Source organism: Sturnira hondurensis, unplaced genomic scaffold (genome assembly GCF_014824575.4).
Source record: "Sturnira hondurensis isolate 20B ecotype Veracruz unplaced genomic scaffold, ASM1482457v3 Scaffold0005279, whole genome shotgun sequence".
NCBI classification, from domain to species: domain Eukaryota; kingdom Metazoa; phylum Chordata; class Mammalia; order Chiroptera; family Phyllostomidae; genus Sturnira; species Sturnira hondurensis.
Window position 1 is genome coordinate 15,242,007 of NW_028077910.1, and position 72,089 is coordinate 15,314,095.

The 72,089-nt window shown below is 42.9% G+C and overlaps 1 protein-coding gene and 1 pseudogene across 2 annotated transcripts; one reads left to right on the forward strand and one right to left on the reverse strand.

Annotated features, from left to right (window-relative positions):
* The first annotated feature begins 10,543 nt into the window (after positions 1-10,543).
* LOC118987507 (proteinase-activated receptor 3-like) lies at positions 10,544-13,652 on the forward strand (annotated as a pseudogene).
* An 8,461-nt stretch (positions 13,653-22,113) lies between these two features.
* Positions 22,114-47,111, reverse strand: MFSD1 (major facilitator superfamily domain containing 1). 2 transcript variants are annotated; one of them, XM_037046651.1, is made up of 16 exons: positions 46,865-47,110; positions 44,779-44,831; positions 43,326-43,438; positions 41,569-41,611; positions 41,195-41,262; positions 39,569-39,677; positions 35,562-35,664; positions 34,695-34,793; positions 34,179-34,290; positions 33,187-33,243; positions 32,690-32,846; positions 29,235-29,332; positions 28,547-28,659; positions 26,581-26,628; positions 25,395-25,452; positions 22,114-23,855 (listed from the first exon to the last, which is right to left on the reverse strand). In XM_037046651.1, the coding sequence occupies exons 1-16, from the start codon at positions 47,034-47,036 to the stop codon at positions 23,852-23,854; spliced, it is 1,407 nt and encodes a 468-aa protein (XP_036902546.1). In that variant the 5' UTR covers positions 47,037-47,110; the 3' UTR covers positions 22,114-23,851. The 2 variants fall into 2 exon arrangements, with proteins under 2 accessions (XP_036902546.1, XP_036902547.1); XM_037046652.1 differs by lacking the exon at positions 22,114-23,855 and having other exon boundaries at positions 25,391-25,452; positions 46,865-47,111.
* Positions 47,112-72,089: the final 24,978 nt, after the last annotated feature.

Genomic DNA, 72,089 nt, shown 5'->3' on the forward strand with positions numbered 1-72,089 from the left:
CATGTCAGCCCATAGGCATTGTATCATCTCACATCATCACCAGAACAAGATGAATTCAGTACAAGATATTTTGAAAGGGAGAGAAAGACTCATTCACATTACTTTTATTACAGTATATTGGTATAATTGTTCTAGTTTATTATTAGCCATTATTGTTCATCTTTTACTGTGCCAATTTATAATTTAACTTTATCATTGGTATGTATATTTAGGAAAGGACATAGTATATATAGGGCTCAGTATTTACCATGGCTTTAGGCATCCACTGAGTCTTCAAATGTATCACCACCAGGGAGGAAGCATTACCAGACTGACTCTCCTCCCAAGAGGATGTGGCTTTGCTGATGCTGAATTTGGTTCAAACCTAGGAAATCTAAGTGCATGGTCTTGATGTGAGTCCTATTCGTAAAAGACTTGTACAGCAAAAATGTGGTTCCTTTCTTCAAACTCAAAGGACCCTGTTCTATTCCGAGTGGGCATCACACCAGGGAGCTAGCCACAAGGCAAAAGCCCTCACAGAACACATTGCATCTGTTCTCGCCCTCTGTGGCCACCCTTTTCCTGAAAAGTTTCTGGGCCTTGACTATACCAATCAGGACACGTGTGTGCATGTGTGTTTGTGTGTTTTCTCCTCTTGTCAGCCCATAACCTATCTGACACCGAAGGCAAGCAGGGCGGCTGCAGCCCATGAGGGAGGGACACAACAAATGAGATGAGGTTGAATTGCAAGGCAGGGACAAGACCACGCAGGACCTTGCAGTCATGGGAAGACATTTGAGGTTTATCCTGAAGAACATTGGGAAGACAGTGGAAAGTCAGAAAGTCTTTAGAAGGGCATGTGGCTGATTCCTGCTTCATGCACATCACCCTGGCTGCTGTGATTACAGTAGAAGGAGGTGTGGAGTCTAATGAGGGGTACAGTTGAAGTGGGCAAGGCAAGAGATTGCAGTGGCAAAGACCAGGGTGGTGGCAGCAAGTAGGCAGAAGTGGATGGTTTGACAGATATTTGATAGGACTTGGTGAGGGACTATGTGGGAGAAGAAAAAGGGAAAAATGGAGAATAGTTTCCAAAATTTTTGTTTGAGAGGCAGAATATATAACAGTGCCTTTTACTGAGATGTTGAAGAATGTTGAGCAAAGAGACAGATTTGGTGGGGGAAAAGGAAATTAGAAGCCCACTCTGGGCCACATTAGGTTGGTGACGTCTGTAAAGTATCCAGGTTGTGCTAAGTGGGAAGCTGGATATACAAGTCCGGAGCTCAGGGCATTGAATAGGGCTGTGAATGCATCTTGTTCACTACGGAGTTTTCAAGACAGGAATGGCATGAAAAAACAAGCTTCACAATCTGTTAGAAATTATTCTTCTAGAATCAATAACCAGAAAACCAAAACAAAGGAACTTCTGGTTTCTGATTAGAAATTGGGTTTATTAATGTATGTAGAAATAGTTATAGAATAAAGTCAGTGAGGTCACTAACAGTGCTGGTCTGTACATGACAGTTTAGGTATATGAATCCATCTCCTACCCAGATTTTTTCTATGATATACAATTTATTATATCAGACATACAGTGAGTAAATGCAATTCCCCACAACAAATATGTAAACAAGTTTTGCAGTGACCATAGATAGCCTCAAGGTTAAAGATTATATTCCATTCATGATTACAGTAAACCTCTGTAATAAAGAGGGAAATATCCCAAGAGATTTCTTTATGTTCCCAGCAAACAAACCAGCCAGAAATTCAATTTCACAAGGAGAAAAGCAAGTATGTATAGATCTAACCTTAACAGAACTTTTAACTCACCTGGCTAATATACTTCATCCTTTGTGCCTAGATGATAACAACTTGCAAATATGCTTCAACCTTGCCCCTTATCTCGGAAGCAAAGGATAAGGAGTAGCACAGTGCTTTGCATCCTCATATACGCTTGTGTCAACAATCTTCCTTCCTCTCAAGATTTCCTATTAAATACAATTTCTCATTCAATTCCATGGCCTACAATGTCAACTACCACGTTAGCTAAGGTTAACTCAAAGTGCCTTGGGCTATGTTCATCTTCTCCTTTCACTACTGGATAAATTCGCCTTCAGAGGAAGTACAGCCCCGGAAGGAAAGATGTAGAATTGGGCCTCGAGGAACTCCAACGTTAGAGAGCGAGTGGAGAAGGGGCGTACAGTGAGGGGGGGTGAAAAGAGTGACGTAGGACGCACACCAGGAAAATGTGGTGTCCGGGCAGCTGTTATGGGCATTGGTTGTTTTTGCTGCCCCATATTCAGTCCCTTTCTTGTGGTAACAGGACCTCAAATGTGCTTTAGGAGAACCACCCTTTCCTCACTCAAACGCAGAGGTCCCCAACCTTTTTGACACCAGGGACTGGTTTCACAGAAGACAAGTTTTCCACAGACCAGAGAGTGAGGGATGGAGATGGGGAGGAGTGACTTTATAGCCTGTCACCAGGTACAGCTTAATGATCACTTGCCACTCACTCATAGAGTTTTAATATGAGTCTACAAGTAATTGATTTACTATGTTCGCTGTGCAGTCGAACCTCTCTGCTAATGATAATCTGTATTCGCAGCCCATCCCCAGTGCTGGCATCACAGCCTCAGCTCCACCTCAGATCATCAGGCCTTAGATTCTCATAGGGAGTGTGCAACCTGGATTGCTTACAGGCGCGGTTCACAGTAGGGTTCGTGCTCCCATGAGAATCTAATGCCACAGCTGATCTGACAGGAGGCGGAGCTTAGGTGGTAATTTGGGAGATGGCAAACAACTGTAAATACAGGTGAACTTCACTTACTCTCCCTCTTGCTGTGCGGTCCAGCCTCGTTCCTAACAGGCCACAGACTGGTATTGGTCTGTGGACTAGGGGTTGGGGATTCCTGCTCCAACAGCAAGGAAGTTGGGTGAAGTTAATTTTCCCTTAGGCCCTAAGGGTGGAGAATTTAATGAAGACCTAGGCTAATCAATGCATTCCACCCCCCCACTCCCCCCTCCCCCCTCCCCCCGCCACAGTGGCTGGTTCAGGGATCAGCACAGAGTTTAAGACAAGACAATAGGACCTATCGGTGCTAATCCCAGGGCTTCCTGGATGAGGCATAATTTTTCCTGCTGGATTTGCCCATAATTAAATGCAAGACTGGAGTTAATAGCAGACTTTCCCCTATGAGGAGAGAGTATGTATGAGAATGGAGGAAATGAAACCAAGAAATAGAGAGAGAGAAAGCAGTCTTAGTAGCATTATCCGGACTCCTGCATCAGATCATACTGAAAGCCAGACTCACTGAGAGAGCGATTATACAAGCCAGTAAATTATTCGTTTTGGTTGGCCACCTTTGGCATGGATTTCTCTCACCAGGAATGAAGTTCTAACTGATAGAGAAAGCAAGAGAAGGAACTGCTTCAAGGAGTGCTCAGCATCGACATATCAATATTGGAGGTATAAATTGTGTTGAAGTTTCCATAGAATTTAGCAACGTGGAAGCTATTGAGAATCTCGACAAGAATCAGCTCGGCGCCCAGGTGGGTTGGACACCAGATTCAAGTGGTCATGTAGACCATCCCCCATGCACACGTATTATCAGTCATGGCTTCAAATTGGTAAAATGGAGCAGAAGAATCAGAGGTTCAGGAGATATGGACCCCAGAATCAGCTCAGCCACTAACCAGGTGGGTGATCGTGGACAAGTTGCTTTATTAACCTCCTGAGGTTTAATAGTTTCCTCACCTATCAAGTAATTACCCCTGCCTTACACCCAGGGGCCCTTTAGATAAAAAATTCTCAATGTTTTCTTACTTTCAGTAAAGCTATTCTGTTCTGAAACTTAATGGAAGACGAAGTCATCCATTAGCATTCTCTCCTATGCTGCTACATTAAATTCTCCCTGTCTTGATTTTCATTTCATTTCATAGAACCAGTTCACTGAAGGCCCTATCACTGTTGAGGCTGGCTTGTACAGAGCACTGGGGTGTCCCCCACAGCCCTGGCATTCTCTGTCACCACCCATACTGACATTGTCCCCACATGTCCTCTCTGTTTCGGGGTCTCTATTCCACTTCCACTCATTGTTGCTCTCACCGTTTACCACAGACACAAGATATAGGCTTCACAGTTTGTGCCCAGGAGAGTTTCACAGGCCTTTTGATCATCTAAAAGACAAAGATATTTGCTGATTAGCTTTTGTTTTGGGCAGAGTCTTTTCTGAAATTTGACTATGTACTGCTCTTTACTACATACCGTGGGCCAGTCCAGTTGCAAACTACACTTTGGCCATGCAGCAAAACAGGCACAGCAGGTCAGCGGCTATTACTGTGTACCCTCTTATTTATCTCAGTCAGGAGCAGGACGGGAGAGGTTAATTTTTCAAAAGGGTAGCATACCATATATATCAGCACCAACAATGAGCTTTTATTTCCCTGAGTCAGCTTTAAAAATAATGTTGACTTTTATGGTCAATGCATTATAGATCACCATATTTATGTCAGAACATATTGGCATGAAAATAAATCAATGAAAATATTAACACATGAGCCTTGTGTTTAAATGAAACTCCTTGCAACTCCACACCTTCCCCTCGTATTTCATTGTAGCGCTCTCTGGGAACTCATCTCTGACATGTTTTACTGGACATGACGTCAAGGCCTCTTTTGTTATCTATAACTACTGTTTTCATCTGTCTTGCTTATAATGAGGTTCAAAAATATCCACTTGGTTTCTTTTGCCATAAACATACATAAGTGCAATTCATCATTAATAGGACCATCAATTCAAATGTATGGTTTATGCATGAACAAAATATCTCAAAGTTAAAGGTCTCCCTGGTATACCACAACAAATGAAACTCGCTTGTGTTGGAAACCAGCTTCGAATATTACATTTGTTACCCACAATTGTTTTAGAGTCATGAGAGGTTTCTATTGTAAACATGTGCGTTAGAAAGCAAGCTTATAACTTAAACATTCATGAAACATGGACTTTAGTGAAAAAGAAAATTCACACTCTTAAGTGTGTCTTCTCTTTCTAATGCTCTTCTGTACTCATAGGGCACACCAAGGGCCGGCAGCTCACAGCCCCCTTCTGAGGGGAGCTGTCTTTCTCAAGGCCCCTGCAGAAAGAGGAACTCTCAGCGTTCATCTGTGTTGTGTGACCCTACTCCCAACTCTGTGACCCCATCGCAGTGGCCCCAGGCCATGAGGAAGGGCCACCCAGCCAGCCAACGTGTGAGAGGCCCCCGCATGCGAGAGGTCTGGCTGCTGCGGTCCTGCCCAAACCGGGATGATGGTGAACACCTCGCCAAACGGAGTCTCCTAGGAACGTGTCTACAACTCTCTGTGCAGCGTTAGGCATCTGCGGCAGCGCAAGCCAAGGATGCCCAGAGGGAAAGCGGAGCCAGGAGATGCGAGGGAGAATCAGAAACTGAATGGAGAATCAGTGAAATAGAGAACTAATAGGCAGAAGAAGGCTGAAGGCATTGGTCGGTAGCAGTAAAAAAACAAAATGTCCCTAGGGTTAGTCCTTAACCCTTCCCCACCCCCATATTTAATTAATCACCAAGTCACATTCATTTACTTCTTAAATGTCCACTGAATCCACCCATTTCTCTGTGTTGCCATCCTCACCATGTGAGTCAAAGCCACCATCCCGCCCCTCCCAGACTGGAGCAAATGCCTCCTAACCCGGCAAGTGCTCCCCGATCGCCACTCGCCAAACAGCATCTCATCCAGTCACGCTTGCCTGTTTCTCACACAGACACATATGCACAAACATTAAACCCTTTAGTAGCATGAAATCAGTTGGGTCTAACTGGGGAAGGCTTTCATATACTAACACAGAGGACCATCTTTATGGCTTCAAGGTAGAGAAATATTCTTAACCCAGATACAAAAGCACAAACCATAAAGGAAAATTCATCGTTTCAACTATGTTAAAATTAAGAACTTTTATCCCATTAAGTAAAATTATGTATGTCATTAAGCCAGGGAAAGCCACAGAGCAGGAAAAAAAATCTTTGCAACATGAATAACTGAAAAGACTTTTATCCAAAATATGAAAGAACCAAAAAATCAATAACAAAAAGACAGACAACTCAATAGGGGAAAAATGAGCAAAGAGAAACTGGAAGAATCACTTCACACAAAAGGATCCAGTTCCAGATACTGCAGGGCCCCTCCTCTCCCCTCAGGCAGAAGCAACACAAAAGTGTCTGGGGAGGAAGGGAGAACACCTCCTAGGGCAAAAAAAAAAAAAAAAAGAGGGGGGTCACGTGAGAAAATGCACTCTTCAATGCGTCGCCTCTTTCTGATGCTCTCCCGTATGCATAGACCATGCCACGCACCCACCAGGGTGCTGGCCAGTGGGGAACGGTCTGGCGAAGAAAGGTCTCCTTCTTCCTCGCTCTGAGAGGACTTTCCTGAGATGCCCTGTTTCGTGTTCTCAGAAGACAAGCCCTTGGGACTGAGCATTCGGTTGCCTTCTGCGGGCTAATTCAATGCCACACCTCTCAGTCTCATGTCACTCCTTGCTTGTTCGACAGGTCACTCCCTTGGTTCTGCACTAATGCTCCCTAGGATTACGCTCCCAGTTAAAACGATCGCACAGTGAGCCTGAGCAGTGAGCCTGGGCTCTGCTCCGGGTGACTGAGGTGAGGACAACTTCATTCTCCTTCTCCCCCACTGTTGAGTGCCCAGAGCCACTGTGGATTCTTCCCACATCACCTCCCCCACCTTAGCAACACCCTAGCAACAGGAAAGGCTGTGATGCTGGACAGCGCATGCATCCCTGTGTTACCACTGCAAGCATCATTCTATGGGCAGACTGTGCAGGGAACTTGCTGCCTGAGGGTAAGAATGGATCAAGGATCCAAGGAGGGGTCCCAAGACACAAGCCCTCTACTCTGAAAATGCCTTGAGCAACTTATCTCTAGGCCTAGAGCCCCAGACTCTGCTACTGATATTCTCTCTTGTTCTAAACCAAACCAGCTTTCTGTATGTCTTCACACTGCACACAGTGGTGATGCCTTTAAAGGTCTTCGTCTGATGCTAAATGAAAGGAAAATGGAAAGGTTTAATGAAGATCCCCTTTCAGGGTCATGAGCCCAGAGAAAATGATGGGCTTCTACAACCACAAGATGTGGTTATTTTTAATGCATCATTAATTAAAAAGTCTGATTTCAAAGGCAGTTTGGGAGGATCACACATTTGTACAGATGGAGGAAGAGATTACTTTTTTTTAGCAACAAGTTTTGCAGACAGAGAAACATCCATTGCAGTGCCCCCACCTTCTCTGTGACAATACAATGTCAGAGCAAAGTTTCGCAATCACTCCCTGTGTTGACACTGGTTTGAAGCTGCCAATTACGTCAGATCCTTGTCAACAGAAGACAAAAATGTGCAAGCTACTGTTTAAATTAATTATTGAAATTAAGTACTCAATTGTCTCTAGACAGTCTTCTAAATCATTTAGAGGATCCAATTTGCTTTGCTTGTGAAAAAGTAAAGCCCCCAGGGATCCAGGTATACAGCAGGCACAAGCTCACACTATAAATTTATAACAAATTAATTAAAAAGCTATGTCAGTGCCTTTTATCTTATGACTCAAGGTATAGTGTGTAAAGGGTCACTATATAGATCTCACTCTTGACAGGTTTTATAAAAATCCTCTTTATTCTGCTACATCTCTCCTTACCATTGTCTTCAGATCATGCTTTTTGACCTAGAGTTCTGTCTTCCATAACAAAAGCACTACATCTGTGACTTCAGAGGTGACCTACTCTTTTCTCCATGTCTTTGTTTGTTGTATGATTGGAGGGAGGGACTAGGTAGTAAATTAAAAACAAAAAACAAGAAATTCCTTGGAAACCTGGGAATTTGCTGAGTCTCTACTTTGTAAAAGCCCGCATCAGAGCAGGTAGGACTTTCCCAGATCACAGCACACAGGAACTTCCACAGACCCTCTATGAACCTCAGTTTGCTTAGCTGTAAAACGGGGGAATGCCTGGAATGCCCATCTTCCTTTGGAAAATCAGTCACAGTGGCAGATTGCTTTTGCTACTGGAATGCCATTTCACTGTGTTAACAGGACACTAACTGTAGATAAGAGACCCATCAGAGGTGGTTTGGCTGGTAGAATTTTCTCTATGTTCTCAATGAATGAAATTGCCTCCACAGCTGTTATTCCTGGACTTGGGCCCTATCCCAACTCCTGCTTTCTTTTGCTAGAGAAAACTGAACTGTTTGTCAGTCTTCACTGCCACCCAGTGGACTGTTGGCCACATAACACCAAGTTGTCCAGTGGATTTGGAAAACTAGAAAAATAATTCAAAATAATTCAGACTACTTAAATCCACTACCTGATTAAATGTATTTGGGGCCCCCATTAAAAAAACTTGTTGAAAAATCAAATGATTAAGGTGTGGTGTGAATAATAAATACCTAATGTATCTTTGTAAATTAAGAAATGTACACATGAATCAACATTTTCAGAGTAATTTCTAAAAACAATCTCTTCTTGTCCAAAAGCAATTATGAGAGACTCCATTAAATAGCTTAATTGCTTAAGAAAAGTCTCCAAATGCAGGTAAAATACTTAACATTAAAATAAATTCATACAGTTAAACACAATTATGATACTACAGTGGCATTTTAAACTCACAATGCCCAATCCTTAATCTCAAAAGTTTTGATTCCATCACCTCTCTACAACTGAAAGGCAGTAACATGTTATTGTCACTCAAATGCATTCATAACTTTTCCCTTTTCTGCACTCTGGAAATACGTATTGTGAATACTTGTTAAAGGGAGAGCACAGTTCTTTCATCTCAGCTATGTCATTTCTCAGACTAGTGACAACAACTTCCAACCATTAAAACGAGAACGGCCTCCCTGTCCCCTTTGGAAGGTGTCCACCATGGTATTCAGAGGTCACTGCTGCCCCCGGGGATGACTTGCCAGAAATAGGCTCAAGCTCTTGGAGATGCACGGTGGGAAGAACTCTGGGTTCAAGGTCAGCAGCCACAGTGCCTATTTAAACTACAGAGTTGCTCTAGATTCTCACTTCATTTTTTTCTCAAGGCCCATCTCCCCACTGAGCCCATTTAAAAGAAACAAATTCCACCCTGCCTGGGGGCACAGTTGGTTGAGTGTTGTCCTGTGCCCCAAAAGATTACAGGTTTGATCCCTGGTCAGGGCACATACCTAGGTTGTGGGTTCAATCTCAGGTCAGGGTAGGTTGGGGTGTATACAGGAAGCAACCGACTGATGTTTCTCTCTCTCACTTTCTCCCTCCCTTCCTTTCTCTGAAATCAATAAGCATATCCTCAGGTGAGGATTTAAAAAAATTCTAACTCTAAATTGTGACAGTCTTTTTAAAAACTCCTGAGGAGGTGATGAGAAAGAGGGGGAAATGTACACACTTTCTAGAAGCACATCTATCCCTTCTCAGAATCCCACCCATCGGGGCACCTGTCGCCCAAACCCACTTCTCAACTTCCAGCTGCCCTCTCTTTCACTCTGGGTATTTTCCTTTCTTCTATGAATAGCTACACAGCCCTCCAGTAGCCCTGCTGCATCCCAGTGAATGCCTCTGGAAAAGCGGGGGACTGTCTGGGGGGAGGGAGGCTAGAGAAGAGCAGCTTCAATGAGGTGGTTGTAGTGGACATGGCCACAGCTGTTGGCAAGTGAATTAACCCTTTATGGCCCGAGTGTTTCTCCCTCCTCCCTTCTCCCTAATAGCAGCCTCAGTGATGCACTAGCCTGAACACTATACTCTCTTATCCTTATGCCCTAAGGACAGTCATCTTCTCACTTGAGAAGCTGTCTCCCCACACTAGGCAGGCCTGGAAGTGTGCGGGAGGTGTCTTAGTCTGCAAGCTGCTGCAACAAAAGGCCACAGGCTGGGCGGCTCCTCAGTTCTGGAGATGGGGAAGCCCAAGACCAGGAACTGCAGAGATCAGTTCCTGGTGAGAACACTTCCTGGCTTGCAGGCCACCTTCTTACGGTGTCCTCGCATGAGAGCGAGTAAGAGAGAGCAAGCGAGTGCTCTCTGCTTTTCTATATCATGAAGGTACTAATTCTTTTGGAGTAGGGTCCCATTCATATGGCTCCATTTAACCCTAATTACTTCCTTACTCCAAATGCACACTGGGGGTCCAACCTCTGTATTTGTAGGGGACACAATTCAGACCACAGCAGAAGGTAAACAGCCAGGAAGAAAAGGGACCTTATCCTGCTTTGGGGTAGCAAAGCCATACTTGACCTCCCATCCTCCAACATAAACCAAAGACCTCTGGCTTCCTGGGCACTGTAGTCTCCAGGGCTAGAGGGAGAGGGTGGGGTGAGCACTGAGATGTGCTGGGGTTCTCCCTTGCGGCAGGCCTGGGGTGCCTGAACCTCTCTCCCCACTGATTCTCAGAGCAACCTCACCAGAGACTGCCCCGTTCTCCCGGCTCAGAGACAAGTGATCTTCAGACTGTCCCACTGGTCCTGACAGAGCAGATCTGCGTGCCTTTCACTATCAGAGCATGCCATGCGGAGTGGTCGCACGATGCCCAGTAGGGGGGCGCCCCCTGGATTAGAGGGCACAGTGAGCCCTACAGGAGTATCTTCTCTGACCCTCATCAGTGAAACTGGGTAATCATGCTTCATCTGCAAGGTTGTTCTGAAAATTAAATGAGATCACGGGTGTGAGCCTGCTGGCCGAGCCAGGGCTCAGCGAGGCTGGTTCCCTCCTCGGCTTCCTTCTGAGAGCCCACACTGAGCTGGGAGGCAGTTTCGCTGGAAATAACTAAGCATCTGCCAGACTCCAACATGAAAGATTACAGGGAACAAAATGAATGACAACTACAGTCCTTTCACTTGCCCAGACAAAAAGCCTTGCTCTCCCAGGCCATTGGCAGGCCTCAGTACAGACAGCCACTGTCCCCACAACCTCGGAACACTCGTCCCAGCCTTCAAAGCTTCAGGCTTCAGTTTCGGCGCTGGCCTCATCACCCATGCAGCCTCAGGGACACCCTCCGCACCTCCAACGTCCCATCAGTCCCGTCGCTCTCTGCCTCGACAGCGTCTCCAGCGTCAGGTTCCTCCTCTCCGTCCATCCCACATGGCCTCGTTGGGGCACGACGCATCTCTCACCTGCACACACAACCACAGCCCCTCTCCTAGTCGGACTGCTCCAGGCCCAGTTCTGTGCCGCTGCTGGCTACCTTCCTCAAACGCAGCCTCATTCCATCGCAACCTGCTTAAGGATATCTACCCTCAAGGTGGCATCCTTGACCTTCATCCTTCACACTGGCTCTCCTGCCATCCCAGGACACACTGAGCCCTCCCCCTCCAGCTCCTTGCCTGCCTGCCCTGCCAGGAATGCCCCTCCCCCTCTCTGCCTCGAAGGCTCCTCTTTGTTCTCCCAAGCAGCTCCAATGGCACCTGGTCTAGGAAGCCTTCCCCCACCCACTCAGGGAACTACCACATCCTGCTGGTTTTCACTGCATTCTCTCCATTTTCCACAATGTGTTCCCATCAACTGTATCCACTTCTGTCTTCCTGGCCAGGCTGAGATCCTGGAGAGCAAGTTCTGTGCCGTATTCCTCTTGGCCTGACTCGATCGATGCTCAATGTTTGCTGACTGAATGATCTCTGTTCCTTTTGTTGTGGATAAAGTCTTACGTGTTATAACATTCAATGTATCTGAAAATTACCTATCAGATTGTTCTCTCTTGCCCTGTATTAACTCATCTTTCTGAATGTTAAGCCCTAAAAATGAACTTCTTTCCATCCTTGTGGGCTCCATGCTGATTGGCCGACTGGCCCACTGATTTTCCAATGCAACAAAACCTGCATGTGGGCTCCACCCACAGCTCCCTCAGGTACTCGGATCTGCCTGTTGGACGCACTTTGTCAGCAGGGATGGGCATGAGGTGGGAGCTGCACCTGGCGTCATGGCTCACGTTTGTTTTCCTGGCTGTTTGGGGTGCTGAGATGGTTAATGAGCAAATCAGCCTCAGTATTCAAAATGCAGTTAATAAATCCTGAAAAGAGATACAAATCAAAATTCTCCAGCAGAGCCTGTAGGCAAATTCTGTGCTTTCCCTAATCCTCCCTAACCCCTAAGGATCACTGTGTTTTCCGCCATGGTACATGGGGATTAGGACCAGATTGGAGGCAATATCACAGCCCCTGAGAGTGAGGGGCTGGTGTACCTCCCCTTAGAGATTTCCTGACTCTATGCAAAGGATTCCAGCCAGAGGAGGAGCCCTGGAGGCCGCACATGCCCTGTTTAAATGACAGCAGTACCTACCTGCCCCCACGTGTACTTGAGCTTCCTAATACGACCCAGTCTGGAGGGGACACAAGTGAGTGTAGGGCCACCCCTTCAGACTGGTGAGTCTACAAGTCCTCTTGTCCAAGACTGCTTTGCCCGTGAGTCAAATTATTTTCCTCCTGAAGCTGGTCTCTCTCAAACAAGGCCTCTTACCAGGCTTTGGGAGAGTGTGGAACCACACACATCACACAAAGCTGAATGCCGGATCCAGGCAGAGGCTACCACGCGCGGAGGTCATGCTGCTCTGAAGTCCGTTGTGTTTCCTCCCAGGGGAAGCAGGAGGAGGAGCAGCTGTGCTCCCAGAGGGTGCCCCCAGGAGATGAAGAAGCTGGACACTAACGCCTCAAAGGAACAAGGCTTCTGCCCAGAGGACTACAAGCAAATCTACTTCTCCCTGCCATACAGTATGTCTTCGTGCTAGGGCTGCCCCTGAATGGCAGTCTTGTGGCTCTCCCGGCACCAAAGCAAGCGCTGGATTTGTGCCACCATCTACCTGGTGAACCTGATGGTGGCCGATGTACTTTTATGTGCTGACATTGCCCTTCCTCATCGTCACCTATGCCCAGGTGACAGGTGGCCCTTGGGGGAACTGCTCTGCAGGCTGGTGCGCTTCCTGTTCTACACCTACCTCTGTGGCAGCATCCTGCTGCTGACCTGCACACCTGTTCACCACTTCCTGAGCATGCGCCATCCCGATCTCACTGCCCCACCAGCATGCCCTACTGGGTGCAGCTGCCACCTGGGCCCTGGTGGTCTTGCAGGTGCTGCCCATACTGGTCTTCTCCCACCTGGGCTATATTGATGGCCAGGTGGTCTGCTACGACATGACCAACCCAGAGAATTTTGATCAGTTTTTTGTCTACAGTATGGTTCAGACGTTGTCTGGCTTTCTCCTTCCCTCCTTGGTTATCTTGGTGTGCTACTTGCTGATGGTGAGGAGCCTGACCAAACCAGAGGAGACCCTGGAGAGGACAGGCAATGCAGCCTGGGCCAAGTCCATCTGGACCGTCCTGCTGGTGTGCAGCCTCTTCACCCTCTGCTTCGTGCCCTTCCACATCACTCGCTCCTTCTACCTCCTACTGTGCTTCCCGATGTCCCAGGACTGGCGGCTCCTGCGGGTGGCCAGTGTGGCCTCCAAGATATGGAGGCTGCTGGTGAACATGAACAGCTGTATTTCCTGTCAGTTGGGAACAACAGGGTCAGGCTCTTCCAGAAACTGAGGCATAACAGGATGGGTGAGCACCCAGAGGGAGCCGAGAGAGAGAGAGACCCAGGGTGAGGCAGATCTGGGCACTGTCCAGACGAAGTTTGGGGAAGAGGAGCTTCCAGACAGTGACAATGACTTGTTTGAGCACAGCCATGTCGCCTAGGGGTGTCCTGCTGGAAAGGACTTTATACTGATGTTAAGAAATTTTAAAAGAAGAGTATGGAATCACCAACGCAAAGGAAAAGTTTATTTTAATGAGAGCTGACACTTACCTCTTGTCATTCAGGTCTCTCAGCTTAAATGTCACCTCCTCAGAAGCCACTCCAGCCCACCAGAGCTAATGTTGAACTCTCTACCCATAATCCAGTCACTGCATTTCCCTATCTACTGTCTTATTAACACTTATTAGTATGTGGACTTATTAGTTTACTGATTTATGATTTGTCTCCACCCCCTAGACTACAGACTCCTACAGGGCAGGGACCTCGTCTGTCTGACTGCTGTACCTCTAATGCCAGTCTCCACAGCAGGGCCCAAAACAGGGAGTGCGTGATAGAATGGGGTTGTATGAGTAAGCAAAGAAATAAATGGGTGGGAGAGTGAACTACGATGTAATTACTATCAATTACTATGTAAGAGCACTTTCCATGGAGTAACTCATTTAATACAACAGTCCTTGGAGGTGGGAGCTATTGTTAGCTCCATTTACAAATAAGGGAATCAAAGCATAGAGCTTTAAGTCAGTTGTCCAAGACCACCGAGCCGCAGAACGCCCACATCACAGTGCTGAATGGAAGCTCTACCCGGGAACTGGCCTCTGAAGTTCATGCTCTCTAGATTGAAGCCGATGGCCCCATCCAAAGGCTGATCAAGAGCCAGACAGGTTCTGCTTGACAGGATCAACTCCTTGATTCAGGTCAGCTCACTTTTTTACATAATTGCTGTTACCCGCAGACCACTGGGTACACAGCCTCATTTCTCTTACTGCGCTTGTCCACCAGTGTTCCGGGTGAGGTTAGAAAAAGCTCTGCGAGGTACAGTGGAGATCCAGTAAAGCGACTCCATGAATGATGGTTTTTACCTGACCATGTCTCCGTTTAGGATAGAAAAGTTTGCCACTGTCTTATATCATGTTCATTCTCTTAAAAAAAATTAAGATCCAAGGTGATCAAAAACAACCTTAAAAAAGCCTCTCATATTAAAACACTAATGATCTCCAAAGAGTTCTCAGATCTAAACATACATGACTTAAGAATTCATTATAATCTCTCTGTGAAGAGGTGGATAAACCTTTTTCATAAAAACCAAAGTGTAACTCATTACTACCCCACTCTAATGAAAGAAAATGTCTGAGTAAACCATACATATGTCTAAATTATAAAACTTTATTCTAAAAGTGCAGCTTATCACTTTCAAGGGCACACAATAATTAGAGGCAGACTAAGTGTTTCCCTGAAGAATTCCTTAGATAATTAGTTTAATGAATAAGCAAGGATGTTTTCTAATTAGCAGGTCAGCTGTTCCCACGTAAGTATGTACAAGTGCTTCTCCAGTAGCTGAGAGCTTAAAACTGTTTGCTCTTCTGAACACTCTCTCCGCTCTCCTGCTTATCTTATTAGTTAATGTATCTTTCTCTGCATAGCACACAGGAAAGATCCAGCCAACCTGAAGTCCCAATTATTTATCCGCCCTTGTCAATTAGCTAAGTCTCACATTACCGGAGACTTGGCACACCAGGCTCCCGCACAAAGAGCTCCAAGCCATCCCACATCTCATTTAGCCATGACCTCTGATGCCCACCAGCCTGCCGCCCCTGGAATTGGGAAGCAAATGTACCTAGAGTCCTCAGGATGCACTGCCTTTATCTAAAAAGCAAGAGCTTCAAGCCCCCACCAGTTTTCCAGCCCTTAGTCTCTGTTAACCTATGCTTGCTGTTGCTTCTCCAATCCATATATGCTAATACTGCTTCGGTGGAGTCTTTGGAGCTTCTTAACAGCAAAATATAAGCACCCATAGGCATCCATTTCTAATTTATCTCTGGATAGTTGGGATCAAAAACTTTTAACTTAGTTGACATTGTATCCTAGTTTCCAGGGATAGTTATCTCAAGACACAAGAAACAAACTGGACCACTCCTTCTGGGGAAAGGGCTCCTCTGTAGGAGGGGCATATGTCCAACATAAGTCAAGAACATACATTTGGTTCTCCTGTGGTTTTCAGAAATGCATCTACAGAAGGGAACAAGGAAACTACAAGAAACTAAAGCTCTCCCTGAATCTACCCATGCAATGTCCACGACCCTGGTAAAAGCTGGGACCCCCAAACATGTTAACCCCCTGGGTCCTGAGATCTTGCATGATCTGCTTGGTTGCTCAGCAGGTTAAAATAAAATCAAAGGTCAGTGAATACTATCATGTTCAAAATACCACAAATGGGGAGCTGTCCAGGATGCAAACATAAAGGCTGTAGCCACCTACCAAAATACAAAGCATGGTGCCGCCCTTAGGGAGGGACTATTGGAGGGACAAAACAAGAACAAGCCAACCATATTCAAGCTGACTAACAACTCCAGCAACTGCAGAAGAAAACATGTCAGTTATCAATTAATCCAAATGAATAATACAGACAAGACAGTGGGTACTAGGGAAGTCTGTGAGAGGGGGGTGAGAGCACTTCCAGCTCAGAAAGCCAAAAAAGGTATGATGAGTCTGCTGAAGGCTGCATGAAATTTCAATGATCAGAATTCCCCAAGCAGTGGAGAAAACAAAATTTTTTGTAAGATTTACTGGTTGGTTCCTGAAGGAGAGGAGGTGGAGACGAAGCTGGAAGGGTGGACACCCCAAAACCAGAAAAAGAACCCCTCCTCAAGGCACAGGGAACCACCAAGGGCATTTGAGCAGGAGAGTGATATGGGAGTGAGAAACTTAATCTGTCAGCTGCTGTGTTTACATGGATTAGAAGAAACAAACAAAATGTGACAACCCAGGGCTTCAGAGTCTCCACACTGGTCTTCCTTCTCTTCAGAGACATCCCATGTAACGCCTCCACATTTTCCTGAACACAGCACTTCCCACACATCGCACCCTCCCCAATCTTGTCAGTCTCCTCCCTATCCCATCACTTCTACACAACAAGTCTCTCCTGCTGGCACACCAGGCCCATCCCCGTCTAGTCCCAAGTGAACCTTCCAACTCACAGCTCTCCTACCACACTACATGGACTTCTCTGCCTCACCTGTTTGCCACAGGGCCACCATCTGCCACTCAACACCCAGGCCCCAAATGACCCCTTCTCCAAATACCTAAGTACTCACCTTCCCAGACTACAAGTTCTTCTTCTTCCAGCTGCCTCCACTCTGCACTGACTTACCAACCTGGCCCACAGGGCGTCTCACCTTGGAGCCGATGATGGGCTCCTTTACCCTTTCAGTCTGCTTTACCTCCCCTGCTATTCAATTTTTCAGTCCGTACAACATGGCATCCTAGCAACATGCTGAACACAGCAGACACTCAGTGAGCAATGGTGCTGCTGATGAAAGAGGAAGGTGACCAGCGTTTAGAAGTCCACCGTGGTGATCCAAACACACAGACAACGGGCATGAGTAGAACTAAAAAGATTTTAACATACTGGGAAGAATGAAGAGAAACAAAATGGTTATTTAGACATGAATAGTAAGGGAGACATAAAAACAACTTTGAGATGCTAAGTCTAAGGAACAAAAATTGGCACCAAGCACATAGTATGTGTTTAACAGTCACTGGGGAAAGGAAAAGGAGGAAAGGGAGGGAGGGAGTGAAGGAGGGAGGGAGTGAAGGAGGGAGGGAGGACGGGAATGAGACTGTGCATTGTGGGGGACAGTTCAGGCTCAAGACAAGTTCAATGTGCACTGCTAGCAAGACAAGCTGGAGATGGAGGATGGAGGGTCAGAGTCAGCTTAGGCTCAAGCTCTGGATTTAGAGTTACCTGTCCAGGCAAATAATTGAAGCTATAGACAAAAATGGTATCTCTGAGGGGGAAAAAAAAAGAACCTAGGAGATACTGGAATCAGGGAATACAGGGATAGGAGGTGGTAGCAGATACTAGAGCACTAAAAAATCACAAGGGGGAACAGTTTCAAACAGAGAGTAATCAAAGGTGTCACTTGAAACAGACCAGTCAAAGAAGAATGAACAGTTGTCTCTCAGCAAACTCACATGCCACCTCCTCTAAGAAGCCACCTCTTCTAAGAAGCCACCTCCTCTAAGAAGCCACCTCTTCTAAGAAGCCTCCCCTGACCACCCATCAGAAGGCCCTATTCCCTCTCTGACCCATCATCCATACCTCTTAAGGGACATCTCCCCTTCCGCCTGGGTTGAGCAGCATTACTGAAACCCCATTATCTCCCCTCCTACGAGATCCAGCGGAGGCTTGAACGTACTCACACTCACTAAAGCTTTGTGGAATAAATGAATATAGAGCAAACAATGCTCCTGTGTAAGCTTTTCTGGAATTACAATTCAGTTTATAAATGTGTGCCTATAAAACTAAATCACAAGTCGTTCAGGGTTCATTTGTTCTAACACCAACTCCAATCTCAGGACACATAATACCTACAAGCATTCTCACTTTTTAGTCCACATTTCAAAGGCAATAAAGAGGAGGAATTTTTCACCCAGTCATTTGCAATTAAGCATAACCTAAGCTTATAAAGTTATGTGTTCTCATTATCTTTTACTTTCTTGTAAACAAGCCAAATCTCTAGTATTTCCATCTCTCAACTTTTTGTTCAGGGTTTTTGTTTTGTTTTATTTTTTTAATGTATCCAACAGCTTCAAAGGTAATGGCTTCAAGAAGAATTCCCTGATAAGAGCAGAACTTACGTTCTTGAAGCAAGCTATAACCGGGCACTTTTATAGCAGCTGAATCATGAAAAAAAAAGCAAAAAGTGCCACTCCAAGAAAATTAACGAGTCACGGAGTCTGAGAGTGTTCCGCTCTGCAAGCAGAAAAACACATTAACAATAAGACCTTTATAAAGTATTAAACCAACAATCAAAGAAACAACCACTCGAGACCCTTTATGTTCTCTCTTCTTTTATAGCCTAGTTTCCTGCAAGGGTAGGCTGCGCTTTTTTTTTTTTTTTGCAAGTTCTACCTTGAATTTGTACTGCAAATCACTACAAGTCGGCTGCTGCCCACCCACGGCAATGGCTCTCAACAACGCACCAGTGACTTGCCAGTTACAAATTACACGGACACCAAGACCCTACCCTGCTGGAGCTTCCAGGGCATTTGCCACTGCCGCCCACTCCCTCCCACAGAATGCACGCTCTCCTGCTGCTCTCACACCTCCTCCTGCTCTCCCTGTAAGTCTGGGTGGGTGTGCCCCAGGCCTCTGCCCTCAGCACTCTGCTCTCATTCCCACACTCTTCCTGCACAATCTCACAGACATCCATTGCCCTGATGGCCCAGAAATCCTTTTCATATTCCAAACCTGTGCTTCCGTCCATACAACAGACCCTTGGGCACTGCAAGCTTCACAAAGCCAAAACTGAAACCATTTTCCTCCCACACCTGCTCTTTCTGGTCTAATGGCACCACCATCCACCCAAGCTGAAAATCTGAGAGTCACCCTTAATACCAGCCTCTCCCGCCACGTCACAGTGATGCTCACATTGTCAGGTCAACCTCCCAGGCATCACAAGAACTGGTTCCCTCTTTTCCACCCTGACTGCTCCTCCTCAGTTCAGGTTCCCATCATTCTCATGGGCATCACTGCCCCACCCTATTAACCAAGCTCCTGACTCCAGATTTGTTCCCCTCAACCTCCAATTCATTCCTTTCCTTCATCTTCCAGAGTCATCTTCCCTCATGTAAATCTTATCTTAATCCCAACACAAAAATTTTCCCAAAGCTCCCATTTGCTTTCAGGATTAAGGATTAAGATCATAATGAACATGGAATGAAAGGCCCTCAGCAATGTGCCTCGTATGAAAGCTTTCAAACTAAATTCTCCACACACCCCTTCACTCTCCTTTCATTCACCAGCGGCTCTCAGGGGTAGCCCTGGGACCTCGGGTCCTCCCCAATCCCACCCACGCCTTCTCTGCTCAGGTGACTCATCCTGCTCATCCTCTACAACGCAGCTCAAAGGCTATCTCTGAACATCGTTAGCCTCTGCCCTATGAGAGCGCTCATCACACTGTATCACAATCACAGGCACTGGTCCTCTGTCCATTTCCCCCTTCACTGATGAGGCCCATAAGGCAGGCGGTCCACATTTCCGTTTCTCCGAATCACTACCTCTACTAAAGAGCCTTAGGTTCAATGATGCCGGGAGCAAAGTGGTTACACAGAAATCTGCACATCTTACAGTGTCAAGCATTATTGTAGTATCATGCTTGGTTTTCCCTGTACTACATTTTTTTCACGGTGTCAAAAATAAGACACATCCCGATTTCAGAGATGCTAAAATGTAAAATATTGTAGTCTATGAAATACAGCATATTAATGTAAGTAAAATAATTATAAAAACCTTACGTACTGTCATCAGATTAGAAAAGCACTTGAAAAACCCAAGTGCAAGAAAACCTAAAACTTCCTAAAATAACTCTTAAATGAAAGCAATACTTATTATCTTAAAACATTACAATGGTTTCCCTTTGAAATGTACCCTAAGAAACTTCCATATTCTGGTTGTGGTAGCCAGAACACACATCTCACACCTACTAAATTCAAAGAACTATGAAATAATGTCATGAAAAACATTTTCAAATGTCCATTAAACACGCCTGTCCTCTTGTGCCCGTTCTCTGCTCCCCCAGCCACCAGGCCTGCACTCCAGCTCCACAGACCCCACAGGACCCCAAAGAGGGTGCACCTTTCTCCTCTGACACCCCACTTCCTGAGTGGCAACTCTTAAAGCAATGACCTGTCTCCAGGCCCACCTCCCCACTACCTCCATGTTCCTGCTGCCAACATAGGGCCCTGTGCTTATTCTAGAAATTTCCAAGCATGCTTCACCTACTTGCCAGAGTGCTCAAAGGCATCTGAAAGCTATGCTAGGAGGGTCCATATTGCCCAACCCTCAACTAATCCACTAAATGCACGGAACGGATAAGTATTTCTCTAGACAGTGTTTTAGGTCATGCACCAATGAATATACATCTAGTATAGGGTAATTAATCACATCTGTATGCTGTATAAATTAAGAATGTGAGTGAAAAGAGAATAAACTCTAGTGATAGTCTATTTGCTAATTAGGAAGTGGAAGTACAGAAAGCTACTACCTAGTGAACCTTCAGACACAAGCACGAGAGGTGATCCTCTCCAAAAAGGCAAACTCCTAAAAAGTATGTGCTAATCCCAAACAGAATGGCTCACAGGGCCACTGATTTTCATGACACAGTTGATTTGCAGTCAATCCTGCGGGGGGGGAAAGCCTGTTTCCGGAGCACCATAAGTTAGGCAGGACAGCTGCTATGACGTGAGACTAATTAAACTATCTACCAAGGAGACGACACGTCACTTGAGTACATGACCATATCCAGGAGTGTCCAATCTTTGGGCATCTCTGGGCCATACTGGAAGAAGAATTGTCTTGGACCACACATTAAATACACAAACACTAATAAAAACGGAGAGCACACAAAAGGTTTTATGTAAATTTATGGTTTTGTGTTGGGCTGCGCTATCCTGGGCCACGTGCGGCCTGTGGGCTGCGGGTCGGACACCTCAGGGCAGTTACGTGTCCCGAGTTCGCCGTCTGGCCTGCCTGATATCAAGAACTTATTGGCATTTCTTACAAGACATCAGTTTTCCCCACCAACTGCCAAGCAACGAATCCCTGCTCAGGGCTCAACCACCTTCCCACCCCTGCCCCCAGGAGGGCACTCCAAGAAAGGCAAAAGGAAGAAGCCCAGGGGTCTTAGCAGAGGTGGAGGCATTACAGAAATCACGGACAAGCTGAAGACATCTTAAAGCCGTTCTTCGCTACCACTGAGATCAAAAAAATATGTGTACAACTTCATTTAGCACCTACCCCATTCTCTATTGCTTTATCTTCTCTGGTTCCCACTACATGCGATTTTCTTCCTATTGATGCAAATTCTACTTCTAACTCGGGGCCCTATTTAACTCCCACCTGTGTTCTCAAAGTTCTTTTACCTTCCTCCCTTCTGAACACTAATGCTACTTTCTTCAAACTCCAAGGCGTTTGTGACCATATGCGTCAGACACATTGGTGACTGCTTTTACAGAAAGAGCAGCACTGAATCCTCCGTATAACGATGCCATCATTCCGTCAGTGTGCTCGCTAGTGAAGCCATTTAATGACTGCTTAATATTTCACTTTAGGCATATGATACTAGGTACTTAACTACACTCATTCTTACTGACATGGGTGCTTTCCTATTTTAGGCTATGGTAAGCAATCATACAATGAAGATACTTTCTTAAAATATACTTATGTGTACATCTGACAATTTCCTTATGATAAATTATTAGAAATGGAATTGATAAGCCAAAAGTTGTGCAGCCCACCACTATACCCCTTTTAGATCTCTTATTCATCTTGCCAATTTATCCTTCCAAAAAGTTATTCCAATTTACTCTTTTTATTTATGCATCATTCAACAAGTATTTATTTTGTCCTAGGCACTATTAACACAATCATTAACATAACAGACACAGTCCTTGCCCTCAAGGAGCTCACAACCTAAAAGAAGAGACAGAAAGCCGCACCATCACATTCTTCACCACAGGCTGAGGTAAGCTAAGAGGGGAAAGTAGAGGCTTTCTCCTCCAAGATCACAGGAATTATTTCCATAGGAACAGCGGTCCTGAGCTGGGGCTAAGATTTCCTATTGGAAGTCAGGTGAAACCAGGTCACAGTGAATCCTGGATAAAACATTCTAAGCAAAGGAGTTTGGACAGAGCCTCTGACCAGGGATAGGACCTGACTCATTTGAAAAAGGTGTACGCGGTCCCCTGGGGCTGGGGCACCAAGGGAGTGGAAAGACGAAGGGCCGGCCAGGGCCCAGACGCCCTCCAGCAGTAGCAGCAGCAGCACCTGACTTCCCGCAGCCTCCCACTGGGGAGGCAGACACTCACTGGCCACGGGCTAGAACAGCCCCGAGCCGTTCAAAACCTAAAGAACTAACAACTGAATAACGACATAAACAGTAAACGAGAAAAATGGATGTAAGTAAACTTACCCTGAAAAGGAATGTACTTTCAATTGGTTCCAGACATTTTAGACATACAATGTTATGCCACGTACTTTAAATAATATGAGCGGGTAATTTTATCAGTTTAATAGTTGTTGTCTAAAATATTTTTGTGCCCACAGATAGCAAAACATAATGAAAAATTTATTGACTTTCATATGTTAAGACTAAGTCAATTAAAAAGTATTTTAAGTCTGACAGAGAAATATAACCGCATTTCATTTAATGTGAAAACCATAAATGCTACTTTAAGGTCCTATGTTGGAGAAAAAGCTAATCCCTATAATCTGTCAATGTCTATAATTAGGTAAATTTTCTTTATTCCAACACAGATTTTCTCAGAATCTTCTACATAAAAAAGTTAAAATCAGTGTTTCAAGATTTTTTTGAAATCAAAAGTTAGAAAACATCATGTGTTCCTTTTACAGTGTTTTTACTTATCCATGTCTATGCAATTATCATAATTTAAAGGACATTTTTGGTAATTACTTGGACTATAAAAAACTGTACAGAAAGCTTATACCACCAATCTGTATCTGTAAGTATAACAAAGGTGCTCAGTAACAGAGAGATAAGGAAGCTCGGAAGGGTCACCGCCCAGCAAGGTCTCATCGTTAAAAAGAGGACAGAATCTGCTATTTGTGAAAAGGAAGAGACTTCATATATCTTTCCAATGTTCCCTTTTACAAAAGAGAATGCCTACGAAAATTCCATACTGTAGTCTGTATAAAACATCCCTTCTACCCCTTAAAAGCTTTTAAAAATATTTTTGTTTTAAGGCCATAGCCCTCAGATACACATTGTAAAAATGATCTCAACACAAGATCCAACGATTCCCATTACTTACTGTCCTTACTGAAATTCACCTGCAGGTTCCGGAGTAATTTTCTAACCTTACTGTTGATTAGCCTATTCTGAAGGAAAATTCTTCTGCAACACACAAAAGACAGAGGATAAAACAGTCCTCAAAAATACACTTTGAAATAGGTATCCTTAAAATATAAATAACTTTTCAGACCATTATTTTTCCTAATGACTAAACTCTAAATAAAAAAGTTTAAATGGAGGTTTTCAAATCAATGATGTGTGCAGCCCATTCTCATGGCACAGTCATTTAAACTTCTCATCTGCAAAACATAATACAATAAATTATCAAAAACGAGAAAAAAACCCACAAAGCCCCATCTGGTTTACACAGGGAAAATCATTAAGCGTTACAAAACACACAGTGCCAAGTGGTCAAGGTCATACATTTCACTGGATACTCTTTCAACTCTTCTTCATCATGAAAGTAACACAAGATCACTGTAGAAAGTTTAGAAAATATAAAAACAAACAAACAAACAAAAAAACCCCTCTTATAACCCTACCATTGAAATAGAACTCTTTAATATTTGGAGCATTTTCTTTCATATTTTTTCTATTTTCATATTTTTCTACTATATACAAGTGATAGGTTTAAAAAATACACATGCCTGCCCTGACTGGTGTAGCTCAGTGGATTGAACACAGGCCTATGAAGCAAAGGGTTGCCGGTTCGATTCCAAGTCAGGGCACATGCCTGGGTTACAGGCCAGGTCCCCAGTAGGGGATACATAAGAGGCAACCACACACTGATGTTTCTCTCCCACTTTCTCCTTCCCTTCCCCTCTCTCTAAAAATAAATAAAATATTTTTTAAAAAATACACATGCCTGCGTAAATGTTGTTAAAAATAAAATCAGGATATTATATTTTCATTTTTATCCTTTGCTTACTTAACATAGAGCATGTTCAGTATCCCTGACTCTAAAAATCCTTCTAAAACATAGTAAATGGATATGTCATAATATATTTAACCATTTTCCTACTTTGGAGCATTTATGTTGTTTCTAATTTATTGACATAAGAAGATATTATTATGATATAATAAACTGTCATAAGATATTTGAACCTCACAACACTGCTGATTATTTTTGAAGAAGTATTTCTAGAAACAGAAATACTATGTTAAAAGAGGATTTGAGATAATCAAGAACCCCCTCAACCACCAGAAATAAACAACTTTTGTTCTACTGGATTTTAACCTATTCAAAATTCATAAAACTTAAAATTACATGGTATATATTTAAAAACAAAATTTTTTAAGTAAAAAAATATTCAGTGTCTAAAAAATAAATAATAGGAAACAGAATCACTATTATGTCGCAGCATATACTCATAGAAAATACTAATTTCAATTAAACCACATAGTACATACTAATTTAATCTGTCCCAAATGAGTCAAGAGAACATGGAACAGCAAGTTAGTACCAAGAAAAAATGAAAAGTTATCTCAACTAGTTAAGAAAAAGAAAATATCAGAAAGAATCGAAAGGCCAGCGCAACGAGGAACTCAGGGCAAAGACCTTGGCTCCAGTAAATCACAAACACTCCACGTTCCTTTCAGAAGGCAGTTTAAAGCCCAGTTCTTCCCCGTACACTTCACTTTAGCCCTTGACATCCACCTTTGAGAATTTTATGACACAATTGAGAATTACGTTAGAGTAGTTCCACAGATAATCATTAGCTCTTGAGAGGTAAGAAAAAGACTAACTTCTTAAAAGTCCAATCCTAATACCTCAAAATAAAATGCTAATGTTTACGATTTTCAAAATAAAGACAATTTTTCTCTTTTTCAGTACTTACTCGGCATGGGAAAGTTTTGCTTCTTCCCTTTGTTTTGCAGAGTAATTTAGGTTCCCACCTGTAACACAAATAAGCACAGAATCTTTTCAATGTGACTATTATAAAGTAAAATTCAAACACGCGTGCACGCACACACACGTACACGTGTACACACCTGCATCGCTGGTCCTTAAAGTGACATAAAAGGCCACAGAAGATGAGAAAGAACTGGCTTATCTCCTGGAAACTTCCCCAGGGAAGAAAATGGTTTTTCTAAAGAATGTTTATATGATACAAATAACCACTCCTAAATTTTAGCATTTTTTTGTTTGAACTTATATATTACCTTAGGTGTCCTTAATTAGGATATTATATTAATATTCAGTAATAACAAAAATTTAGAGAAATTAAAGGAAATGACCTAAAATTATTTAAACAGCATGTATATACATCCATCCAAATACATAACAATCTTTAAGGGTACACCCATTAGAAAATCTGATAAGGGTAACATCGAAATCATATAAAAGAACACAGAAAAGACCACAAATGCATGTAGTATACAGAGATTCACCAAAGAGAACAATCTGCGATTTCTCATTCTACAGTAAACACTTTCAACCTTAAAATGAAAATATCAGCTATAAATATATATTTTTTACATATAAGGCAATAACATAGGCATTGGTGTTAGGAATATTAAGAGTGCTTCTTTATGTTAATATACTTCTTAATGCTAATATAAAAACATCTAAAATTTGCCCTGGATGACGTAGCTCAGTGGAATGAGTGCAGGCCTGTGAACCACACGATCGCAGTTCGATTCCCAGTCAGGGCACATGTCTGGGTTGCAGGCCAGTTCCCAGCAGGGGACTCACAAGAGGCAACCATACATTGATATTTCTCTCCTTCTCTCCTCTTCCCCTCTAAAGATAAATAAATAAAATCTTTTAAAAAAACCCTAAAATTTTATATTACAAAACTTATATTGAACTGGCCAGAAAGAACATGACAATTTCAATAAATGTGAAGGAAGGCCCAGAAAACATAATTATATGTTACATCATTACATGTTTCCATCACTATGAAGAGAGTGTCATTACTACTTGAGCTGAAGCACCAGCCTCTAAACAGGCAAGCAGACAACCCAGTGACCCCGGAAGATCACTCACTGCAAGTTAACAAGAAAACACCGACTCCTACTTACCGCGGGCACGATTCACCACATAGAGTAAGACCACAGCTAACAGTGACACTGGAAGTGAAAAAACACAGGACCCTTAAACAACATGCATTTACTTCTTTCCCAATGATTCCTATGTAATCACAGTTACAAAATAAGAGAGACAAATCAAATAAATCTTTATTAACTGACATTTAAAAATAAAAACACTATTCACATTATTTTCCAAAAAACACTAAAAATGTTACACACTCCTTTCTCCATGAAAGGAGCCCAGGATGGCCGGCTGGAAACGGAGCAGCTGAGACACCCGCAGGGGAGGGTCATCCCTGCCGCAGTCTCGGGTCATCCCTGCCGCAGTCTCCTCTCCCTCGGGAAATNATCAAATAAATCTTTATTAACTGACATTTAAAAATAAAAACACTATTCACATTATTTTCCAAAAAACACTAAAAATGTTACACACTCCTTTCTCCATGAAAGGAGCCCAGGATGGCCGGCTGGAAACGGAGCAGCTGAGACACCCGCAGGGGAGGGTCATCCCTGCCGCAGTCTCCTCTCCCTCGGGAAATGCTGGCCCTGCCCGGCACTTCCCCACAGCTCCTGCCAGCCCTGGGCTGTTTATACTTGTACAGAGAGCCAAACAGAAGGAATCCTTGGTGGAGGCACGGGGTAGGTCTGAAAACACCACGTTCATTTTACAAATTAACCAAACATCAGAACGTGCTCGTCAGACTCCCCGAAGCCCAGAGTCAGTGAAGACACCAGAAAGTCAGGTGCCTGGCTTTTCACCTTAACAAGTGAGACGTATTTAATTTACTTAACATTAACATGGCAACAAAAATATTTTTAAATGACTTGGTGTTTAGTTTGGGAACCCAATATACTCACACATGAAATTGTGGCTTGAAATTGAACCACATGTTGCGGCATCAAAAACAAGACTACAACACTTTCATGACCCAGTTTTTAAATTCTTAAAGGACCCACTTTTTAAAAAACAATTAATTTTTTAAAAATTGGATGTGGTTATTTCTAAAATTATGAGATAATAAAATGTAATCTGGCTATTCACAAGCAGTTGTCTGCAAACACCATGCTTCATGTACAGAAGTCATTGTCCCCTGACAGCATCGTCACGGGGGGGTTGCCATTTCGAATACAGGCTATCAATGTACAAAAGGCATCCTAACATGTTATATGAGAATTTTTGTCAGATGAGCAAAACTTATGTGTATGGTAAGGACTATCAATGGAAAAATGCTGATTTATTTTTATAGTTTCCAGTAGTTCCCTAACACTTCGTATTTTTAACCAACGCATCATTACAGGTAGAAAAAATTAAATAACAGGGCTAATAATAAAAATAATTAAAAACTGCGTAATGAATTAACCATGAGCATACCTAAGTCACACATACATCCACACATTCACACTGGGAACATACTCAGGACCTTTCAAATGATTCCACTTTAAAAGGGAAATTTTTTTTAAAAAACATAAATTTTTAAAACAATATAAAGAATTTTCCACTACTGCCTTTAAAAATAGGAATCTCCTGAAAAATGCCTATGGCTCTTCAGAGAACTACAAAGTCACCAGCCAGGAAGCTCTGATGCAAAGGCTAAGAATTCGACAAATCTGAGAACTATATCTTAGAGATTTGGTTTAAAAGAAGAGAAAACAGCTCTGGGTGGTGTAGCTCAGTGGATTGAGCGCAAGCCTGCAAACCAAAGGATCGCAGCTCGATTCCCAGTCAGGGCACATGCCTGGGATGCAGGCCAGTTCCTAGCAGGGGATGCACGGGAGGCAACCATACATTGATGTTTCTCTCCCTCTCTCCTTCCCTTACCCTCTAAAGATAAATAAAATCTTTTTTAAAAAAAGAAGGGAAAACAGAACAATAACTATAAAACCTAAAAGCATAAATAAGAACGTTCTACTACATATTAAAAGGAACCAAATAAATGTTGCAACATGGTGCACTTACAAGAAACACAGGCAATGAAGAAAACTTCTAAAAACAAATATCCCCGAGTATCCAGTATCATGCCAGCAATGATGGAAACCACCGCCAGCCCAAGATTCTGAATGGACTGCATGCTAGAATTTAGGAAAATACATGTCAATTTCAAAAGTTTTCATGAAAAGAAACAATTCACTATAAATATTAGTATCTATAAACCATATACTATTCATGTTAGAGACATTTTCCACCAGGATGACCTGATTAGATTTGTTTTTCATCCCATAACCATTTCTTCTATTAGACTTCACACTCAAAGGTAAGGGAACTTGCCTTAAGTACATTATGAACTCAAAACCTTCCTGCTGAATGAAAGAAAGGGCTAAGTGAATGTCAACCCCCTCTTGCCTTTTGGGCCAGAGGCCAAGACAACTTCTCACTGAGAAGCCCTCAGATACACAGGCAGTGGGGTGATAATGTCAGCAATTACCTCTTACAGGTTAGCTTAACTCCAGCTCCCTTGCTGGAGGTTTGGAGCATTTTCATTGCCACAAAAATATCATAAATAGATTGCCTGACTTTTCTAGTTATTTCCAGGTTCAGAGCATTCCCAGAAGCCTAAAACTAGATTCAGGAGACCTGGAGTTTCGTATGATAATTAAATTGATACAGCAGAGAGAGGCATTTTATGATCCACGGTGCAAATACTTACAAGCCATAGGCAGTTCCCAGCTGATGTTCAGGAACTACGAACGCCACCATTGGCCACAGTGCGCAGGCAAGCAATGAATAGGAGAGTCCCAACAGACTCTACAGAAAACAGTACAGAGAAGGGTAAAAGTCTTATAATAACCAAAAGCTGATTTTCTTTTGATGCAGATTAGCATGACTAACATAATAGCTATGACTATTCATGCAAATTTTATTGCAATCAGGTCAATACAAAGAGTCTGGCCCTCTCGAACAGCATCCCTCTGGTGATGAAATATTCACACACCATCTTAACCACTTCACATTATATGCATCTATAACTGCCTGGGCCCAGAGTACAATCAAGAAGCAGGCAAAGAAACAAAGCTGATTTGCAAAAAGTTACTAACAACGTTTTGGGCAAGTTTATTTTCCAATATTTATTAGAAATTACATATTAAGGACTTCTGGCCAAGATGGAGGCATAGGTGGAAACACTGTGCCTCCTCGCACAACCAAATTAAGGACAACAGAGATTTAGAAACAAAAACACAACCAGAACAAACAGAAAAGTGAACTGTATGGAAGTCCAACAGCCATTCATTCAGACCAGTAAGAGGGGCAGAGTCAGCAGCCACTGGAGTGGGAGGCAGGCAGAGGGGGTGCTGTGGCAGGAAAAGGTGGTGGCTGGCAGCAAGCAGGCAGGCAGAGAGCGGCTACAAGTCCCCGGGTGCGAGGAGAAAATGAACAGACCCAGTGAGGCTCCCAAGGTGGTTGGCTGACCTGTGTCACACATTCGCACACAGATAAACCAGGCAAAAATGGGCAATGAGACAGACCGCGCAACCCAGGGCCCCAGTGACAGGAAATAAAGCCTAAAAGTACTGACTGAAAACACTGGTGCGGGTTGAGGTGCTGGGAGAGACTCCCAGCCTCACAGGAGAGTTTGCTGAAAGACCCACAGGGTCCTAGAACATACATAAGCCCACTCACCTAGAAACCAGCATCAGAAGGGCCCAATTTGCTTGTGGGAAATGGCAGAGGGGACTGAAACCCAAGAGAGAGCAGAGCAAGCACCATTGCTCCCACTCCGACCACGCCCCCACATACAGTGTCACAACCCACTGAGTCACCCCACCCTGTTGAACACCTAAGGCTCTGCCCCTCATACATAACAGGCACAACTTGGCCAAAAAATTAGGGCTCAAAGAGAACAAAGCAAAGCTCCAGAGCCAATACTTTTATGGGACCAAGAGATAGCCAACCTATCAGACACACAGCTCAAAACACTGGTGATCAGGAAGCTCACAGAATTGGTTGATTTTGGTCGCAAATTAGATGAAAAAATGAAGGCTACACTAAGTGAAATGAAGGAAAATGCACAGGGATCGAATGGTGATGGAAAGCAAACTGGGACTCAAATCAACAGAGTAGACCAGAAGGAAGAAAGAAACAACCAAACAGAGAAGAATGAAGAAACAAGAATTCAAAAAATGAAGCGAGGCTTAGGAACCTCCAGGACATCTTTAAACATTTCAACATCCGAATTATAGGGGTACCAGAAGGGAAAAAGGAACAGCCACGAGTGGAAAACTTATTTGAACAAATAATAAAGGAGAACTTCCCCAATCTGGCAAAGAAAATAGACTTCCAGGAAATCCAGGAAGCTCAGACAGTCCCAAAGAAATTGGACCCAAGAAGGAACACACCAAGGCACATCATAATTACATTAGCCAAGATTAAAATGAAGGAGAGAATCCTAGAAGCAGCAAGAGATAAGGGGACAGTCACCTACAAAGGAGTTCCCATCAGACTGTCAGCTGTTTTCTCAAAAGAGACCTTACGGGCAAGAAGGGGCTGCAAAGAAGTATTCCAAGTAGTGAAAGGCAAGGACCTACATCCCAGATTGCTCTATCCAGCAAAGCTTTCATTTAGAATGGAAGGGTAGATAAAGCACTTCTAAGATAAGGTCAAGTTCCAGGAGTTCATCATCACCAAGCCATTACTATATGAAATGTTAAAGGGACTTATCTAAGAAAAAAAAGATAAAAATATGAACAGTGAAAGGACAGCAAACTCATAGTTATTAACAACCACACCTAAAACAAAAGCAAACTAAGCTGAGAGCTAAAACAGGAGTGGAGCCACAGAAATGGAGTTCACATGGAGGATTAGCAACAAGGGAGTGGGAGGAGGAGAGAGGGGGAGAAGGTACAGAGAATAAGTAGCATAGATGGTGGGGAGAATATAGACAGGGGGAGGGCAAGAGTAGTGTAGGAAATGTAGAATCTAAAGAACTTGTGACACATGGACATAAACTAAAGGGGGAGGGAATGGTGGGGGAGGGGTATGCACGGTGGAGGGGAGTGAAGGGGGAAATGGGACAACTGTAATGGCATAATCAATAAAATATATTTTAAAAAAGAAATTACATGTTAAGCAACCAAGGCACTATCACTTCAATAATCCATTATCTTACCTCTGGGCTATCAACACCCAACAGGAGAGAATGACAGAGAACAAATAACCACCACTTGTTAAACATCACCTAGTACTGTCTTTTTCTTCAATTAAAAAAAGGAACCTTACAATTTAAGCTAAACTAAGATTTATACCTACCATATGGGCAAGGATTAAAAATAATGCCCATGTCCAACAATGGCAAGAACACAAAAAACCAGACACATTCCTGTATCACTGATAAAGCTGTAAGTGAGTAGAAAGTTACTGAGTATCTACCAAGGTGTTAACAGTGCAGAGCCTCCACTACGGCACCCCTACTTCTACAGAAGTCCCCTAGGGCTGTCTACGGAACTCTCACCTGGTGCACCGACACAGTGCGGGGCGAAAGCAGGCCGAAAGCAGGCCGCTGTGCGTACCCAAGACACAGAATTTATTCTTGTATTAGTATTTACTAATGATTGTATTATTTTCCACACAAACAACTGTAAACCTACTTTTGCTCCATCCTGTATATATGTTCACAATATTCTTTTACTAACAAATAAGGAAGAGAACACTTTAGCCTGTGGTCTTAAAAATGACATTCTGAGGGGCAATAACAAAAATGATGAATTTGTTATCACTGCTGACCTACTCAAAGTCAAGAACAAAATGATGTGAAATCACGAATATTGGGCCAATAGGGTTTTTTTGCTCATCTATGATAGAATGACTTCTCTCAATGAAATATAAAAAAATAAATGAAACTAATAAACATTCTGGCTTTTATAAGACTTTTATTTTGGATTCTATTTCCCCATAGAATTTCCTCTATTAAATAAGCCAAATGAAAATAAAATTACCTTATGCCTTAATAATTAATACTTACATATACTTTAAAAGTAGTTATTCTGGAGAAATTGAAATCAAGTCATCATTTTCCCCACTGTCCCAAAGCAGAGCTATCAAAGGAGCTGCGTGTGGCTCCTGACATGCACCACCCCCCCCCACCGCCGGGGTTCACAGTGACATTACCATGGCGATCCAAGGGTTCCACAGCGTAAAAGCCAGCAGCACGTGGGAAGCAAGAGTGGTCACCACTGCGCACAGAACCCAGATGATGTTCTTCCCTGTCTTATCCACCAGGAGCCCAAATACTGGGGACATGGGAGCTGATATGACATACACGACACTGCCCAGAGAATATAAAAGATATTTAATGAAATGTATCACAGCTCCCCCTCCCCCAAAACCCAAAAAGTCTGTAAACCCTTTAGGCAAAGTAAACCCTAGCTCATTCAGTTTAATGATCTTCTACAATGGTTACCAGTAAACAAAAATATAAAGATACAAATAGTAGTCCAAGACTTCTTTGGTTTTCCATTAACGGCAAAGATGGCCACTTGGGATCAAGGCCCAGTACAATCTTGGCTTCGCACTGTGGATGTTGTATCACATACAGCTTTTCATTCGGGTAGAATTAAAGACCCACACTAGGCACACAACAGACACTGAGAAAATTCATGAAATACCTGTTAATAGCACTTGCTGCCTGGGAAGAAAATCCAAATTTCTCCATAAAGAAAACTCTAAAACACAGAGAGAGAAAGAGAGAGACAGACAGAAATAAGCACATTAGAAAGAATTACTCTGTTTTTTAAAAAATAAAGCCAAAATAAAACTGAATATAAATAAATGTAAGTTTAATCAACTTTTCCTTCTTGATACTGTTGTCCCACCTTATTTGATATTATTCATTTTCAAGTAACTGGCTGAAGCTTTAGTGTTCATATAAATATTTCACCAGCTAAATAAAATATACTGATGCGCATTTTTCCCATTTTTGCATATACAGAAAACAGCACACAAAAAAACTTTCAGAAAGCCAAACGCATTACTGCAGGGAATTAAGAGAGTTCCTCCTAAAAGCAGGACTGAGCAGGGTCTTTGCTAAATGACGTGTCTGAAGTTATTTAGAATAACAGCCTGAATTTAAAGGTTATAATTACAAACACACAAACTGTGTGCTCACAAACTGCTGTTTAAGCAGCTGCTAAAAAAGAGAGAAAGCGAGAGAGAGAGAGAGAGAGAGAGAAGACAAATCAGAGAGAAATCTGCTGTGAACCCTGCATCTGAACCTGGAGAAACCGCAGCCCTAGGAAATAAACACACACCCAGTCACTATACGCCGATACACTGTCTCCATTCTCAGAAAGAGGCTCCCTAACCAAGAAATAAAGAGGAAATGTTTTAAAAATACAAATCTAAAAATAAAGCATTAAAATAAACCAGTATTTTAAACCCCCAACTGTTGTTAGGTATTTATTTAAAACTTTAAAAATGGTTAAACCAATACTAAACCTCAAGCTAAGAAAATCAGTTGTGTTCCAGGATGTCGAACAATTCCTGTGTGTATATACACTATAACCAGAGAAGCAGGGCTTATAGCTACAAATGTACATTTACGTAACTGAAAGCTCATTAATATTTAGCTGACACAAGTGCGATGCCAGAGAATACTCACTTCCCAAGTCCAATGAACGGGAACACGGCAACGTAATAGCAGACGCAGATGACAAAGATGAGCCACAGGGGTAAGGAGAAGTCCTTCACATCCGTTATCTTAATAACTTCCCCTTAGAGAGGAAAGGGAAGAAGCTATCAGTGTGATTCTGCATACCTAAGTCACAATTAGTTTTCATTTATCATGTGATTAACCTTCCCAATTCAGTTAAAAACTACTTTCCTCAGTAAGTTCTAGAACATAGTTTCTGGGATCCTCTAAAAAGACACTAGAAAAAGCAAAACCTAAGGTGAGTTGCTACCTATTGATGAGAAACATTCATTATTTTGCAAATATACAAAGTACAATCAAAGATGTAAATTACGCCAAAAACATACAGAGAAAAACATGCCCCAATATCCAGACAAGTGGTGGAAACAGATTTGAAGGTAAAAGATCAAGAAACACGTATTAAACCTCACTGGGGTTTACAACCCTGCACCAGGAACTTGCACAATTGTGCGCATTTAGACCTACCTGTTTTTCCTTCTTCTTTGTGAAGAATTCTTTCTGCCCTCTGATCAAAGTAAGCAAGGGCCAAGGCACAAATTAGTGAAATAATACACGTTGTACCCCCTATAATTTAGAAAAAAAAGGTTTTAAAAAGAGAGCCCCACTGAAGGTTCCTTAGAACACAGCATATCACACTAAATGCAAAAAGCTTAACCAAAGGTGGTAATATTTAGGTAATATTTTTTTAAAAGCCCACAATTACTAAATGAGGACAGAAGAAAAGGAAGAGCATATGGCAGACATTCAACAAATAGCAGTCACTGTTACTACATCCTCACCCCGTAGAAGGTTGGAGATTAGAAGGAAAAGACTAGAACAAACTAGTCCGGTCTTCTAATGCGGAATACAAACTGAAGAGAGCTGACGACCAGCTAGTGAATTAGTCCTACTTTCTTAGTTCAGTTTATGCACTAATTATTCATCGATGCCGGGGGGAAATTTATGAAAGTACAGTCTGATTCTGTGGTCACCTCATCTCCCTTCTGATTCCTTCCCGAAGCCCAAGCCTGTCACCCTCACTCCTGCCCTCTGCAGCCCACGGGCCCCGCCCTCCATTAGCTCAGGACTTTTCCTCATTAGCCTTACTCACTAATGCTGATCTCACATCATTACTGTAATTCAGATAAACAGTGAATGAAGTTTTTCACTTGTCAAGAATTTGTGACCTCATCAGTCAATTCAATTTTTCACTTGTCACAATTCATGAACTGTGCAGGCAAAATTATAACCAAAGTGGTCTAACTCTGACTCCAGTGTCCTTCCCCCTCTGCTTCGATACTGCCGATGACATGCTTTCGGAAGAGACAAACCTGGAACACCAAGATCACTGACCGATCATAAGTGTGACTCCGAGGGCTGTGTGACTGGCAGAGCCCAGCAAAGCTGCCACCTCGGAGTACAGCCAGCCCATGAGGTTCATGTTTACCGTGCTTCCCTGGAAACGGACAAACATGCAGGACTCAGATCAAACCAGAGATAAATTTTTTTAAACCCCACAAAGGAAAAAACGGACAAAGATAAAGCCACAGATGAGATTACCACACACAAAAATGCCAACTTATAGAAAATGCTAATATTCAAAACAGCACATCACATTTATAACTTCCTAGTGGACAAAAAAAAAAAAAAGAAACACAAGCTACTAAATTCACAGAGTACGTATGGCAAAATAAACCTTGGTTCAGAAAAGGTACAGCTTTCCCGGTATTGCTGTCTAAAAAAAATTTGTTCACTGACTGTCCATGAGAAGATGGAAAAAGTTATAATGTTTTCATTCATTCATGTAGCAATTATTTGAGCCCTGATTACATGCCAGTCACTGTTCTAGGTTTTGGATATACAGAACAGAGCAAGAAGAACCTTCAGCTTCCATAGGTCTTGTTTTAGTGAGGCAGAACAGCCATCCCCAATCTGGCACNACTAAATTCACAGAGTACGTATGGCAAAATAAACCTTGGTTCAGAAAAGGTACGGCTTTCCCGGTATTGCTGTCTAAAAAAAATTTGTTCACTGACTGTCCATGAGAAGATGGAAAAAGTTATAATGTTTTCATTCATTCATGTAGCAATTATTTGAGCCCTGATTACATGCCAGTCACTGTTCTAGGTTTTGGATACATAGAACAGAGCAAAAAGAACCTTCAGCTTCCATAGGTCTTATGTTTTAGTGAGGCAGAACAGCCACCCCCAACCTTTCTGGCACCAGAGACCGGTTTTCCCATGGGGGTTGGGGGCCAGGATGGAAGGAACTGGGGACAGGAAGCAGAGCTCAGGAGGGGGTTGGGGGGGGGTGACACAAGGTGAAGCGCAGGCGAGCTTCCCTCACAACTGGTTCCTAACAGGCCCGGTGACCCCTGAAGGAGAAGAGGTAAAATATGTAGTATTTTAAATAGTGCTTAAAAGTACTTGACAAAATAAGAAAAAAATGAAGCACGGGAGGAGAATATAAAGGGGTAGAGACCTCACTTGACAATGTGACTTTGGAGTAAAAACCTGAAGGAAATTAGCTGTGAGGACATCTGGGGAACAGCATTCCAGGCATAAGGAACAGCCAGTGCACAGGCTCTGAGAAGGAGGCTGCCCAGTGTGCTCAAGGAATGGCAAGGAGGCAGAGCTGGAACAGTGTAAATAAAGAGGCAGGAGGCTGAGATGAGGTCTCCAGAGAGGAAACGAAGCAGGTGGGAAGCTATAGGTCACAACAGGTTTTGGCTTTTACTCTACATGAGAAGGAAAGCCACTAGGGTTTTGATAGGTAAGTGGCAATCCAAGCATGCTGTAAGAGACCCCCTCTCACTGCCATGTCCAAACAGATACAAGTGGGATGGAGAGAGAAGCAAGGACATCATCAGGGAGCTACGGGAATAACCCAGAACAGAGATGATGGGTCTTGGACTAGGGTGGCTAGGATGGGAGAGTGAGAAGTGGTGGGAATATGGATATATTTTGATGGCAAAGCTAATATGATTTGCTAAAGAAAAAAACATGTGGGCCCTGGCAGTTGGTTGGAGTATCACCCCAAAAGGTTGTGGGTTCAATTCCCAGTGGAGGCACACACGTAAGTTACAGGTTCGATCCTCAGTTGGGGAGACAACCAATCAATGTTTCTCTCACACCTATGTTTCTCTCTCTCTCTCTCTCTCTCTCTCTCTCTCAAACTCAATAAAATACCCTCAGGTGAAGGTTCAAAAAACATATGTGGAGTGTGGGGAAAAAACAAAGAAAGAGTTCCAGATGCCACACAGTTTTTCCCTGATCAACTCACTGGCAGAAGAGTTACCCATAGCTGGGGGTGAGAAAACTGCAGCGCGAGCTCCTCTGGGGGACGGCAAGCAGAACGTCAGAGCTGGGTTTTGGTCACAGCAGGTTTCACGTGCCTACTAGACATCCAAGAGGAAATGCCAAGTAGAAAGCTACACATACCAGTACGGAAAGGCCTGGACAAGTGATGTACATTCAGGAGCAAGGACATACTATCTAGCCCTCCGAAACTGGATAAGCTCAGCAAAGAAACAAGCATGAAAAGAAAAAAGAAGCTGGCTAATGCCCAAGCTCTGGGCGCTGCCACATGCACAGATGGAGGAGACTGAGAGCGAACTAACGAAAGGTAGAGAAGCAGCAGACAAAAAGGCAAAGGAAAACTCAGGCTGCAGTGCCCTGGAACCCAAGAGAAGATGAGGGAGGGGGAATGTCAACTGTGCCGGATGCTGCTGAGGACTGAGAAACGAGGTGGCTGGCCGAGCTCTGGCTCCCCCTTCTCCTCAGGTCTCCCCACCATTCTATGAAGCCCCTGAGATTCCTTTCTAGACTCGGGGCTCCTCAGTACATGCCTGAATTGATTATAACAAGTTTGTGAGCACATGGAAAAGAACCGGAAGATCAATAGTAACGATAATGGTGCCAATGAAAATGGGTCTCACTCAAATGATCCATGCTTTGTTGAGAAGTTACTAGACAATGAGATCTACAAATTGCCAGACATATCTTGACTTGCACAAGCTACACAATGAAGTACTGCAAATACCCTTGCAGACAGAATTTAGAAAACCATACTAGCTATCAGAGAATTGTCAATTAAAATAATATTTAGGTGTTTCCTATCAAAACAATAAGACTTTTAAAAGTAATAGTAGCCTGTACTATCAAAGCTATATTTAAAAGGATCCTCTCACATTCCACAGATGGGGATTGTGGAATGTGAGGAGTAATGCGAAAGAGAGTAATGAGAGAGTAATGCGAAAATGTGTCTCAACGGTCCTAGGAACCCCCATCAAACCTCTGACTCCATCATCCCATTTCTAGCCACCCAGCCTAAGGAAACAAGATGCAGGCCAGTTCTACAGAGTCTCACAACAGCACCGTTGACAACAGTGCTAAACCGGAACCTGCGTGTATAAAAACATATTACATACTTCCTATGATCTTACATTAAAAACTTTATACAGGATTTCTTCTGCCCTAAGACTATGTTACAAGCATTTTTGTGCCATTTATTAGTCTGAAACCTTGATTTTTAATAGCAAATTTTTTTAAAAAGCACTCTACTCATAGGAGTTTATGAGGAAAAACACTAGTGGGGCGTGGGACTGCCGAAACCCCTTACACCCCTCACAGGCTGCATTAAGACAGGCACACTGTTGTCCCCTGGGTACCCTCCACCAGACCAAACCAGGAACGCCATGGTCATTGGTTTTAAATGGGAGGAGTACTGACTAGCCCCCTGCGGTAAGTCCAGAAAGGCGTGAGCACCATCGCCAGGGAGCTGAAATCCACGCCGTGTGGCTTGGACAACCACAGGAAATGAGCCTGTCTGCCCCAGAACAGAAGAGCTGCCTTCATAAGCAAAGTGCTGGTGCACAGGAAGGAGGTGAACACTAGCTACAGAAGGTCAAAGTCAGAGCAACCAGTGAAAACCACTTGTGCCAACGTCATCTCTATGTGAGGTCTGAACATCAAGTTCACTGAAGTGGAGGGGCTACCCCATCCCAGAGTGAACTTCCATCACTGAAACTGTCAAGCAGAGCCAAGGAGATGACCATATGCGAAGACTTCATAGCAGGGATATGAACTGAATAAGGAGTTAGACATTGAAAACTATTAAGATCCATTCCAATGCTCCTATTCTTTGAAATAATGAATGCTCAGTTTGCCATTTTAGACTGTTTCCTAAGTGAAATGAGGTTAGAGGTGTCTTAATTAAAGTAAGGTAAATGCTATACTATAATCTAAAGAAATCTATTAAAAATCAATACCTAACTTGTCACACAAACACTTCATCCTATAATTTTTAGGGAATAACTGTAAGATTCAATCTTTTGCTTCCTATTAGATTGTCATACTTACAATTCTAGCCATGCTAAGCTGGAGTCCAAAAACCAGGTTTAGTTCTTTGCCTTTAAACCAATTCACAGCATATGTGTTCTGGGCAACAGCTAAGGACTCCCCGCCAATCCTACAAACGAGGAAAGAAAAGTGAAGCTTTTAAAGAAAGGCCAGTCAGCAATGCAGCAAGCAGGTTTAAACCTCTGCCTCCTCCCCTGAACCGAGGCAAGCCTGTGACTGCTTCCACCAATGGAACATGGTGAATGTGATGCTGGGTGATCCCAAGCCCGGGTCACAAAAGATGACATGTTTTTTCACTCAAACACTCCCCCTTGGAGCCCTGAGCCACCGTGATAGAAGCCCCACTGCCCTGAGTTCGCCACACAAGGAAAAAGCCAAGCCACACGCAGAGGCCACACGTGGGCGCTCCAGCTGGCAGTGCAAGTCTTCAAGCCGTCCCAGCCCAGGTGCCATGCATGTGACTCAAGGAGCTTTCAGCTGATTCCAGCCCACGCAACTCCGGCTGAGGCTCCAGACAGCAGGTGCACAGACAAGTCGTGCATGCTGAACCCTTCCAACTCCCTGACACACAAAGTCCACTGCGAAGCTCCGGGGAAGCTGCTATGGTGCAAGTGACCGTGACAGGCAATGGAAGGACTCTGGGTCACCACATCGCCATCTATGCGATATAAAATGTCCATGTGAAGAGTGGGCCATACTTTGTGGCCACTTAAAAATTCACTTTTCAGGCCAACACCTTCCATATTCAAAATTCCCTCCTTCCCAGGTTTTAACTCTCCTTCTGTAAGTTCTACCTACTGACCAGCCCCCATGCCCAGGCCTTCAGCTAGAGGGGCTTCTCCGCCCTCTCCTAACACGGAGCCTCCCTCACCACTCCATCCTGGATCCAAAACAGCTGCCCTCTCTTCTATTAATGCACCTCCACGAAGCCACTTCTGACCCCAGTTCCATCTGAATCCCTTTCTATTTTTATATGCATTTTATTGCCTTCTCTTTCACTTAGAACACTTTTTAGAGGATGTCACCTATGTCTACATGTTTCTGGCACCAGTGAAAAGACTAAGTCATACTCAAGTTAAAGACTACGTAAGTTCTATCACCTGCGTCCCCTAGGGTCAGGACGCCCAAGGCTGCACGCAGAACGGGTTTACTGATCAACACTGAAATCCATGAACAGCAATCAGTCTAATGGTATTTTGCTCATTCAAGCCTTTTCAACACGGTTCAAAGGACCCGCACACTACCCACTGGGCTACAGCAAAAAGCCCATAAATCCCCAACCTGGAAATCGGTGGTCAACACTGTAACACACTACACTACAAATGAGGTTTAAATCACAGTCTTCAATATTACTGAAAAGCAAAACACCTAGGAAAAATATCATTTCCAGAGAACTATTTCATATTCAAACCCCACACAGAGTTAACTATGGCCCGTTGAAATTGTTGCTTCCTTTAAAGGAAAATTATGACAATTAATAAGCAATCTTATGTGTATGTGGCTGCATTCCAAGGACCTGAAGTAATTCTCCATTAAGAGACAATAATATGTTTTCTGTAAGTCCATCATAAAATGAGAGCTGAACACTAAAATATATTAGGATAAATGAAATTATGCATAACTTACCCAAACACAAACCTGCCAAATTCCATCAGCCAAAAAGCATTAACTATTCCGCCAAGAGCAAAAATAACCTATAACATAGAATATAATGTAAATCGATGAAAAGTAAATTCAAGGTATTCAAAAGAAATAAGTAACTTAAGATGAATCACAACTTCTACAGTAATTTTAATATTCTTTGTTAGTAAATCTGTGGAATTAAAACATTTAATGTTCATTGTTGCAATTCTTAAAATAGATTATGCCTTACACCACTATATGGGCATGTGTGGACCCCACTTAATTAAATTAGACATTCATTAAACACATCTCTGCTGTAATTAGACAAGAATTCAAGTTACTATCACTTAGTCAACAAATGCTTTTGCCTTCCTTACCTGTCCAATGCAAACGAAGCAGCTAAAAATAATGGTGCCCCACCTGTTGGAGAGGGAGAGAAAGAATGTACGTTAAAAACATGTAAATCAATCAGTCACCACGTCTTTCAGTGACGTTCTCTTCGACCCATCTGCGCTCCCTCCAAGGATGCAGAAATGAGCGCTGCTCTGCCTCTGAAGGCAGCAGCTTTTCCTAGGCGGAACGCTAACCTGGGATGGGAATGTAACGAGCCATGTTAGTTTAAACCCCTGTCGCTCTGTAATAAAACTTATTAAGCAATCTTCAAGTACCCAGGGCTTTCATTTTAAAATGGATGTTCTTTATAAAATTTCTATTTAGACTTTAAGATTAATTTAGAAGGCATGCCAGATTAATTTTAAATGGTTATAATTCTTAATAACTAAAAACTTTTTTTTTGCAAGCAGGCTTTTCTTTTTTATTGCTGGGTAAGTTACATTCAGTGAAAATCAAAGATCGGTTTGGGGGGACACAGAACATCTTTCACCTCACAAAGTCACCCTGTGCTCCCTCACAGGCAATCTCTCCCCCATCCAGAAGCTAGCACCATTCTAATTTTCTTCATTATACGTTCATTTTGCCCATTCTAGAGTTTTATGCAAATATACTTATAACAGCATATATGCTTTTATGTGCTGGTTTCTTCCAACTGCAAAATATTTTTTTAGAGTTTCCATGTTGTCACCTGTATCAGATCACGTTAAACAATTACAAATCGGTTTACCCAAACATTCTGCACTTTAAATATCTGATGTTTCCCCAAAGTAGCAAAATGCCGGCATTAGAAGAGTCCTTAGAGAGGATGGGAGTAAGCCACACCTCTGAAATCCCTCTCCCCACCCTCGTGAAAGGGCCACACCACCTTCAGCACTGGAACACTCACTATGTCCCAAGGCAATTTGTGGCCCACCCTGTGAACTTGGGTGGCCAAAGTCTACAACCATACTAAGTGGAATCTGTCCCCCTGAAGTTTCCAGCTAATCTGTCCCTTTAGATCAAGCAAAATAAATTTAACTCCTCCTTTATACCCTAACTCTTCAAAATTGTTAAAAGTTAGCCCCCAAGTCTAAGCTTCTTCGGCTCTTTTCCATCGGACATGGTTGGGAGACCCTTCACCAATCTGTCCCCCGCCTTCTGGAAACATTCCCAGTCCACATCCCTCTTGAAGTCTCCACTAACAAGATGTGCACAATCCTAAGGATAAAAAGTGACAAAGCTTTAGGGTTGTTTCTTCCTCAGTATCTAATAGAAGTGGTCACAGAAGTTCGACGCCCACAGAAAAGCAGAAAGAGAAATTCTCACTGGGGAGAAGCAAATACCACACATGTGCTAATTACTGTACATCCATCTCTCAATCCTCATAACTACCTTGCAAGACAGGAATTACTATCCATCTTCTACCAATGAGGAAACTGAAGTGCAGGAAGCCAGGGACAAACAGCTAAGAAGAGCTAGGAAGCTGAGCACATGGCAGCAATGGGATTCAGCCCACGGCTGCCTGATCCCAAATGAGGACGTAACTGAGTTGCCTTATTTCATGAGTCCAAACCTTAACTGAAATACCAACCTAGTTTCAAAAACCAATTCCAGAGATATTTTTTAAATCTTTAAAAAAAACCCCTAATGTGGGCTATAACAGCCATACAGAATTTTCTTTTTTTTCTAGAAATATCTTTAGTTCTGTGTTTTTCTAATGATCAGATTTTACCTACAGGTGTGATTTTTTTTTCAAGCTTACCGTATTCCAAATACTCGGTCTATCAAAAAGCCGCCAAAGAAACACAAAACTACATTGGGCCAGGAATACCAGGCATACAGCAGCATGAATTTCGTGGTATTCACCTGCATATCCTATATGGGAAGAAAATATAGTCAAACTTCAGTTCCTGAATGTCTCCAATCTCAACCAATTCAGTTCTTGACCAAGTAGTTCATGGAAAAAAAAATCTTGGTTGTTTAACAAAACTTCTGTTCTCGACCTGACAACCCTTTCATGCTGGAACCTGTATGATCAGTCACTTAGGATTCGGTTTTCAAACAAAATCACTTCTTGAACAGTCTTCTGGAACAAATTAAGTTCGAGAACCAAGGTTCCACTGTAAAGCTATTTTTTCCAAACAGTTAACCTTAGTAACTAACAAATCAAAACATTTTTGTTCTGTGTAAGGCAGGCGTTTCTTAAGCAGGTGTAGTCACTTAGCTGCTCTGAGATTCTCATGCTCGCCATAGCCCCTGCCTCAGAAAAAGGTCACACCTGGGAACTTCTTGCGTCCTCGAGCCATTTCAGAGGCTTTGTGGAGCCAGGATCACTCAGATCCCCCACCATGAAGACCACTTCCATCTGCACCCACCTATATATATCGTATATTCTTATTCCCCCTATACTACCTCCACTGGGGCTCCCTGCCACCCAGAACAAAATAATCTCAGCCTCCCCCACAACTAACGTGTACCTTCTTTCCCTTTCACTTTAGCTTGTGAAGTGCCCACCTATGAATGTCTCCCTGTCCAAAGACAAAGAGACCATCTAAATGCAAAAGACATTGTAACTATCAAATTCATTTTTACAAAACCAGAATAAAAATATTGACATGGAAAATCCTCTGCAAATAGTATCCACATTTAAAACACAAAATAACACCCTGGCTGGTGTGGCTCAGTGGATTGAGTGCAGGCCTGCAAAATAAAAGGTTGCAGGTTCGATTCCCAGTCAGGGCACATGCCTGGGTTGCAGGCCAGGTCCCCAGTGCAGGGCTTACGAGAAGCAACCACACATTGATGTTTCTCTCCCTCTCTTTCTCCTTCCCTTCTCCTCCCTCTAAAAAACAAATAAATAAAATCTTTTTTAAAAAAAAAATAACAAGAAAACACAATGCAAAAGTTATCCTATCAAATCATTTGTCATTCAAATGATCACTCAGTGGGAGAATGAGAAACAAAAATCTGCTAATACTTTTTGGAATACAGTGGAAACAGCACATAATTATTTATCTCAGTTATGAACCAATATCAAGTTAGAAACAAGTGTGATGTATGAATTTTGTGCCCACTCCTTGCCACACTCAGATTTGGCAACTACAGATTTTAAAAGGGACGCACTGGACACTGTTGCAAACACACAACCTGAGAGCTGACAAAGCCTCAGCAGCTGCCCCTCCTCCAAAGAGAACGAAAGTGAAAAATCAACTTACCCGTTTAACCTGAGTCTGAAGGGCAGCAGGATTATCATAGCAGAAATAGCTACCTAGAAAAGGGAAGAACAAATGTTTTCTAAGTAATAATACTATCCATAACAGTTTCAAGCTGCAATTACTACTCAAATGGTGATTTTAAATGTTTACTCTAGGGGTTCAAGGACTGACACTGTGGAAACATTTTTGACCATTTCCTTGTCCACTGTTATTTTCTAAATTGTAGCCAAATGACCCACAGAACACATGCCAAATCATTTACAAATTAGTGCGCATATACCGCAAATACTGAGAACCTGGATCAAGGAAGAAGTTAATCATAGTTCTTCCATTTTACTTTCACAATGCTTCATATGTCTATTATTGCCTTAGCATCTTCATGAAGCACTGTATTTTCCATATTTAAAGTTAGCAAAACACACACATGCTAAAAATTTCACAAACACCCTCTGCAATTTCCTAGTAATGTTACCTGAGGTCACCACTTATCTTCCGAGCAGAGGAACGGAGTTTAACTACTCTAATATTTGAAACAAGAGTTCTGCCCTGGCCAGTATGGCTCAGTTGGTTGAGCACTGTCCAGTAAACCTAAAGGTCGTGGGTTCAATTCCCAGTCAAGGCACATATATAGGTTGCAGGTTCAGTTCACAGTCTGGGTGCATAGGAGGGTCAATCAATGTTTCTCTCCTCCTTTTCTCCTTCCCTTCCTCTTTTAAAAATCAATAAGCACTCAAGTGAGGATAAAAAAAAAGAGTTCTAATTCTACAATCAGAATGCCCCAAATCAAATAATTTAGTGAACACAGTGCCAGAAATGAATATAAAATAGAGTTCTAAAGGATTAAGTAAAAACATAAAATGTCTGTTGGTAGGTAAGAGAGAAGTGGACAGAGGTTTAACATTCATTCGCTGAGATTTATTTTAAAAGTACTATAATTGACAGATGTGTGGTAAGTATCAAGATAATACTGCCTCCATTTTTTCACTGTTTGTAAAAGTGCATATTAGAAGTTACAGATTCAAAAGAAATGTCATTAGAAGGTATGCATCTGGCTTCTGAAACCCAGGCAAGTAAACACAGTTTATAAAAAATGATCTGTTTAAATAGTGATAATTTTAAGTGTTTTGTAGTGTTCTTTTTTATTCCTAAACCAGCAACTCGTGGTTCCTCCTTTAATTGCGGCTTAAGTAGGGCACCACCATCGTGACTTAAGGCTAATGAATGGGCATCACCTTTCCAAAAGGGGGAGGGGGGGCAGGACAGGCCGACTCAACAGGACTGGCAAAGAAGCTAAAGCCCAAAGTATCCTTAATGCCTACTTATGCATTCCAGCAGCACCGTAAAGTTATCTACCACAATGTTCCTAAACTCGTTGATTACACCGGTTCCAGACGAGGCCCCTGCAAAACACATCGCTACTCTCATACCAAGCTAATACAGACATTAGAATGGTGCTGAGTAGGTTAGTTGCTGGAACATGGGAAGATGTTCTGAAAGTTATCTCCAGAAACTTTTCCAAAGTCATCAAGATTTCGTAAGTGAAACCAACCACCGCCGAACCCACCACAAGTGCAATCCAGTGTGATTCCTTCCATGTGGCAGAGCGGTAGAGTTTGGGGACGCATCTACTCACTGAAGCTATCAGCAAGACACACTCATACAATTCCCAAAAGAGTGGGTGAAATCAATGAGACAACCAGCGAAACAGATTTCTTTAAGTCTTTTTCATACGTCCGGGAGAAACGAGGGTGGGCGGAGGTAGTTGAAACTTTCTGAATTCCTTCTGAACCAAGGCCCAGGAGAGGAAACTTAACCATCTAAAGATTCCTCCCTGTCTACGGCTGCAGGAAGTGAGTTGCCAGCCTCTGAAACTTCTTGGAGGAAGGGAGTCGGGAGGGACCAAACTCACCCGGCTCTGTCCCCTTACCCCCACCTTCCGAACGCCACTGGCTAGAATGGGGCCGCGGAGGGAAAAGGAGAGAAGGGAGGCCTGGCGGCACCGGCGGGAGCCGATCTCAAGGCTCTCAGACAGACAGACACGGATTCCAGGATCCTCCGCCCCACCCGACCCGGCCGGGCGGCTCACCAAAGCCGAGAAAGCACATCAGCGACAGCACCAGAAGCCGGTGCGCCAGACGACGGGGGTCGCAGAGGGCTGGTAGCGTCCCCGGGCCATCGGGGACCGCGGGGGCACCTCGACCGGCCTCCTCCGGGCCGTTCGTCAGAAGCCCCCGCGCTTCCTCATCCTCCTCCTCCATTGGGCTGACGGGAGATACAGAAGCAAGAAGACCGGCAGCACTAGTACCAGGACGGATCCCCGAAGCCCAGCCAAGGCTGCGGCCACGTGACCATGGCCACTCACGTGACGCCCGGGCAGGTCACGCACGGCCGCACTCACGTGATCACATGATGGGCAGGGCCAGCGGGGAAGACGGAGGGTCAACGTGTGTGCTCCTTTGGTGAGGTCTGTTCGTGGGGTAGAACTCCATCGGGTTCCACGCACGGCCTTCCAGCTCTTAGCGCGCTGTCCTTTTGTGTGCGGACCTCCCTGCAAATACAGCCATCGCAGACTCGGCGCCTCGTACCTGGAGAAAGGGCGCACCTCCCATCTGGCTCAAAGCAATCTCCTGCGGAATCCGACCTGCGTTAGGGACTCCGGAACAGCCAAGGACCTGCGCCAAGGCTCCACTCTTCTCCTCGCAGCATTGCTCTCCGCAGCCTCGTTGGCAGCTCTTAATATTCACAGACTCGATTTAGTACCTTCTGCACAAATGACCTCAGAGCTCACGGTTTAAGTTGGAGAGATCAACAGAAACTGATACTTAAAAAAAAAAATCGATGACCGTGATGAGAATAATGACAGAAATAAGCACTAAGTTCTGTAGAACAGGTGAATAGTTTAACCAGCCTTGAAGGAAGGTGGCAACAGAGAGGTTGGGGAGCGCTGAAGTGTTTGAAGTGGATATTAAGCTAGGATTACTTAACAATGAGCTGGTTAGTCATGGTTCCTATTTGAGGGGAATTGGGGAGGGAGGCCCTTAGGAGGGATGATAAAGACGCCAGCATGAAACGGAGCTGGATGTGTATGAGATGAAAGCACCAAATCTGATCGTGAGAAACCATGCAAGGATTTTTAGCAGATCACGAATATGAGAGATTTGTGTTTTTAAAAATTCGATCTGGCAGCACCTCTGGACCCCCACTTTCTGGGAGTTCCCAACCTTTGCCAACAGAATGTTGAGGATGACAAAGCTAGAGATTAAATAACCATGAAGATTATTAGGTATTAGGAAGGTGGCAAGGGGCCTATACTAGGGAAATACGTATGAAGCACAGGAGACAGAATAAGTAGGAGGTGAAATGGAGATGACTTTGTAAATATTAGCACATGAGGTCTGAAAAGAAAAGAATTTGAAAATGTCTCCCAGATTCCTAGCGTGTGCTGCAGAATTTTAGCAATTAGTTCATGTGTGCCATGAGATGAAAAACGTTGAAAATAACTGATCTGGACTACAAAAATTTTTAAATGTTTCCTTTGCTAACTGGCACAATGGTAAGATTGGTCAGTAGATGGCGCAGGAGAAACATCTCAGGGAGGACATATTTGCCTCCAGTTACTCGCTTCCTCCAGAGCTTTGGCTGCTGTGAACAGTCTCCAGTGCTGGGCTCCTATAGCGCAGGTGGCATTTTTTTTTTTTTTAAGGAAACTAAGTAAGAAATCTACAGCTTAATAGAAGAGATAAGCCTATGAAATACTTGGCAGAATTATAGCACTTATAATAAAAGTATAAGAGAAATATAAAATGAAAGGAAAAAATGAAAAAATTTAAACTATATTAATTACAATAGCCTGTTGGAAAAACCATAATAGAAACAAATATGAGTGAATCCCTACAGAAGCCGGGTAGATTTTATAGTTTGGGAATAGTGAGGTCTTCCCTACTGTAACCTTGAAATTTAGATCAATATACACCCATGTCAAGCAAATCTGTAAAATCTTAGAAAACTTACTAGACTCTGGTCCACCTGCTGTCCTCTGTTGAAGCGATTTGTCTGAATGCTACAGTGTGGCCAAGTCACTGTGTGCTTCAAGTCAGACACCTAAGCCCACACATTTTTACTATCTTTATTTCACTTTTATCTATCGTCTGTCGTCTATCTGATTTGCCCCAATTAGATTGCATTAGTGAATAGATCAGAAGGGCAGGCCAGAGGGACGCAGGGACATATCATACATAGCTTGAAGTGTCCCATCCATCACTACCATTCCTGATTCACCATGAATTTTTAGCACAAAAAACCTTAAATTATCTCCTGAATTAGGTCAAAAAACAGCATTAATAAGTTGTAAAAAGTTGTTTCTTTCTGCCTACCAATATATCCTGAAAAGCACTTCTTAATCAGTTCATACAGACCTTACTCATTCTTTTTTCACAAGTATACCTGCAAAGTACTATATCATGTGTATGCACTATAGTTTATCCAACCACAGTCCAATATTAACTGAAGATTAAGCTTTTAGTATTTTTCTATTATAAATCATTTTGCAATAAATAATCTAGTGTATGTATACATATTTTTATTGTTGGGTCAGAGGATAAATGCAAGCATGTTTTTGTTAGATATTCCCAAATTTTCCTCTAGAGGGGCTGTAACATTTTGCATCAGGAAAATAACTTTTCCAACACCCTCACCAAGAGAATATATTGTCAAGCTTTTGAATTTTTTCCAGTCAAGATTGGCATATGTGGCATAGATTTATGAAAATAACATGAAGAAATGTACCTAATACTGGGTGTAAATTTTTAAAGATAGAAGTCATTTGCTTTTCGGTAGAGGTATTCAGCTATTTAGAATTACCTGTCTCCGAATGTTTTCTTTGTCATTCACCAGTGGTTAAGGTCCCTCTCACAAGGGCTGCTTGGCCAATGGATGTCACTCTAGTGCTAGTTTAAGAGAGAGTCTCTAGAACAACCCTCTCACTTCATGTATTTTAGGGCAAAAACTCTTTTAAAATTCCCTGTATGTGTTCATTACATAAACTAGTCAAAGTTTTCCAGGGATAAGTCTTTTTGAAAAGCGCAAGACTGATATGCTCAACAGGAAGGAGTTTCCTAAAGAGCTAAAGAAAACCTATTCAGCACTTTCTGATTTAAGCAGTGTGTGGTCATTTTGATCTGGTTACTAAAAGTAGCTAAATTAAGAACTAAATTCATGACCAGGGAGAGCTAACCATGGTCATGTGGCTCCTTGATATATGCAGATAGTAACAGCATGGCATTTTTGCCCTTGATGAAGGGGGCTTACACAGGTCCAGGGAACTAGACTTAGCGGACCCCTCCCCAACTGAGGGCAATGGCTTTTTCACCTACAACAGCCTCCACATGTGAAATGCGAACAACTTAGCTTAGCTCTTGCAGTCCCTCCCCTAACTCTAAAACTGATCTTTAAATGAATTTCCAATGCACTTATGCATTAAAAACAATCGGCAAGGATAATCTTAAGGACCAGAGAGAATCCTGGGATTGTAACTATGTGGAGGAAAGAGAGACTGTAACCAATTGAGGGTATTGAACTATATCTTTAATATTTATTGTTGTTTACTTTGAAAAGCAGGAAATTTTGAATTAAAAAAGGGTTAAGTTGAGAAGAGGTGAAGGTCACAGAGTTGTGTTATTTGCAATCAATAGCAGGCTATTTGTTATCAAAATTCATTTAATGTCATAGAGATGATATTTTAATAGATATTTTCTCAACAGAGCCCCAACAGAAAAGTTACAACATACTCAAATTAAGATACATCAAAACAGTTCTAAGAGCCTTAATGAAGACCACAAAAGATAAGCTTTAGTTGAGAATAGCCAAACTCCTCATTTTAGAATAAGCTCAATTTTCAGTAAACATAGCCGTATTAATAAAACTGACAACAAATAAAACACGCTGAGTTCTGGTATCAACAGTGAAATCTCTCCTTATGACAACCCTTAGCCTGATGTGGCTAAGAAATCATCTCCATTCTGAATTTCTCTCCCTGCACTGTGGCAGTCCTGTCACATTGTCACCTGCAGGCTCAGTCCGGATTGGGTTCTACAGCCTTTGGTCCAGTGGCAGGCAGTCCTGAGTTGTTGCTTATGCTCTTATTCCAAGGTCATCAGAAGTGCAGTCTCCACGAGAGAATTGCAGGAGTGTCCTCTTCCTTCCACTCTGCTTGTTAAATCACGCATGACCACAGGACTGGCTTTGTCTCATGCTTGTGAGGCACCACAGCTTTGGTATGTACATCTAATTTAAGCATCCGAGTTTCATAACCATGACCTCTCTGTTCTTCACACAAGCAGTCATAGAGGGAGAGATTTGTCAGATCTGCTCTGTAAATAATGCACTATTTTTTAAAGGGAAGAATAAACTGTGGATAGTAAAGGATGACAGTGAGCTTAGAAGAGTTCCCACTTTATTACCTTCTATTTCTTGAGCAAGAATTTCTATTTTATATATAGAGAAATTATATATATATATATATAGTTATCTATTCATCTGTCAACAGATATTAGGTTATTTCCATATCTTGGCCACTATAAATAATGCTGCAATACAACATGAGGAAATTTAGCTAGGTCCATATGATCCCTTCCAGTTTAAAAATTTTGTCACCCTAAAGAAATAGTTGCTAAACCCTAATTAGTAAAACAGTTTAAGTACACAACCCCAAAATACGAACATTTGTTTAGTTTCAAAATGTACACATGTACTGCAGTATACCTTATATTCGTTACCTTATAGTAACGAACACACACACACACAAAAGAAAATTTTAAAGGATGAGATTTTTTTAATGAAATTAAACATTGTTTTAAATGTTTTTTTTCTTTCTAAATGGAAGGCCCTCCTGCATGCTGGGGTGGATGCTCACTCAGGGAGAAAGATGCGAAGCTCTCCTCTGTACCACTGGGCACAACAGTGTCTGCGGCAAGCCTCACAGCTGCCAGCACTTTGCACCAGATTCCTAGATAAATGGTGCATCTTAAAATGCAGGTAACAACCTTCCCCTCCCCGTTCCACCTTCCCTCCTCCAGGCTCCTGTATTTTCACACCTGCCCCAAAATATAAAGCCTGCTGGGATGGCGGTTGGATCCAGACTGATGTTTGTTAGATGTCTGGTAAATTACCAACATCTTAAGTCTACATAGAGAGACTTTGCCAATAAGGATAGTGAATGGGATACCATTTTTCAGATAGTATTCTTTTTAAAAAATATATTTTATTGATTATGCCATTACAGTTGTCCCATTCCACGCCCCTTCATTCCCCTCCACCCTACACACCCCCTTTCATCTACCTTCCCCGCCTTTAGTTCATGTCCACGTGTCATAAGTTCTTTAGCTTCTACATTTCCCACACTACTCTTGCCTTCCCCCTACTTTCTCCCCACCATCTATGCTACCTATTCCCTGTACCTTCTCTCCTCCTCCCACTTTCTTGTTGCTACCTTCCATGTGATCTCCATTTCTGTGGCTCCACTCCTGTTTTAGCTGTCAGCTTAGTTTGCTTTTGTTTTCGGTGTGGTTGTTAATAACTGTGAGTTTGCTGTCAAACTCACAGTTTCATATTTTTTATCTTCTTTTTCTTAGATAAGTCCCTTTAACATTTCATATAATAAGGGCTTGGTGATGATGAACTCCTTGAACTTGACCTTGTCTGAGAAGTGCTCTATCTGCCCTTCCATTCTAAATGAAAGCTTTACTGGATAGAGCAATCTTGGATGTAGGTCCTTGCATTTCATGACTTGGAATACTTCTTTCCAGCCCCTTCTTGCCTGGAAGGTCTCTTTTGAGAAGTGACCTGACAGTCTGATGGGGACTCCTTTGTAGGTGACTGCTCCCTTATCTCTTGCTGCTTCTAGGATTCTCTCCTTCATTTTAGTCTTGGCTAATGTAATTATGATGTGCCTTGGTGTGTTCCTCTTTGGGTCCAACTTCTTTGGAACTCTCTGAGCTTCCTGGATTTCCTGGAAGTCTATTTCCCTTGCCAGATTGGGGAAGTTCTCCTTTATTATTTGTTCAAATAAGTTTTCTGCTTGTTGCTGTTCCTCTTCCCCTTCTGGTACCCCTATAATTTGGATGTTGGAATGTTTAAAGATGTCCTGGAGGTTCCTAAGCCTCTCCTCATTTTTTCAAATTCTTGTTTCTTCATTCTTTTCTATTTGGTCATTTCTTTCTTCCTTCTGGTCCACTCCATTGATTTGAGTCCCAGATTTGTTTCCATCACTATTGGGTGTGCATTTTCCTTCATTTCATTTAGTGTAGCCTTCATTTTTTCATCTAATTTGCAATCAAAATCAACCAGTTTTGTGAGCTCCCTGATCACCAGTGTTTTGAACTGTGCATCTGATAAGTTGGCTATCTCTTGGTCGCTTAAAAGTATTGGCTCTGGGGCTTTGATTTGTTCTGTTTGAGCCATAATTTTTTGGTCAGGTCATGCCTGTTACGAGGGACAGAGCCTTAGGTGTTCACCAGGGCAGGGTGACCCAGTTGCTGGGTTGTGACCCTGCATGTGGGGTCAGGGTCAGAGAGGGAGCAATGGTGCTTGCTCTGCTCTCTCTTGGATTTCAGCCCCCTATGCCGCTTCCCACAAGCCAGCACCTTTCCCATCAGTGCTTTTAGGCTTTATTTCCATCACTGGGGCCCTGGGTTGTGCAGTCTATCTTGCTGCCCACTTTTGCCTAGTTTATCTGCACATGAATGTGTGACCAAGGTCAGCCCTGTGCCGCCTGTGCTCCCGGGTCTGGCTGCCACTGCCTCTTCCTGCCGCGATCCCTCTCCATTGGCCACCAACTCCGCTCCTCTTACCAGTCTGGTTAAATGGTTGTCGGACTTCTGTGCAGTTCAATTTTCCGTCTGTTCTGGTTGTGTTTTTGTTTCTAAATCTTTGTTGTCCTTAATTTTGGTTGCGTGAGGAGGCACAGTATTTCCACCTACACCTCCATCTTGGCCAGAAGAGCTCAGATAGTATTCTCAATCTAAAAATTTTGTGTTTGTTTTTTGTTGTTGGGTTTGTTGTTATTGTGTGTGTGGTTTTATCCCTTCATGCTAGGTGGAAAAGGCCTCTCTGCCTAGACTTTCTTGTTCATTTGTACCTGCCATATTATTTAGCTGAGTTAACAAATAATACTCATCTCTGTGTTCTAAGACAAGTAGTAAAGAGATGGAGATCAAAATAATAGTTACTACACTAAATTGGCCTATGTGCAGAAATCAGTTACCATGTCAGGCCTACGCTATTATATTTGAAAATACCAGCTTGCAAGGTTGGTCCTTGGCTAGCATCTAGAAACTTAGAATTTAGGAGGGTTCCCATCTATTAATTGATAAATGTGGCTCATGGTACCAAACCGTGCAAGTGATGTGGCTGATAATGAACATCTGCTTTCCTTCTGGAGCCTGGAATGTGTGTACATTCTAAAGAGTGTTGTGTGATCAGCCAAGGAAAACTATGGGCACTGCTTCTCTCATGGACTTCCGTGGTTGGCAACACTTCACATGCATCGTCACAATGCAGGGTTTTGTGTGGCTCTATTGGGAAAGGACTGTTAGAAGTTTCCCCCAGACTTCACCCCGGGCACCTGATTCCGTTGCTGGGTTTGCTTTGTAATCCTTCCTCTGTAATAAAGCTGTGACCACAACTGTATGTTGAGTTCTGTGAACCACTGAAACTGGTTGGTCTTCACACACCATGGCCTATGGGTACTCACTGAAATAAACTCACCCCACACTTCAGACTATCCTTTGCTAAGGTATTTGAAAAGAAGAGCCTTGGTCAGACTTTTAATTTATTTAGAAAAATAAAAAATAAGCCCACACATAGTAGCTTAAGAATAATAGCCAGAAGCACACCTGCTAGTCAAAGGACGGCAATACAAATCTGTGACTTCTGTCCATGCAAATATTGTTTTTTCATGACCTTTGGGGCTTACCGTGTAAACACAGGGTGACCTGAGTAAGTGCTTACATGTTTAAAAATACACATTATACAAATAAAAGGTGAAAATAAATTTTTTTCCAAATTTTCAACAATTTTTTCCAAATGTTTAACTAAACCATCCCTTAGATTAGCACTGGGGAAATTGGGTATTTTTTAAAATTATGCTGCCAACTACCTCTTAGATGAACTAGATTCTTTTTTTTTTTTTTGTCAAAGATTGCTCCAACTAACTGAATTATACCACCCTAGCTGTAACCACACTGGCATGAGACAATATACATAAAACTAAACAGACCTTGAGGGAATTATGCTGAATGGAAAAAAAAGCCAATCTCATATGGTAACAAACTGTGTGATTCCATTTACACATCTTTTTTTAAAAAGTTTTTCAGCCTAAATTTATGCCTTGTTCTGGTAAAATGATTTTTCTGTAAAACGAAGAACTTCAAAAGAATTGGATAATGGTGGGTCTCAGAGAAAAATGGTCTCTTTTGAAATTGGTCCTATTATACATCATTCTCGAAATAACGAAAATTATAGAGATGAAGAAAAGATTAGTGGCTCCTGGAGCTGGGAATTGGGGGAAGGAGATGAGTATAAAAATAAAATAAACAGAATATGATTATTAATCGGGACTGTAGAAAGATGAAATTCTATATATCATTTATTTGAAAAATATTTATCATTACACATTTGATCTTTTTCATTTCCAACCATATTCAGTTTTCACCTTGGTGATGACCTTGCTGAGTGGAAAACATAATATCTTTAATACATGAGTTAAATCTAGGATGATGTTCAAATGGACTGCAGGTAACTGTTATGTCAATAATAAATACAGTAGATTACTTTTAAAACCGATACTTTGGACTTTTTATTACAGATGCAATTGCTGACTTACCATAAATCAATGTGCTTAAAGTGCCATATGATATCAAATGTTTAGCTTAACAGCATAAAATTGAACAGAAACTGTAAAACATGTTTTATAGGTGCTATAAAATCCCGGGGCTGGAGGTCCCGCTTTTTTTGCATTACTCTGATCCATCAAGTCCACTGAAAATTCCAGATAGCCAACACACCAGGGAATTGAAAATTGGCTTTCAGAGTTTTATTCATTTCAGTTATTATAACCTCCAGGAACAGCTCTGTTCCTGTGAGGAAGAGAAGAGAAGAACAGGAGGAGGAGAGAAGCACAGGCCCCACAGAAAGTTAGAACAATATTTTCTTTACAATGTCCTGTTACTAAACCATCGTGGGGTATCTGGCTTCTCCCACTACAATGCTTGTGGCACCCTTTAGCATCTGAAAAGAGGCTAAGTGATATGGCAAGAGGGTAGTCATTTGGGGCTTTTTCTATTTTATTTTAGTTCTTTTTAAAAAATTATAGTGCATTGATTATGCTATTACGGTTGTCGTGATTTTTACCCATTTGCCCTCTCTCCACCCAGCACCCCCCCACTCCCTCAGGCAATTCCCCCACCATCGGTCATGTCCATGGGTGATGTTATAAGTTCTTTGGCTGCTCCCTTCCCTGTACTGTACTTTACATCCCCATAGCTATTCTGTAACTACCTGTTTGTACTTCTTAATCCCCTCACCTCTTCACCCATTCCCCCACACCCCCTTCCCATCTGGCAACCATCAAAATGCTCTCTGTATCCATGATTCTGTCTCTGTTCTCTTGTTTGCTTAGTTTTGGGTTTTTCCGGTAACAATATTGGTTTATTTTTTTTATTGTTCAGTTATAGTTGTCCTCATTTTCTCCTCATTACACTCCCCTGCCCTACCCACCCCCTACCTTCCACTTCCAATCCTTCCCCCCCTCCATTGTCTTTGTCTATGGGTCCTCTATACACATTCTCTGACTTGATCCTTCCCCTTCTTTCCCCTGCTATCCCACTCCCTACTCTCCTCTTTGTTTTTTAGATGTAATTGTTGATAGATTGGTATTTATTGCCATTTTATTGTCCATAGTTTTGATCTTCTTTTTCTTTTCTCTTTTGAAAAACAATTATTTTAATTGGTGTTCAAGTACAGTTTTCTGTCTTTTACTCCCACCCCAGCCCACCCCCTCAGTGCTCCCCACCTCCCTCCCATTTCCACCCCCTTAGTTTTTGTCCATGTGTCCTTTATACTTATTCCTGTAAATTCCCTCCCCTCCCCTGAAATTCCCTGAAATTCCCTCCCCTCTCCCCTCTGGTCCCTGTCAGCCTGTTCTTTACTTCAGTGTCTTTCATCTTCTTTTTCTTAAATAAGTCCCTTTAACATTTCATATGATAATGTCTTGATGATGACGAATTCCTTAAGTTTTTTTTCTTGTCTAGGAAGTTCTTTTTTATTTTTTTATTTTAAAAATTGTATTCATTTATTTTTAGAGTGGGGAAGAGAGGGAAAAAGAGAGAGAGAGAGACATCAATGTGTGGTTGCCTCTTGAGCACCCCCTATTGTAGACCTGGCCTGCAACCCAGCCCCTGACTGGGAATCAATCCAGCAACCCTTTGGTTTGCAATCCAGTGTTCAATCCACTGAGCCACACCGGCCAGGGTAGAAGTCCTTTATCTGCCCTTTGATTTTAAATGATGACTTTGCTGGATAGAGCAATCTCAGCTGTAGGTCCCTGCTTTTCATGACTTTGAATATTTCTTGCCAATCCCTTTTAGTCTGCAAAGTTTCTTTTGAGAAATCGTCTGACAATCTTATGGGAACTCCCTGTAAATAAACCAAATTCTTTTCTCTTGCTGCTTTTAAGGTTCTCACTTTATCTTTAACCTTTGACATTTTAGTTGTGATGTGTCTTGGAGTGGGCCTCTTTGCATCCATCTTGTTTGGGACTCTCTGTGTTTCCTAGACTTGCATGTCTATTTCCTTCACCAAATTAGAAGTTTTCTTTCATTATCTTTTCAAATAGATTTCCTATTTCCTGCTCTTTCTCTTCTCCTTCTGGAACCCCTATGATGCAAATGTTGGACTTCTTGAAGTTGTCCCAGAGGCTACTTATACTATCCTCATTTTTTGAACTCTTTTTTCTTCTCGTTGTTCTGATTAGTTTTTGCTTCCTTATGTTACAAAACATTGATTTTATTCTCAGCTTCATCCACTGTACTGTTGTTTCCTGGAATGTTACTCTTTACTTCAATTAGTGTATCCTTCATTTCTGACTGGATCTTTTTTATGCTGTTGAGGTCCTCACTGAGTTCCTTGAGCATCCTTATAACCAGTGTTTTGAACTCTTCATCTGATAGGTTGCTTATCTCCATTTTGTTTAGCTCTTTTTCTGGAGTTTTGATCTGTTCTTTCATTTGGGCCATGCTTCTTTGTCTCCTCATTTTTGCACCCTCCCTGTGTTTGTTTCTATGCACTGGTTAGAGCGGCTATGACTCCCTGTGTTGGTATCATGGCCTAATGCAGTAGTAGGTGTCCTGTGAGGTCCAGTGGCATAGCCTCCCCTATCACCCTAGCTGGGTACTCAAAGTACTCCCTTCATATGGGCTAAGTATACCCTCCTCATGTAATTGAGCCTTGGTTGCTGTTTGCAGGCCAATGGGAGGGAGTTAGATGGTAGCCATTGTTTATCCTAAAATGTTTATTTCCCTGAGTAGTGGACATTCATTCAGCAAGTTGAGTTACTGTTCCATTTCAAGCACTGCTCAGTGGTTCAGCAATAGACAAGACAGGGCAGAGACAGTGAGGAGAGATGTGGATTGATATATTGAGAACTTTAGGATATAGAATCAACCAGACCTGGTGGTGAAAGGGTATGAAGAAAAGAAGATGTCAAACATAACGCCCCAGTTCTTAGCTTGGCAACTGGGTGGGTGGTGTGAGAAGAGATTGCTCTGTGGTGTGACTGCTGCCATGAGCTAGACCCAAGCCAGAAAGAGATGGCTTACCATAAACACCCTTAGAGATTCTGTGGTCATATTGGTACTTTCCTTCTGACATAAACCACTCTCTCTCCCCTGTGTCCCACAACATGCTGATTCCTGGAACGGGCTGTTATCTTGACTTGGTTCAGCATGTAAGACATTTTACCATCCTTGCAACTGACCATGTACCAGTACCCCTATACACCCTTCATCATTCTATATAATTCTTTGGCACCTGTCAAGCTAACAGAGAAAATTCACTTTGCCTTTCAGTTACCCAAGATGCACCTCTTAAGAAAGTTTCCCTTAGTAAACTCTGTTAGTTGCCAGACTCATGTGACCTTCTCTTTCTTAGATCTTTCCCTGCCCTCTGTTTACGGAGGTAGATTTTCAGTCATTAGGCATTTTCCCCAGGGTCCATGTGTACTCACAGCTGGTGTTGATATTGCCCGAGATAGAGCACGCAGAAGGAAGCTGGGGCAGTGAGGACACATTGCATCTGAGATACTCCTGGCTGGGTCATCCTGTGGAAATTTCCAATAGCAGTTGGTTACAATGATCAAGACCAGAGGGCAAATTAAAAGGAGTCAGCTGTGTAAACACCACTGTTTTCTGCTGTTGCAAATGTGGTACCTTCTGTTATAAAACTGCGTACCTCATTGATCACTTCAAAGAATTACCTGATTCAGCTGTCCATTTTTTTTTTACCCATCCAGCCATTAGTTCCTAAGCTTAAGCCATCCATCGCTCACCTCAGCACTCAGAAAGTCTGCTGCTTCTCCAGCCTCTGGAACCAGGAACAGAAGATAATGCCTCAGTATGTAGCCAGGGATCAGCACAGAAAAAGCAGAAACAGCAAAGAAGTGTATGACAAGTTAATGAAGGGGCAAAATAAAAAAATTATTAACCCAGAAGAAGGAAAAATTTTAAGTAAAACATAAAGCAGGTGAATTAATTAGAAAACAAAGAGTAAGATGGTTGCTATAAATCCAACTATATCAATGATGACTATAAATTAACTAAATAATCCAAGTAAAAGGCTAACATTGTAATACTGGACAAGAATAAATAGATTTTAAATATAAGGAACACAGAAAGATTGAAAGTGAGATGAAAATTACAGGTTCTACACTCAGGAATGTTCACCGTGCAAGCATTCTGTTCTAATGTCAGACAAAGTACATTGAGAGGCAAGACACATCACTGATCAGGGAGTCAATCCAACAAAAAAATAGCACCACCTCAAATCCATACATATTCAATAACTTGGCTTCAGAATAAAAGGTAAAAAAAAATTGACACATAAAATCCACTGAAAGAAGCCATTAATCAAGTTCAAAACTGATCTGAAGAGTAAGTTACTACTAATTCTGAACTCATTATCACATAGTGTCTGACTCGCCTAAGCACTGGCTGGCCTTGAAGTTGCCTCAGGGAGATTCAGGAAAGGGCAGCAGCTGAGCAGTGAGCTGCATCCATCCCACTAGGTCTCTTGCTCATTGAGGCCTTTATAAAACATCTTCAGGCACATCAACTACAACAGTATTTGTAGCTGATGATGTGGCTCAGTTCATTGGGTATCATGCCACAAAGCAAAAAGTCACTGGTTCAATCCCCAGTCAGGGCATATGCCTGGGTTGCCAGTTCAATCCCCAGCTGGGGTGTGTTCAAGAAGCAACTGATTGACGTTTCCCTCTCTCTCTTCCTCCCTCCCTTCCCAGCTCTCTAAAAATAAATAAATAAAATATTTTTAAAACATTATGTATATATGACACCTGTAAATGAGATTTATGTTCCATCTGCATTTTTCTACTTGAAGTCCTTGGAAGCTGACTGATGGTGAGGCCAGCATGGCCACTGCCAGCCTCTGGTGGTGGGCATTGTCCCCTTAATGAGTGCTGGACCATTCATTCATTCATTCAAAAAAACGCTATTTTTTACATTTTGTTTTGTTTTTTTAATTGTTGTTCAAATACATTTTTCTGCCTTTTATACCCATCCCAGCCTGTCCCCCCAACCCCTCCCCATCTCCCTCTCGTTTCCACCCCACCCCTTGTTTTTGTCCATGTGTCCTTTATACTTATTCCTGCAAAACCTTCTTCTTTTCCCCTGAAATTCCCTCCTCTCCCCCCTCCTGGTCACTGTCAGCCTGTTCTCAATTTCAGTGTTTTTGGTTATATTTTGCTTGTTTGTTTGTTTTGTTGATTAGGTTCCTGTTAAAGGTGAGATCAATATGGTATTTGTCTTTCACCACCTGGCTTATTTTGCTTAGCATAATGCTTTCCAGGTCCATGCATGCTGTTGCAAAGGGTAGTAGTTCCTTCTTTCTTTCTGCTGCATAGAATTCCATTGTGTAAAATGTACCATAGTTTGTTGATCCATTCATTTACTGATGGGCACCTAGGTTGCTTCCAACACTTGGCTATTGTAAATTGTGCTGCTATGAACATTGGGGTGCACAGGTTCTTTTGGATTGATGTTTCAGGGTTCTTAGGATATAATCCTAGCAGTGAAATTGCTGGGTCAAAAGACAGATCCATTTTTAGTTTTCTTAGAAAATTCCATACTGTTTTCCATAGTGGTTGTACCAGTCTGCAATTGCACCAACAGTGAATTTTCTCCACCACCTCTCCAACACTTGTTTTTTCTTACTTTGTTTATGATGGTCATTCTGACCAGTATGAAGTGGTATCTCATCGTGGTTTTAATTTGTGTCTCTCTGATAGCTAGCAATACTGAACATCTTTTCATGTGTCTCTGGACCCTGTATGTCCTCCTCGGAGAAATGTCTGTTCAAGCCCTTTGCACATTTTTTAATTGGGTTGTTTGTCTTCTTAGAGTGGAGTCATGTGAGTTCTTTATATGTTTTGGAGATTAAACCCTTATCTGAGGTATCATTGGCAAATATAGTTTTCCATATGTTTGGTTCTCTATTTATTTTAATACTGTTTTCTTTATCAGTGTAGAAGCTTTTTATTTTGATGAGATCCCATTTGTTTATTCTTTCCTTTATGCCCCTTTCTCTAGGGGACTTATCAGTAAAAATGTTGCTGCATGAAATATTTGAGATTTTCCTGCCTATGTTCTCCTCTAGGACTTGAATTGTGCCACGGCTTATATTTAAATCATTTATCCACCTTGAATTTATTTTTGTGTATGGTGTAAGTTGGTGCTCAAGTTTCATTTTATTGCATGTAGCTGTCCAGTTCTCTCAACACCATTTGTTGAAGAGGCTATTTTTACTTCATTTTATGTTGCTGCCCCCTTTGTTGAATATTAATTGACTGTAGAGACATGGGTTTATTTCTGGGCTTTCTGTTCTGTTCCATTGGTCTGTCTGTTTTTATGCCAGTACCAGGCTGTTCTTAGATACTTGAGATACACAGATCAAAATTACAGGTTCTATTCTTAAGAAGCCCACAGCCCAGTTCTAGAGATGGTCCCAGAACCAGATTACAGTACAGAATGGTCAACACAATAAGAGAGCCGCATCAGGACATGGTAGGACCCAGAGGGAGCACCTTTGCATGAAGTAGAGGGGTAAGAATGAATGTGAAGCGGCAGATGAAAGAGGTGGACATGAAGAGAGAATGTGAATCTCAAAGCAGAGATGTTATAAGGTGTGAGAGTCACTGTCCAGAAATAAACACAGAGAGATGCTGATTGTGAGGGATGAGCAGTCTTCATATCAGGTCCCACACGTGTCTCTCTAAACTTTCCTGCACCCCAGACCCTGAGCCCTAAACTGGAGTGCCTCCACTCTGGCCTCCCCTACCCCCAGTGTTATCTCAATCCAACATCTTTTAACACTATTGAGTAATCACCCTCCTGCCCCTTGGCTATCTATTAGAATTGAAATTAGGCCTGGCTGGTGTAGCTCAGTGGATTGAGCACAGGCCTTCGAACCAGAGGACTGCAGTTCAATTCCCAGTCAGGGTACATGCCTGGGTTGCAGGCCGGTTCCCTGCAGGCCAACTCCCAGCAGGGAATGCATGAAAGGCAACCATACACTGATATTTCTCTCCCTCTCCCCTTCCCTTCCTCTCTAAAGATAAATAAATAAAATCTTTTTAAAAAGATTGTATTTATTTATTTATAAAAAGATTGTATTTATTTATTTATAAAAAGATTGTATTTATTTATTTATAAAAAGATTGTATTTATTTATCTTTAGAGGGGAAGGGAAGGAGAGAGGGAGAGAAACATCAATGTATGGTTGCCTCTGGTGTGTCCCCTGCCGGGAACTGGCCTGCAACCCAGGTATGTGCCCTGACTGGGAATTGAACCGCAATCGTGTGGTTCGCAGGCCTGCACTCAATCCATTGAGCTACACCAGCCAGGGCAATAAAATCTTAAAAAAAAAAAGAATTGAAATTAATTTGTACCATGTGACAGTCTCACGATCCTACTGTTCCCACGACACCAGTCTTTAAAAGGATGTTTGCTGTGATAGATGTATTTTGTAAAAATAGCTGCAAAATGTTTCTGATCCTATACGCTCATCCAGAACCTTGCTGTTCTTTTATTAAGAGGTGGAAGTTATGTCCCTTCCCTCCAAACTGGGTTGGTTTCTATGATCTCTTCAATAAAAAGTTACTTGGACCCACCCGCCTGTACTCCTCACCCACCCCCATCCATGTGCACCATCCTTTCGGGCTGTCCCCTCTCCCCCTGCCTGCCTGATGTGGGACTTTGACCCTGGAATACATCTTCACCCCTCCCCCACCCCAGGAACCACCCCCTTGCTCTTCTCTAGTCCTTGCAGAATTCTCTCGGGTTCCAGGTATGGCCCTCTCCCCAGGGTGCCCTGTGTTTCTGCCTTCTCTGCAGGATCCTTCATAATCTACCTCTAGCAGTTCGGGAAATAAACCCAGCCTCTTCTGCTCAGGAGAGGACTAGGAGTGGATGCAATAATAGGCAGGTCGTTATTAGTGAACACGGTAAGATATTGTCTTGAGATGTTAATCTGTGGGGCTTTCTTTCCCCCTTCCCTGCAGAGTGACCAAGGGGTCTCACTGAAGCGTAAAGTTGATCACAAGGGATTGAAAAAGGACCAAAAATAGTCGGAGTTGAGCTTTGTGACTCACGAACAGCCTTAGAGAATAAAAAAGTGAGGCTCAGGGCACGAGCACACGAAGAAACATGGAGCAAGCAGGTGGGCTACAGAAATGACCAGGTGGCTGCACCCCAGTCTCCCCGGGAGACCAGAGAGGCCCTCCCCGCTCGGCTGGAGGAGGGAGGGAACGCCTGAGGGCATGCCCTGTCCTGGGCACGCCCACCCCGAGGAAGCAAGCGTCCCTGAGGTATTTGCCGAGATCCACCCATACTCCCCTAAATGGACCCCCCGCTTCAGTGTTTCAGGACTCTCTGAACCTCAAATATTAGGAATATATTCAGCTACAACCCACAAAAAAGTATGACTAGCAGTGCCATAAAGGGCAGAGGTTTATTTTTCTCATGTAACAAGAATAATAGAGGTGGGCAGTTGCTTTGTAAAACTGCAGATTCCCCGGGACCTGGTTCCCGAGGGCAGGATTCAGCGAGTTGTGGAATGAGGTGGGGTGAGGGGTGATTCCATAATTCTGAAAACCTCCCAAAGGATCCCAATTTGTAAGCACAGGTGGGACCTACTGTCCTGCAGTTCATTGAACCTGCTGAGCTGTCCGCTCTTCCGAGTTTCCAGAATCCTTTAGCTTCCAGAGAAGTCAGCAGCACTACCAGTGAGCCAGTGATTCGTTAACTCACGCACATGTCCTGCAAGCAGTAATGGCTAACCTCTTAGCTGGTGGACACCAGCCCAGTGAGGCTTGTGAACTGGGCCTGGAGACCTGAGGAGTCAGCAACTCTCTCAAACAGGGGATATTGCCCCAGAATCTATTTCAAGTACTTTCTTTTTCAACTGAAGAAGGGTGGGGGTAACCATGCAAGTAAACAGGGTGGTTGGACACCTTCTTTTGCTTCCATTTCCCTCTCCAAATGTTATTATAATATAAAAATTTTGTTAAAGGCAACAAAATCCTCAAGGACCAAGATGAAAGGAAACGCAGTAAGAATGGAGAGAGAGAAATGAACAAAACGTTGGAAACTGGGAAGCAAATGGCACATGATGTGTGATTTAGAGACCGAGCATGTGTCGCAGAGAGGAGGTGGGAAGCAGATTGCCCCCTAGAGTCCCCGAAAGGCATAGGAGTGGACACCCCAGGAATTTCTCAGAAGGCAGGGATGTTAGCTAAAAGGCTGTGCTAAATGTAGGGGATCCCTAGATTGCTTCTCCACCACACCAGCCAGGCATTTCCGTCATATAACAGAAAACACACTGGAGAAGGGTGTTAAAGCAAGTTGGCGTGCTGAATGGATCCTGAGATCCACCAGCCGCTTTTCACCGTGGCAGCTGGGAATCTGGTGGCCCATCTTGGACACCTGAGACAGCAGGCTGGCCGTCTCTTCTCCAGGGAAGCTGAGATCCTCAAAGAAAAGACTTACAGACAATGCTTTGGGGAATCCTATTTAAACACAGAAATCCAGAGGAGACCAAGGCAGCACAAACGGCAGAATACACTTGCAGGAAAACCATAATTAATCTCTTCAGAGAGGTAATAGAAGATAATGGCATCAATGACAAACGAACAAACTAGTCATAGGACAAAAGCGAGTCCTCAGTTTTTAGAAACTGTCAAGGGAATCCAAGCATGCTTTATCAGGAAGCTGCTGGAGGTTGTTCTCGGCCACAAGGAGGGAGCAAACCAGGAGATGAAGAATCTAGAAACAGCAGTCCCCAGAGCAGGGAGCCAGTGGGCTCCAGAGGGGTGTGCGAAACGTAAAAAAATAATCAATGATTACCTGACACGCCTGAACTATTAGGAGGGATTAACCATTCTGGTAAAGAGTCAGAGGAGCATTAAGGATGGATACAAATCAACCATTAGACAATTCTGAACTCCATGGGAGGGGAAAGCTTCCTATAACAAGGGAAATGTTATCTGTGTACACTGCGTGCCTTAGCTGGGAAAAATACTCACAATAATCACAACGGTGTGAACTTTTGATGTAACCAAAAAAAATACGATATGATTACATTGGGAGAATGAGGGGATCAAGAGTACTAAATTCTCATCTTTCGTGGGAGGAAGTCGAGTTCATATCGAAATTGGAAAAATTAATACAGAGGCCTGTTATTGAGACACATGGAGAAGACACCAGGAGCAGAGGCTTTGTCAACTGAAAGGGAGACTCATTTCTCTGAGGAGGAGGACTGTGTGGGAAATGGAAATGTCAGACCACAGGGAATTCTGCCCCAAACGCCCCAGACTTCTGTGATTCTTTCCCCCTGCTTTGGTGGGTTCAGCCAAAGTTCTCCCTTGAGGATTGCCAAGTGTAAGCGCTAAGGAAACAACCCAAGACACACAGTGAACTTCACTTGAACCTTGTTTTAGTCTTTGTTTTGAAGCCCAAAGTGTCATAACAAATAGGGAAGGAGCCAGAGCCCACACGGGTATGTGGGGTTTAGCACAGAGGGTCTGTTCCCTGAGCCTCCTGCATTTTCGTGTTTACCAACATGAAGAACTGTGAGGCTAGAAAGCAAGTCACCCAACATACAGGCACTCGGCACATGTTTGAATGAATGAAAGAATCAGCATATGAACAGCAATGAACCCATTCGTTTTCACACATCTTGAATGCTTAACAAATGTTAGGACCCACACGGTTTGCCTTAATGCTTCTTTTTGATTCTTTTAGAGATGGAACAGCCTGGGATGTATTTTGCTCTATAGGAAGTAGGGATCTCCCATAGGCAAGGGACACGCCTGTCTTCAAAAAACTACAAATGTGTTCGAGAAGGCAAAACGCAAATAAAGGAGAAGCTAAACTCATGACCACAGTCGAGGATGGGTGAAAAGGGAAAATTTACTGGGGACTTGAACCCACAGCCTTAATGAGAGGCTGATGCAGGGAGGTATAACTTTCCCCACACTAGCTGCAAAGTCCCTAGAGTCTTCTCCAAGTATTTTGTTCTTAAGGAGGATGGGAAAATGGGAAGAGAGTGTCATGCCATGTGACACTCTTATTGACAAAACTCAACAAAGAGCAAATCTGTTGGCCTCCTACAAGCATTCTCATGTTTACCTCAGTGCTTTTCCTGTAAGGCAAAGACATCAGTGTTTTCTGATGATGAAATGTCACCAGCCTTTCCCTTCCACCAGGAGGGCATATCAGTTTGCATGCATGTTGCCTCAAAATTTATAATTAATCCCCGAATGGTGTAAGAGTTCTGCAGGTCAATAAAGAAGAAAATAGAAATGAATTTCATAAAATATTAAGATTACTCAAGGTATGGCCCAAAGCCATACCCCCTTGAGCTTTGTGGGATCATGTTTCCAGGCAAAGTGGAGTTAGGGTTGGAGAGAACTCAAACAAAACACCACCCAAAAGCACTCAGGGCAGGGCAGGACGTGGTAGCTATGATTTTGGAGGCCTCACATCCCTTGAGTCAGTAATAATAACAATATTTAGTACTCCCAAGGTGCTTTTGAAACCTTGGAAGTCCCTCAAAGCCCTACCATAGGCCCAGGGCACTGAGTTGCTGAGAAAGGTCATTGCTACAAATATCACGTAACGTGATGTCTTCCATGCTGATGGACAGCATGGAGGGAGGGAGAAACCAACACCGAGTGCCAAGAGTTATGGTCACACCCTCCTCACTGAGCTCCCAGCACCCACATATTCCTGCTCCCATATATTTACAGCAGGGCAGCCAGAGTGTCCCTGCCCAGATACAGTCACAGGACTGGTTACGTCACGCCTCTGCTTAAACGTTCAGGCCTCACGTCAATCTTAGAACAAAGACCAAATCATAACAGGGTCTTCAGGACTTGGTATCAACTCCTGCCCAATTCACCACCATCGCCTACTACTTCCTTTTCCTGCACACTGCTTTCTTCCACAAGCATTCCATGAGGGTGCTTTGCCACCATAGAGGACACAGGCTGTTTTTCTATCAGGAACTCTCAGTACAGACGGTTTCCTCCGCCAGGAACTCTTTTTCCTCTCCACCCCTTTGCCTGTCTCAGACGTACTAGAGATTTCAGCTTAGAGATCTGTTCCTCAGTGAACTTTCTGCCCCACACTAGTTTACCTCTTCCAGCACCAAGTACCTTTCCCTCAAGAACTTCTCATGATACGTAACTATGCAGTCATACGCACAAGTATTTGTGTTAATGTCTTCCTCCTCCACTTAAGCTGCAATCTCCCAAAAGGCACAGTCCACATCTATTTTGCTCAGAGAGTTATTTCCTAATGCCTGGCACCAGTACCTCAGAGGCTCTCACTGATGCTTGATGCATGAATAAATGGGAGCATGTTGTCCCGTCCTTTATAAATGTAATAGTTGGGTTCACTGCCCCGTCTCCAGCACAGGGTATAATCAGCGTGCAACTTTCCATCCCCAATACAGTAAAGCTTTACTCATATCTTATTCTCTAGAATTTAATAGTATTTTGATTACTTAAATGTATGCATCTTGATTCATCCAGAAAAAGGAAAACCATCACAAAGAACATAAATGCGTAACTCAGACACACACGACAGTGTGGTGGTGGCCCAGAGGAGGCAGGCGGGGGGGGGGGGGGGGGGGGGGGGGGGGCAGGGGGACATCTGCAATAGGGCCAACGTAATAAAGAAAAAGAGAGAATGAAAATCAGCCCTGACTGGTACGGCTCAGCCGGATGGATGTCGTACCACAAAGTGAAAACTCGCCAGTTCAATTCTCAGTCAGGGCACGAGCCTGGGTTGCAGGTTTTGTCCACCAGTTGGGGTGCGTAAGAGGCAACGGCCAATGTTTCTCTCTCACGCCCATGTTTCTCTTCCTCTCTTTCTCCCTCCCTTCCCCCTTCTCTAAAAATAAATAAATAGTTTTTAAAGCAGAGAAGACAGAAAATCATCAAAAACTCACAGTGCTAAAGGGGATGCATTTATTTTGACTGAACAGTTTAAACATCAGGTAACTGTTAAGTAGGCTTGTCAAGATAACTGAGCTTCCTAAATTTTTCTGCTGTTAGAGAATGTTCTCCCTGATCCAGAAGCCCAGTCAAATGCCACTGAAATCTGTATTTGCCCTAACGGGCAGAGAAAATGCCGTCTTGCTCTTCATGGACTCTACCGCCGGCGGATTGCCCGGGACCTGAGATCAGCCATGTGTGGCCGCACTGCCCTCTTTGTTCTTCACAGAGCTCTCTTCACAGCGGGTGCAGAGGCGGCCCCCTTCTCTCCGAAATGAACTGCCACCATTTCTTGCTTACTTCCTTTATTTGAGGTGGTTTATCTTCTCAGCTTCTGAGCTGTCATGAAAAAGACAAGTTTGTTTGAAAAGAAGAGTAAGGATATGCTGGCTCTGCTGAAAGTAAACACATTTTAAGGCCATGGGGAATGAGGCAACCAGTGCTGAGACTCCCATTTCCAGAGCCATGGTCAGAGAAACAGAGAAGAGTGTGGGATCCCCCCAACTCGAATTCAGGACAGAGCCTTCTCAGGGCTAAAGTCCATCATGGCTCCTGGGATGTACTTCACCCACCTGAGGCTGCTTCTAGGCCAAGGCCCCCATTTAGGGATTGTTGTCCCATCTCCAGGATGCCTGGTTTTTCCTGGATTTCCTGGCCTCTCTTGTCTTCGAGACATTACCCCTTTTATCTGCTGAGCCAAAGCCTTGGTCTCTTCTCTTTCCTCACAGTATCTGTTACTGGCATGTTGGGAGAGTTCTCAACCACCTCAGTGGTGAGACCCAAATGTTTGCCATTGACGTCACCATGTCAGTCCTCAAGGCCAAGTAGTGCTCACTCTTCATCGAACCCAATAGACAAATCTTCACTCCAAGGACAGAAGAGAGATGTTGACTCTCAACCCTGGAGAAAGTTGCCCTCACACGCAGAATAGACAAACAGCTCTTTACCATCCCCAAAGAGGAAGACAATAAAAGTTAAGCATCCATTTACAAAAGAACATTTATATCCTGCTTTTCACACCATAATTCATTTAATACTCACAAATATTTCTAGCACGTGCACATTAAAAGGTGATTATATTCTTTATATTTAAGGAACTCCTCAGAGACAGGGCACTCATTGTTATTTATACGTTGTTGAATGCTCAATTTATTAAACCTACAAGTTTAATAACCAAAACTTAGAAAATCGAATTTTCTTATCTATTCAACCAATGATCATATACTAGAGGACCTTAAATCATTTAAGCTATAATTAAAATGTTAGCGTAACTAATTTTTGAATACTTCAAACACAAACACCACAACTATAAAACTCTTAAAACTATTCTCAAATAGCAACCCAATTCATTTTCTTATTGTTCCTACATGTCTTATGCCTTGTCAAGGTCATACGAACTGCAGCTCTAGCTATGTGAATACCTCCCAAGTACCATACAAAGATCCCAGGCCAAATCCACGGCCAGAAGAAAAGGCTGGCAGTGCCACTTAGTGTCCCGTCGGGAAAACCAAACCCACTGGGAAACAGGACTCACTATGAAGCCAGAGACACTAAAATAACCAGGGCCAGGTATTCATTTATTAAACAGCGAGCCCAGATGGGCAAAGAGACCAAGGAACACGCCTGTATGCAGCTTCTCACACGTATGAAAACCCCATTTACGGCAAAGGTGGCACTGCAACATAGACGGCAAACCACAGTGTCTCTCCTGGGACACTGAGTGGTACGCTTGGTACAAATTCTGCTTTTAACATGGTGTCAATCTATTAGGCAGGTTACTTAACCTGTCGGACTCCAATTACTTCATCTCTAAGTGGTGCTGCCGTGAGGATTAATTATGATGACCTTCGTGAGCTCCTCAGCGCAGTACCCAGCATGGTGAGCTGTCGGTAAGCGGTGCCGTTGTCATCGTGATGAGGGGGTTATTACTGTTGTTACTGCTAACAGGCCTGCACTGCTCCCCAGCAGTCTGAGCTGCACCTAACCAGCTGGGCAAAACTTAAGACAGGATAACTAAAGCATAATTTGCTATCAGACTTAAGGAACTCCCAGAGTTTTCTTAAGATCACCATGATAATAAATATTGAATGCCCTTGCCCTGGCTGGTGTAGCTCAGTGGATTGAACGCAGGCCTGCAAACCACACGATCGTGGTTTGATTCCCAGTTAGGGCACATGCCTGGGTTGTGGGCCAGTTCCCAGCAGGGGACTCACGAGAGGCAACCATACAGATATTTCTCTCCTTCTCTCCTTCCTTTCCTCTCTAAATAAATAAAATCTTTTAAAAAATATTGAATACCCTTTACCGAGGAGAATTATAATACATAGAGTGGTCTTCTGTTCAGTCTAGTATATTTCCTGCAACAATAGAAGCCTTCATTATTTTTAGGTCCAGGCCACACCAATCACTCACATTCCACAGACACCTGCAGGTATGTCCGCCACAAAAGTTGGTGATAGGCTTGCAAATACAGGTCTCCATACGAAGCAGCCAACACAAACCGGCAGTGGAGGCTGGCCACCGCCCACCCCTGCACCTGTGTGCACTGCTGCAGCACGCAAGCCTCAAGGGCAAATTCTGCCAGCCAATGCCCGTGACGTTGGTCCTTGCATACCTAATGACACTCATGTCCTTGCAGAGTGTGCCCAGTTAAGTTCAACTTTACACACGTATTTTAAAAATACTACAACTTACAACTTTTATTGGTATGACATACTGAAGTGTTTAAAGAAAAGTAGATGATGGGAATTTGTGGGAAAACAATGTATCAGTAGTAAACACTTGGTCACCTGTCATTTGGAGAGAGATGTAAAATTTTAGACTTTTAGGTACATCAAATCATGTATATACGTCGTACTTTATTTGATAAAATATTTGCTCCACCCCAGTTATATTGGAATGGTGTCTAAGACTTGTCAGAGTGTTAGAACCTTAGACCACTAGAAGGGAAACTATGCGGACCTTTCTGGGGGCGATGGACATGATCTGCACCTTGACTGGGGTGCTGAGCAGACAAATCTATACATTTGTCAGAACTCATGGAGCTGCACACTGAGGACCTGGCATGTCTATAGGTGTTAACTCAATTTTGATTGCAGTCATAGAAAGGTGCAAAGGAATAAAAAAAAGGTTTAAAGACAACTTCTAGGTAACTGTACCCATTTCTTTATGTGACAGAAGAAAATCTTAAAACACTAAGCAAGCTGATGAAACACCCCAGGAGTTTGCTAAGTAATTCCTGATGAGAGAAGCTGACTCACAGATCTGCGAGGGGCAACAGTGAGTCACTTAAAGATAAGGTCTTTGCTGGGAGTAAACCACCCACGTAATTATGAGGTCAGCTTCAACTGTCTGTGCTCATTCAGCATGGAGTTAACTCGATGACACCCTAGACCTTCTGGAAAAGGTTTACCCCTGAGGGATCTGGAGTTTCAGGAGCACATGCTCATAGCCTCTGGGTTGACCCCCG

What these genes read in the sequence shown, in the direction of transcription:
- MFSD1 (XM_037046651.1), bottom strand. Translation starts at nt 47,036, where the DNA reads ATGGAGGAGGAGGATGAGGAAGCGCGGGGGCTTCTGACGAACGGCCCG. An exon ending in GATGTGCTTTCTCGGCTTTG is followed by an intron (nt 44,832 to 46,864) that starts GTGAGCCGCCCG and finishes TCCCTTTTCTAG; the next exon opens with GTAGCTATTTCTGCTATGAT. An exon ending in GACCGAGTATTTGGAATACG is followed by an intron (nt 41,612 to 43,325) that starts GTAAGCTTGAAA and finishes CCTCTCCAACAG; the next exon opens with GTGGGGCACCATTATTTTTA.